General features: G+C 51.0%; 3 protein-coding genes and 1 pseudogene across 4 annotated transcripts; 3 read left to right on the top strand and 1 right to left on the bottom strand.

Moving 5' to 3' along the window:
• Positions 1-15584: 15584 nt before the first annotated feature.
• On the top strand, positions 15585-18514 carry LOC100273128 (putative RING zinc finger domain superfamily protein). Its single transcript, NM_001147575.1, has 4 exons — positions 15585-15917; positions 16059-16261; positions 16866-17218; positions 17752-18514. The coding sequence occupies exons 2-4, from the start codon at positions 16072-16074 to the stop codon at positions 18277-18279; spliced, it is 1071 nt and encodes a 356-aa protein (NP_001141047.1). The 5' UTR covers positions 15585-15917; positions 16059-16071; the 3' UTR covers positions 18280-18514.
• Positions 18515-52063: 33549 nt separating this feature from the next.
• Positions 52064-55019, bottom strand: LOC100193233 (acetyl-CoA C-acyltransferase-like protein pseudogene; annotated as a pseudogene). Its single transcript, NR_159660.1, has 10 exons — positions 54734-55019; positions 54549-54619; positions 53887-54067; positions 53737-53804; positions 53534-53641; positions 53371-53448; positions 53029-53161; positions 52823-52919; positions 52487-52570; positions 52064-52374 (listed from the first exon to the last, which is right to left on the bottom strand). The product of NR_159660.1 is annotated as an acetyl-CoA C-acyltransferase-like protein pseudogene (transcript).
• An 8021-nt stretch (positions 55020-63040) lies between these two features.
• On the top strand, positions 63041-65641 carry LOC100283921 (uncharacterized). Its single transcript, NM_001156819.2, has 2 exons — positions 63041-63437; positions 65135-65641. The coding sequence occupies exons 1-2, from the start codon at positions 63201-63203 to the stop codon at positions 65255-65257; spliced, it is 360 nt and encodes a 119-aa protein (NP_001150291.1). The 5' UTR covers positions 63041-63200; the 3' UTR covers positions 65258-65641.
• A 646-nt stretch (positions 65642-66287) lies between these two features.
• On the top strand, positions 66288-66986 carry LOC100274648 (response to low sulfur 3). The gene has a single exon (NM_001148979.2). The coding sequence runs from the start codon at positions 66455-66457 to the stop codon at positions 66773-66775; it is 321 nt and encodes a 106-aa protein (NP_001142451.1). The 5' UTR covers positions 66288-66454; the 3' UTR covers positions 66776-66986.
• Positions 66987-70693: the final 3707 nt, after the last annotated feature.

Raw genomic sequence — 70693 nt, 5'->3', positions numbered from 1 at the left:
GGTGATGGGCTTGTCGGACCAGTCTAGGTAGACTGGCGCCGCCACCTTCACCGAGCACACCTCCCGGCGCTCCTGCTTACGGTGCCGAGCTGAGGTGTTCACCACTTGCCCACCATAGATCATGAAGCAGCCGTGGACCTCCGGGAACTCCTCTTCCTTGTTGCCCTCCTTCTTGTTGCCTTGGTCCCTGCCACCTTCCGCCGGGGGCCCAGCCTTATGGAAGTAGCGCCGGAGCATGACACATTCTTCAAGGGTGTGCTTGACGGGACCCTGGTGGTAGGGGCACGACTCCTTGAGCATCTTGTCGAACAAGTTGGCCCCTCCGGGAGGCTTTCCGTGGGTTCCTGTGCTCGGCAGCAGCGATGAGATCCACGTCAGCGGCGTCGCGCTTTGCTTGCGCCTTCTTCTTGGCCTTCTTTTTCGAGCCACGCTGGACGGACGCCTCGGGGGCGTCTTCCTTTTGTCTTCCTTGAGGCTGCTTGTCCTTCCGAAAGATGGCTTCGACCGCCTCCTGACCAGAGACGAACTTGGTGGCGATGTCCATCAATTCGCTCGCCTTGGTGGGAGTCTTGCGCATTAGTTTGCTCACCAGGTCCCGGCACATGGTACCGGCCAGGAATGCCCCGATGATGTCCGAGTCGGTGATATTGGGCAGCTCGGTGCGCTGCTTCGAAAACCGTCGGATGTACTCTCGCAGGGATTCCCCTAGCTGCTGGCGGCAGCTTCGGAGATCTCATGAGTTCCCAGGGCGCACGTACGTACCTTGGAAGTTTCCCGCGAAGGCCTTGACCAGGTTGTCCCAGTCGAAGATCTGCGCGGGAGGCAGATGCTCTAGCCATGCCCGGGCAGCGTCGGAGAGGAAGAGAGGGAGGTTGCGGATGATGAGGTTGTCGTCGTCCGTACCTCCCAGCTGGCATGCCAGCCGGTAGTCCGCAAGCCACAACTCCAGCCTTGTCTCCCCCGAGTACTTGGTGATGGTAGTCGGGGCCCGGAACCGAGCCGGGAACGGCGCCCGTCGTATGGTTTGACTGAAGGCTCACGGACCTGGTGGTTCGAGTGAGGGACTCTGATCCTCCTCACTGACGTAGCGTCCTCTACGCCTGGGTTGGTAGCCTCGACGCACCTTCTCTTCGAGGCGGGCTCGACGGTCGCGGCGGTGGTGCTCGTCACCGAGGCGATCCGGGGCTGCAGGCGTCCCGTCCCGCGTGCGCCCGGTGCAGACCGAGGCCTCCCTCATGAGTCGGGAAGTCGTTGCACGATGCTCCGGGGGGCACCCTTGCCTTCGGGAGGCAGAGCTTTCAGCTTGTTGGACCGCGACATCCTCCAGGAGATTCTTGAGTTCTTCCTGGATACGCTGCCCCTCGGTGGTGGATGGCTCCGGCATTGCTTGGAGTAGCATTGCTGCTGCAGCTAGATTCTGGCTGACCCCGCTGGAGGCCGGGGGCAGCCTTGCCCTAGCATCGTCAACGATACGACGTTGGATGTCCTGGGCCTGATGACGCGCTTCTCCGGCGAGTGCTCGACCTGCCCACTCCTGCTCAATGTTTTGCTGGAGCTGCACAAGTTGCCCTGCTTCCTCGTCGAGCTTGGCCTGCATCTCGCGGATTTGCTCGAGCTGTGTGTCCTGACCCCCCACAGGGACTGGGACTATAGCTAGCTCCCACGGGATGTCAACGCGAGACGCAGGGCCAGGGGGATCGTCATCCTCCGGCATACCGAGGTGGTTGCATTCGTCGCGATCCCCCAGATCGACGTGGAAACATTCGTGACTTGGGCCACAACCCTCGTCGTCAAGGCTGTGGCCATCGTCAGAGCAATCGGAGAGGCAATAGTCACATGCGGTCATGAAGTCTCGCATGGCACTGGGATCACAGAGCCCGGAGAAATCCCAACCGGAGTCGGGGTCGTCTTCTTCCTCGGAACCCGGGGGGGCGTAGGTTGAGACAGCCGTCAATCGGTCCCAAGATGACCACATATGTGTAACACCCCAGGTGTTACCAAGACCATGGTTACATTTATGCACTAATGACTATGATCACATGTGGAAGAAAAGAAGAACATAAAACCTTGGAAGCATGGGTTAGCTAAGAGAAGTTAATGGCAAGGGTTCAACCACGCAATTGGAACAATGGTCATGGGGACCCAAGGTGATTAAACCTTAAGGACACCTAAGAGCACTAGACTTCCAAGCCAGGGATCAGTGGATAAGTTAACCAAATTGCCAAAGCATGATCTTAGTCCCTAAACAAGTTTTAGTAACCTTGTAACCTAGCAAATGCAGGATGAGAACATTGCAAAAAGACCCCTTGAAGACCCCAATTTTCCCCCTTAAGAAGAGAGCACACTAGAGCTCTCTAATTCTTTCTAAGTTAAATTTTGGACCTAATCTAAAGATCCACCATGTTCACTTAGTAAATGGCACCAAAACCACTTGGGTTGTATACCAAAAAGGTGTCATACCACCTAAGGCACCCACTGGAAAAGTTTGAAACCGAGCCCAAGACGTTTGACAAGATTTGGCATGGCTTTTGTCGCGAGGTGGACAGAGGGACAAGCCAGATTTGGCGTCCGCAAATCTCCCTACCTAGGGCATATCTGCCATGGGAACTCACATACAAGAGACAGCCCTAGGTGCTAGGAGGAGGCCTGCGCCGGATTTGTGCCAAGATTCGCACGCTTGCGATCTCGGCGAGCTATTGAACAAGGACAGAAGAACACTTCCACGTGTTCGACGCGCTCTAAACGCGCCAGAGCATGCCCAGCGCCCGACCCCGCGCGCCCCGCGCCACGCCAAGCCGTGCCCGTGTCTCCTGCTCGCGCCCGCGCCTATAAAGCCCACCGAAGCTTCAACCGTACTCCCCCGCATGCTCTCAACCTCACCGGAGCCAGAGATCACCGGCGTTTGCCCTGCAAACGGCGTGCCCGCGGCCACCCGATCCCCCGCCACCGTAGACCGGCCAGCAGAACCTCTCCCAGCCGCGTCCGGCCCTCGGAGTAGACCGTGCATGCCTCGGTGAAGCTCCCCGAGCAAGGAATCAGACTTTGCCTCGCCGGAGAAGCCAGTCCACGGTCGCCGGACTTCACCCGACCATCGGTGAACGTAGACCGAGCTCCACGGTGAGTTGTTCTTCAATTCCTTGCACGTGTCGACTCATCAACACCCTGTGAAGCTTCTCGTGCCCTTGGATTGACCTATGTCGCCGTGGTTAGGCTGGAGCACTCGCCGCCGACGAGTTCACCCGCCTGCGCACGTGGGCCGGCCGATTCCGGCCACCCCCGCCGTCGAGTCGTACCTTGCTGTGACCGCCAGGACCTCTCGAAGCCAACCCCGCCCTTTGTCGGACCTCTCTCACCGCCGGTAAGCCGCGCCGCCCTTTTCCTTTCCGCGGTTACTGTTTACATAAGGAGAGGGACCTCAGGGAAGAAGAAGAAAAGGCCAGGGGGTTTTGTGCGCTCTCAGTGACTCAGAGGAATAGTGGCACAGGGGTATAACTGAAGGAATTAGTTTAGAAAAACCCAGGGTCTTCGATACAAAGTAGTTTTCCAGGAAACCTTTTAAATATTCTGATTTAAATCCAAACAGAACTTGAAAAATTCATAACTTCAGTTTGGTTTACCCAAATCGAGTCAAACCAATTTTGCCAAATCCTAAATAATGTAAACTACTTAGGAAAAATATAAAACTTCTAAGTGTTACAGAAAACTTTAAAGTTTTGATTTAAATGATTAACTGGTCAAAAGCTAAAAGAAATCAGGAAAAATAGCTACACTATTAGACTGGGGTTAAGAAAATTTAGTAAAGTACTTAATCACTTTCTAACCTGTTTAAAAATAAAAAATCCCTCTGTACACCCCATTAAGGTAGAGTTTACCATTAAAATCATTTTAGCCTAAAGTTAGAGAAAATATTAAAGGTAGTTTAAAATAAGAACCAGGGAGCACCCACATTTTTGTTAGCTTCCTTATTTAGTGTAGTTTACTAAAAAAATTATTATGCCCTTGTTTAGTGCAAAAGAAAGGAGATACCTTTTAATTTAGAAAAACAAGGAAACCTTAGAAAAACCCTAGAAAAATAACCCTGAGGAGAAAACACCCTAAACCTTGGGATAACTAATGTTTTGTTATTATGAACATAGGAAAAATATAGAATCTGTTGTTTGATATTTTTCAAACAACAAGTTAGTTATAATCACCTTTTTGGCATAAAACTTTAGAAATTCACAACTAAATATCCAGTAGGCCTTTTTCTGTGATTTTTAACACAGAGGCCTAATATCACCTATGTATCTGGACAAAAATAAAATTTGGTACAGAAACCTCAACTAATTCACAGCTATAGTGTAAAATGCCCTTTTAATACTTATTTTTGTTAATTTTGCACAAGTAGCATCTGAATCAGTATCCACCTCAAATTTATAAGACAGATTACAGTGACAACTAGTGACCTACTGTAATTTTTACAGATTTTTTGGAAAAAGTTAAATCACTGTTGTAGTTCAAACCCACACTAGAATTCATAAATAGAAAATGAAAAAGAGGAATTAATAGTGGAGATTAATGTTACCCTAACCCAACCACCAAAACCCCTTAAATGCCTACTAAAACATCTAAGGTAAATCCAAGTTTCAATCCACTGTGCTTATCCCAAGACAAAACCTAAACCTAAATTGATAAGCATAAACCACTAAGAGCCCCGTATAACCAGGAAACCCTACGTTACTAACTAACTTAGTTTTTCTTCACTTAGCATAATGATTACTAAATCCTGCATAATCATGGCATACATATTCTTATTCATTGCATTCGATAGATTGCAACCTCGCTGACGGAGAGTACGTCCTCGTGCCGGAGCAAGGAGTTGCTCAGGAGGTAGCCCCGGATCCAGCACCAGAGCCTGCCATCGAGGATCTGTCTGCCCAAGCTTTGGAAGGCAAGCCCTGGTTTTATGCATAACCTATTTATTATGCTATCTTACTACACTTAATGATTGTAGGATTGAATGTGCACTTAAGTGTAGGAGTTGTTTGAAACCCTAGTTGCATGATTTCAGGAATCCTTTTGTGATGGATACTAGTATGCTAGGTCGAGTAGCTGCTTTATTAATTAGGGATCTCGGTAGAAGTCGAGTGATTTTTCTAGCACTCGCGCGAGGTCAGGAATTGGTTGTACCCACTTTCATATCATACTGATGTAGGTCTGTGGACAACAATCCATGGGGATTGGTTGTCTACGAGATGGAAATTGGAATAAGGATTAAGGTGTGGTACCGTGTGTCAAGCGTTTGAACGTACTAAGCACATGCAGAGAAATATGGTAAATCGGCAAGCCTAGTACCTGAATGAACCTGGCAGTAGACTTTGCCCCTCACGCGACCTGAGACGTGGTCTCCCATTCCGGTTATGGTGGGTACAAGTGCGGTCACTGCACGACGACAGTCGAGGTCAGTGAGGCATTGTACGCCAAGGCGGTGAGCCCTGATCTGCTGACGGGGAATCGATGGGGACGGTTGATGTGTGTGGGGATGGAGTGCCTCGCCACGTCGTGTGTTTAAGTTTACCTTGCAAGGTTTGAAAACTCGATTCGAATCGTCTACTTCTCGCAGCTAATGAGACTGCTTGATCCATGCTGCTACATTGAGTAACAAGTGGAAATGTGATGACTTAGAAAAGTTGTTGATTGCTAAATGTTTGATACCATGCATGATTAGATAGGTATACATTTAGTCTTAAGAGAGTCACACTAAAACTGGACAAAGCTAAAACTTGATTTATAAACTCAGCTAGTGCTTTTGGCAACCAAACCCCTCAGCCAAACAGCTGCATGTCTAGAGGTAGAGGAGTAGACTCCTCACACCGGGTAAGTCTAGCTGAGTATTAGTATACTCAGCCTTGCTTGTGGCATAATTTTACAGGTTCTCTGGAGGACATGGTTGCTGGAGTGACTTGGTCGTCCATCTTGCCACCGGGTTGGACAGTCGAGTGGGACCCTGCCTCGGCTGAGGAGGAGCATGAGGAGTGATGGGACAGACTTTCCCATCTCTCTGTTTATTTATCGTTAGTTTTATTCCGCTGCATTCGAATGATGACTACTTTTGCTAAAACTCCGATGATGATGTAATAAGTTTAATACTCCTTAATGTATGATTTTATGCTTTATTGTATTTGCTCTGTGCCTCACCATCGAGTGAGTACGTGGTACTTGATCCTGTTAGTGGCCTTGTCGAACTAGATCCGAGGGACTGACGTGTTATTCCCATTTAAGTGTGGTCTAGCCTCTAAGGCGGGACTTTGGCACTTAAGTTGGAATAATTCGGGCGGTTCTGCCACAATATGGTACCCCGGAAGGTTAGGATATGCCTTTACGAAAGCGCTTAACGAAGCGGGGTCGCTTGGTGGATCGAAGCTGAATCTAAAAGGGACAGGGTGGAAAACGGACGGTACCTTTTGATCGATAGACGGTGGTGAAGTCGCGTCGGGGACGGAATGCACCGTCATCTTAGGTATGAGGTTAACGACCAGCAAGTCCTTCGCGAGAGTGCTGGCGTCATCAGTCCGCTTGGGTTTGGTACGTTGCGGGGAAACGACACCCGTCGTTGTCTCAGGTGCGAGGACAACGCCCGATATGTCCCCCGCTGGGGTGCCGGCGTCGTCGACTCGCTCTGGACCAACAGCCGACGAGGTGCCGCCTCCTGCCTGGCCATGGTTGCCCCGTCTCCTCCTCATGCGACGAGGAGGGTGGCGGGACAAACCCGGATGCTGCTCTTCCGCCACGGGGGGAAGACGTCGTCGAGTTCGCCGCCGCCGGGCGAGCTGACGACCGTCGTTGTTGTCGTGCTGCAAGGGGAGGAGTACCATGTCGTAGCTGCCATCGCAGGACATGAACTCGAGGCTCCCAAAGCGGAGCACCGTCCCGGGCTGAAGAGGTTGCTGGAGACTACCCATCTGGACCTCAACGGGAAGGTGTTTGTTAACACGCAACATGCCCCTACCTGGCGCGCCAACTATCGGCGTTTCGGACCCGGGGGACCCTCAACCGAGCCGACCAGTGAATTTATCATTGCGTGCCCCTGCCCAGATGGGTTGGCGCAAGATGGAACATAAGGGGGGAATGCAGCTTGTATTATCTCGCACCGGGGGTGCTCGTAGTAGGGATTACAAGCGTCGCGAGAGAGAGAGAGAGAGCTTGTTCGTTTGCTCGTCCCCGCGCGACCCCCGCAGGAAGGCCCTGGACCTCCCTTTTATAGATACAAGGAGAGGGTTCAGATGTACAATGGGGGTGTAGCTATACGCTAACGTGTCTGGCAGAGAAGTGCCTGAGCCCTGTGTACATGCCGACGTGGCTGTCGGAGAAGTGCTTGAGCCCTGTGTATGCGATAACGTGGCCGTCGGAGAAGTGCCTGAGCCCTGTAGAAGCATAGCTGGCGGTGCGGCTGGGATCCTAGTGACGTCTCATTGCTTCCGTAGGGGGCTGAGAACCACCGACGTCATGGACGCACGCGGGGAACCATCATTACTTGTGACCGGGGTGAGCCAGATGGGACGCCGGTCTTGTTCCCTCATAGCCTGAGCTAGCTAGGGGTAGGGTAATGATGTATCCCCTGTGGCTCGGTTGCTCCGAGCCCAAGGTCGGGCGAGGCGGAGACTTCTCCTGAGGCCGAGGCCGGGGTCGGGCGAGGACGCGATTCCTCCCGAGGCCGAGGCTGAGCCCGAGTCTTGGGGTCGGGCGAGGCAGAGATCTCCTCCCGAGGCTGAGGCCTAAAGTCGAGCGAGGCGGAGCTTCCTGTTGCGCCCGAGGCTGAACTCGGCTGTTGTCAGTCTTACCCCGGTGGTTGGCACAATAGTCGGAGCGGGGTGAGCGGCGCTGTTTTCCTGTCAGATCGGTCAGTGAAAGGGCGAAGTGACTGCGGTCACTTCGACCTTGCCGACTGAGGCGCGCGTGTCAGGATAAGGTGTCAGGCGATCCCCGCATTAAATGTGCATGCAATACGGTCGGTTGGTGAGGCGGTTTGGCCAAGATTGCTTCACAACGAAGCCTGCCCGAGCTGGGCTTCGGGCGAGCCGAGGGTGCGCCCACTGCCTGAGGAGGCCCTCGGGCGAGGCGTGAATTCGTTTGGGACTACGGTTCCTGTCCGAGGCTGGGCTCGGGCGAGATCGTATCCCTTGGGTAGACGAAGCCTTGACTTAAACCGCGCCCACCAGTTTTTATGGTTTGTTCTGAGGGTGTTTACCGGTTGTGTTTAGGAGTGTTGGGGGTACCCCTAATTACGGTACCCGACACATTTATTTACACCCACATAACCAACAAAACACTTGTTTCTTGTGTTTTATACTCTATATTCAAGTATAATATATGTATTTATATGAAAAAATAGGAAAAATAAAATCGGGCCATGCCGGGCCACACCTTCGGCCCAGGCACGGCCCGGTGACCGGGCCTAGCCTAACGTGCCACGCCTTTGGCCAGGCACGGGCCCGGTTCACTACGTGCCGTGTCGGGTTCGTGCCGGGCCAAACCCGTGCTGGCTTTCGGGCCGCCGAACAAGCTCGGTCCATTTGGACATCTCTACGCTCCTCTAATGTTTGACGGGAAAAAGTTTTCGATCGTGTTGGTCATGTATTTTGCTTTGATAAATTTGAACCAAGTCAGGGAAATGATGGTCCTTTTGAAAAAGAATATTTTTAAAAGGGTTCTTCCACCTCCATAGTTGTGTCTTGCTTGCACCGGTTGTACCAACATGTCCGATTAATGTTGCCTAAAAACATCTCCTGTGTATTGAACACATAAAACGTCTTTGCGGACGTTCCGACCTTGAGGTCGGACGGTCCGTGGTGGTGTCGCGGACCGTCTGCGCTTTTGCAGAGAGACCCATCAAGCGGTCTGTTGCCGTGTTTGGCGTCCGGATCAGTGTCAATACTGTGCACAGGGACGGATCCAGCGGTGGGGCGGGCGGGGCTCGAACGCCCTACCAATTCGGATCCCATGGAGTCCCTACAGCCTTCCTTAATCTAAAATATATATAATACAATGTAGAATGAGCTTTTATACTGCAATAATTTAGTTCAGTCTCTCCTAAACTTTTTTCTGGCTTGGTCTCTGACTGTGCACGTAGGGAGAAGAGAGCAAGGTACTGTTTGGTTCACAAAATGTAACGTAAAGGGTAATGGTAATGGTTTACACTCGATTACTGTCGGTAACAAGTTTGAATAGTCCGGTATCAATTTTTAGTACGGTATCTGATTACGGTTGGACTAAAACAAACATGATTTAACGTTATCACTTACCCATTACGTTACAAATATGTGAACCAAACGGTACCCAAGTCCCTGGCCTTGTTGGCTCTTGCACGGAACGGGTTCAGGAGACACAATAGCAATATGGCATGCAGGCCTAGTACATACGAGTACTGCTGTGCCGTGTGCAGCAGCAAGAGGTCCAGGACCAAGCTGTGATGGTGAAGCCACCATAGCTAGGCAGGCGGGGCTGGCGGCAGGGACCGCTGCGGTGCCTGGCCATCGATCGATCTGGCCATGGATGGATAGAATGATAGATAGGCCACCGCTACTACACGTACTGTACCGTAGGCCGTCGTAGCATCATCTCTCAAATTGTCAATGCAACGCGACTAGCCTAGCCATGGCCCATGCATCCGGCCATAGAAAAAGAAAGAGAGAGAGAGAGAGAGAGAGAGAGGAGATCCAGGAGAACGAAGCCGCCAGGACCAGGGCGCGTAATCATGCAGAGAGAGAAGAGAGAGATGCCGCCAAATCGTCCTGCGTCTGCTTCTCTCCATGCACCCGTCGTGTCCTCGTCGTCGTGGCCCATCCATGCGATATGCTGCTCCTACAAGGCAAGGCTATGATGATGCAGACGGACGGAGCACCTGCTTTCTCTGCTAATACGTTCGTTTGACTTTAATTCGTAAGCTTTTATTATTTATATATAATATTTTTATCTCCGCGATGGCGCCTAACCGCCCGCCGCCCCGCGTCGTCACCTGTCACGGCCGCCCTCCGTACGCGCCCCTCCAGGGTCCTCCAGGCCCGCCCGTCAAGGAGTCAACTAATCGATCGTACGTGCATATAAGCAGCCAAAATTTCTTTCTGCTTTTTTTAATACTCCCTTGTAGTTTAGTTTCTGTGTTTTCTTTCTATTCCGGTATTTTTTTCGGATTTCTTATAAAAGCTAAAAATATGCATCTAGTATATTTATATATATATATCTGTCGGCGTTTCGGACCCGCGAGGACCGTCAACCGACCAGTGACTTTGTCGTTGTGTGTCCCTGCCCAGATGAGTTGATGCAAGATGGAACACAAGCGGGAGGATGAGGCTTATATGATCTTGCACCGGGGTGCTCGTAGTAGGGGTTACAAGCGTCGCTAAAGAGCGAGAGCGAGAGAGAGAGAGGGTTTGGCCTCGAGGTGAGCTGTCTGAGCTAGCCTTAGCCTCCTCCGCGTCTCTCCTACCCTGCCTGCCTCTCTTCGCTCGCCCCGTCCCTGTGTGCGTCCGTGCGTGCCTTAAGACGAAGGCCATGGACATCCCCTTTTATATATACAAGGAGATGACCCAGCTGTACAATGGGGGTGTAGTTGTATGCTAACGTGGCTGGCGGAGAAGTGCCTTAAGCCCTGTAGAGGCGCAGCTGGCGGTGCGGCATGGATCCTACTGACGTTTCCTTGCTTCCGTAGGGAGCTGAGAACCATCGACGTCATGGACGCACGCGGGGAACCATCATTACCTGCTATCGGAGTAGTTTGATGTGACTCTGGTCTTGTTCCTTCGCAGCGAAGGGTGGCTAGCTAGCGGTAGGGTAATGATGTATCCCCTGTAGCGTAGTTGGTTCGAGGCCGAGGTCGGGCGAGGCGGAGACTTCTCCTGAGGCCGAGGTTGAGGTCGGGCGAGGATGTGACTCCTCCCGAGGCCGAGGCTGAGGCCGAGGCCCGAGGTCGGGCGAGACGGGGACCTTCCCCCGAGGCCGAGGCCTAGGGTCGGACGAGGCGGAGACCTTCTCCGAGGCCGGGGCTGAGGCCGAGGCTAAGGGTCGAGCGAGGCGGAGCTCCCTGTCATGCCCGAGGCTGAACTTGGGAGAGGTCACGACTTACTGTTGCTAGTCTTACCCTGGTGGTTGGCACAATAGCCGGAGCGGGGCGAATAGTGCTGTTTTCCTGTCAGAACGGTCAGTGAAAGGGCGAAGTGACTGCGGTCACTTCGACCTTGCCAACTGAGGTGCACGTGTCAGGATAAGGTGTCAGGCGATCCCCGCATTAAATGCGCATGCGATACGGACGGTTGGTAGGGCGATCCGACCGAGGTCGCTGTACGACAAAGTTCGCCCGAGCTTAGCCTCGGGTGAGACGGGGGTGCGTCTGCTGACTGAAGGGACCCTCGGGCGAGGCGTGAATCCGTTCGGGACTATAGTCCTTGCCCGAGGTTGGGCTCGGATGAGGTCACGTCCCTTGGTAGACGAGGCCTTAATTTGAACCATGCCTTATCAGCTGTTTATGGTTTGTTCTGAAGACGTTTTCCAGCCGTGTTTAGGAGCATTGGGGGTACCCCTAATTATGGTACCCGACAGTAGCCCACGAGCCTCGAAGGGAGTGTAGGTACTCACTTGGAGGTTCTGCCAGATTTTTGCAAGGGGACCGGCCCGTCTCGATCGTATTTTGTTCTGATGGGTGCGCGCGAGCGCACCCGTCGGGTGTAGCCCCCGAGGCCTCGGAGGAGTGGTTTGACTCCTCTGAGGTCTTAATTTTTTTGTGATGCCTCGGTCAGCCTTGTTGTTTCCTCATGCGGCCTGGCCGTAGCCCGGGTGCATGATCAGTCTCCGAGTTTTTACGCTGGTTTGTTGATGTGGTCAACAGGTTGGCCGTAGCCTGGTGCGAGAGTAGCCCCCGAGCCTTTGCATGGAGCGAGAGTACGGTTAAGGACCGTCTCGACATTTAGACTGGTCAACGATCTCCATCAGAGCACTGCGACGCCGGCCGGCTCGCTTATATTATCTGCTTTATCAGTTTTTATTCGATACGCGCTACGCATGATTCCCTCAACAAAGCATAAGATCACGCAAACAGTAGAAAAAGAGGCTGGAGAGGGGATCTAGCTAGCATCTGATCCTTTGTTTCCTCATTGTTCAGACCGTACGTCTGACGAGGAGCCGCCACGCTTGTCCACTGTACTTCAGACAGTGCATGCATGCGTATATTATATATGCGTGCAGTCAAGCAAAGTCAAGGCTGAAAATATATACTAGTACTAGTATAATACTATACTGCTACTGGATTAGTTGTACAGTGATGATGATATCCTAAGGCCTTGCCTTCCCGTCTTTAATTAATTTGTACAAGCTAGGGATCCTGCTTTTGGTCACCATGATCACGTCCACTCACCACGTATCTTCGTTTCAGACGAGATCAGTGTGACGTGATTATACTACACCATCTCTGCTCAGTGTCCACTTAGCTGTATCTCCTCCCGAGACAGCCGCCTGAGATTTCATGGGTCCTGAATGAAAACTTATATAGAGACCCCTCTCTCTCTCTCTCTCTCTCTCTCTCTCTTTATATATATTTATATATATAGTTATAAATACACATAGTAAGAAAAATTACTTAATTAGAATCCACAAGCCATAATATACAGAACTAGCAGAATGGAAAGACAGCCAGCCAGCCAAGCAGAATGCATGAAGCAAGCAGGTCAAGGGGAACAATTAGGCTCGGAATACGTTCGAGATGGATCCTGCCTTTGGTCACTGTGATCCTCGGCACCACCGCACCACCCCTGCTGCATGCCTTGACTAGCTCGAATGCATGCATGCCCCATAATCCCAAGCATCACACTGCGGTTGCGGTGCGCCTGGGCCATGGATGGGTCAAAACGTACTACTTGTTTTGTTTTTGGGTCTCGTATTCTGTGCGTATGGGTATGGCGGCCATTGCAGAATAGAAAGGCGCATGATATGGGCTCGCGATCTGCCGGCACACATGGCAATGGCATGATGATGCGGCACGCACGGCAACCAAATCTGCAGGAGCCAGGAGCCAAAGTGTGTGTGCATGGATCGAATACAACAATACTCATACCAAGACTAATAAACACTACTAGTAAGTACACGCAGCGTGACTCAGTGGCAGCGCAGTGCATCGGTGATGCAGAAGACGATGTGGCGTGCATGCAGATGCTGGGGACGAAGACGAACGGAGCCCGAGAAAGTGGCGGCACTGTTGTTTGGCAACCTTCGCTTGCCCCGATGGCCGAGAAAGGACGTGAGGATTCATTCAATTCAAGGGACTCGAGCAGGCTCAGGCTGGGTGGGATAGCTCGATTCATCAGAGGAAGGAGTGGCTTCTGGTTCTGCGCCTCCTCCCTCAACTCAGTGGGTGACAAACTGACAATAATGGCATGGCAATGGCATGCATGCATGCATGCTTTCCAATTGGCAAGCCGCAAGCGCGAGAGATTCTCCGCGGAAGAGACAAGCGCCGCATGGCACGCCGTGCCCGGCGTGCCCGCCATGGGCCATGGGGACACCGGTCCGCCACACAGGCAGGGACTGTGCTGTGCTGTGCTGTGGCCTCTGCCTTGGGGGACCGGATGGATGTGCCTGTGGCCTGTGCCCATTGGCTCATTGGCTGCCACTAGCTGCCTAGAATAGGAGTAGGAGCAGGATTCACTACTTGACGTTGCTTTTTAGTTTAGCCTCGTAATCAGGTACCACTAGTACCAAACTAATGGGATCGACTACTTGGTATAATGTAGCTAGGCATATCACGGAATCAGCAGGACTGGACTGGCAGCCTGGCTCACTCGACCCATCTCGAGCTATCTTGTTAAAGTAGCCAGCTATTCCGACTCGACTCATTAAATAGCGTGTTCGGTTTATGGAATTGAATGAGTTGATCAATCGCTATTTCATTCCTTATAATCTAACACTTCCTCCGCACACAAATGTTGATCGTTCTCATTTTCTGAGGAATTATTTTTTAAAAAAAAAAAAATTGACCACGTTTATATAACAAAATATTACTAATATTTATAGTACATAATTAATATCATTAGATAGATCTTTGGATATATTTTTTTGTAGTAAAATTATTCGAAGATACATATATTGATAATATACTCTATAAATTTAGTCAAGCTTAAGAAAGTTTGACCGGCACGAATACCATAGCGACAAAGCATTTATGACAGACACCTCATTTTGAATGGATGGACTCTTCAAACCAAACACCCTTAAAAGGTCCGAGCCATAGAATGAGCTCGGTTCGACTTGTTTATGGTCTCGAGATGTATGGTTTAACTCATGAGCAAAAAAGTATGCAATATATATAACACTATAATCAATTGCCAGTTGATTTTTAAATCAATTTAATTCTTAAAAAGAGTGATAATACTCGTAAATTTATATATCATATCAATTCAACACCAAATTATCACAGTTCAACACTTAACATTTCATCCACCACAAGTGGAGGCTTTAATTTGCTGGCAAATGCTAGCTTATTCAAGCTCGAGTTGGCTCGTTAGCAAATTGAGTTGAGATACTAACTCAGCAAGAGATGACAATGGTAACCTAAAACTTGAATACCCGATATAAAGGCGGTTGCAGAATGATTTTTTTTACCCACGAGTATGCTAATGTGTTAGAATCTCTACCCGTCGGGTAGGCGGGTACATGTATGGGCGGGTACTACCCATAATCGTGTACACATGAGTAAAATATACCTGCATGATATTGCTATTTACCATGTAATTAAAACCGTCCTAGGTAATAGAAAATACTTATCCGTTTACTGTTGCTTTACCTACAAAGTTATGTAATCAAATGATTTGTTGTATTTTAAGCTGAGCTATTTTTTATGTGTTTGTTTGTCATTTTTAGTGACTGACATATTAATGTTTTAGACTTTTATAGTGGGTATGGGTAACGGTAAAATTACCCGCATGGCCGCACATATATGTGTATGGGTAAGAGTCTATATACCCACGACCTTATTTGGTCCGACGGGTAGGATTTTTTTATAGGTAGAGATATAAAATTATACTATCCGACAGGTATATATCTATTGTTATCTCTAAACTTAGTTTATAATAAAATTGAAACGAGCGGATTCGAGTTACCTTGGGCCAGACTAGCTGACGAGCCAAAAGTAGTTTAAGATGGACGATAACCGCTTGACAACTTTAGCATACGAATTCTATCCCGACACCAACTGGGCCTGCATGCATTACAAACTGAGCCCAAAGCGTTACATTTGTTCTTTAAGCCCAGATCAGCACGTCCCAAAACAGAAGTTGGTTCGGGGGGCGGGCCCAGTCAGACCGACTGGGCCTACATGCACCACAAACTGAGCACAAAAGCATTACATCTGTTCTTCCAGCCCAGAACATAACAGCCCAAGCACGGCCCAGAACAGAAGTTCGTTCGCGGGCGGGCCCAGTGACGTGGCCAACTCGGTGGAGGGAGAGCCAGCCGCTCCTCCCACTCCTTGCCATCCCTCCTCCCCTGCCCCTGCCTCTCTTCCCTGTGAACTTTTTCTTAAATCAATCGATCAATCACGCGCACAAGAACCGGCAATAAATCGCGGAATTCCCAACGCCGCACCTTCACCGCCGGGCTCCCCAGTCCAATCCAACCCAACCCCAGTCCGGCGACGGTTCCGGTACGTTTGCCCCCGTTTCCAGGGGCTCAATCCCACCATCTCCTCGCCCGCTTCCCCGCCCCCCAAAATCGCGTTGCGGGATTTTTTGTTTCTCCTCCCTGATTTTTTTCCACGCGTTCTTCTACCAGGGCAGCGCGCGATCGGATCGTCGCGGGTTCGGCTTCTCGTCGAACGGCGCGGATTCCTGCCCCCGATCGGAGGGCGTCGGCTGCGGCGCCTCGGCGTCTGATCTGCTGCGGTCGGCTTCTTCTTGGTACAGGGAGACAGACTCTCTCTCTCTCTTTCGAACCGATCGACGTTTGCTCGCTCTCCTCTCGTCATCTCGGATTTAATTCGCGGTAGATGTCTCCGACGTACGCACTCCCTCACATCACAGCTTCTGTTCGCTTGGCAGGGAGAGGAGTGGGATGGACGGGGAAGCGATCCGGATGGGTGGCGGCAACTTGGCGCCCGCCTACCTCTCCGGCGCCGCCACCGCCACCGCCATCACCATGCAGGATCCGAACCAGAACCAGAACCAGAACCAGAACCAGAACCAAAGCCAGTTCCTGTTCAGCGCCAACTCCACGGCGCTGCAGCTGTTCGGAAGCGCCGCGGGTAAGATGGATAACCTACCTGCTTATTACTCGCTTGCTTCGTTGTTTTTTCCTGGCTAGGGACCGTTTACTAGCAGATCTTTATCTCCAGATATGTTCAATACTTCTGCGGTACTTCTGTGTTCCTTAAAGAGTTTGTGCTAGAGTAAGGTTTGTGTCCGTAGCCACAATGCTGCATCCCACCTGCTTACCAACTGGCCATGTGAAATATTTCTGCCTGCCATGCTAGAAATTTTTTCTGTCAGAGTCGTTTTGACAAATTTTTAACACTAGAAACGAAATAATTGGTATTTTACCACTCAGTTTGTTAACTTGTTTATGGTTCGTGTGTCCATCTTTGCCTATGATTTGTGGTCTTGATGTCAAAATTGTGAAGCCTACTGATAATAATGGCAAAATAGCAAATCTCTAGTATCCTGTCCCTGCCTTTCTTTTCATAGACCTACACATTGGCGTCCATGGTTTCAGAGTTAAATTGGCTAATTGAAGCTATTCGTTCTTGCCACACCACTTAATTTATAACCCTTCTCTCTCCCCCCCCCCCCCCCCTCCTGACTGTAAAAATAAAAATCTATTTACCTTTGTTTTTTTTGTTGCCGATGCAGTCCCCACGGTTGGTCCTGCTGGTTATATAAATTACACTGGAAACACCCACCTTCCTGTTATGAACCAAGCAAGTACTTCAAACATCGGCGCAGGGAATGAGAACTTGCTGAAGCTTCAGGTGCCATTGAGCGACTATCACCAACAGAGTGCTGGCCGGTTAGCACGTGTTGGCAATCCGGGTGCTGTATCGACTGGTCTAAGGCTGTCTTACGAGGACGATGAGCGCAATTCGTCCATCACATCTGGCAGCGGTAGCATGGCCTCGTTGCCTGCCACGATGTCCTGTGTCGATGGTTTCATGGCTGAACTGGACAAGGAAAGCAAAGAGATTAACTTCTACTTGAGACTCCAGGTAAATATTCAATGCAGCTCCGTTCTGTGATTGAATCATGGATATCGTGTTTTAATTATGTGGCAACAAAGATGGAATGAACATAGAACTAACTATTTATGATTTTGTATTCGGTTGTTGATTCCATGGAAACAGTGGTGCACCTTTACATTTAAATGGTTGAGATATGTCAATATGCTGTGTTAGGCTGTCTCTAGTAGCCTCCCTATCCCACCTCCCATATCATATTCTCACCCCTATTTAAAACTTCACTTTGTAAACAATGTAGTGTACAGTACAAAACGGTGTATTGCAGTTTGCACGCCCATATACAGTGGCATATACTTTGGCTCACTGAAGTACAATGACTTGTGCTTCTTCCAAGTTCTGTGCAGAACGTTTGAAACCAGTTATGCATACGATGTTATCATAGGAATATGAGTTAGTGCGTTTGGTTCTTTATTTTACAGTCTAGTGTATTGATCCTGTATGTTTACATGACGTTTGAATTGATTGCGTTCTGCTTGGTTCTTTATTCATTATTCCTCCCACAGGCAGACCAAATCTGCAAGCGGATGAAGGAGGCGAACCAGCGGTGGATGGTCTCGTTCCTGGCGAGCGTCAATCAGGCGGTGGGGAAGAAGCTGCGGGACAAGGAACTGGAGGTGGAGGCGGTGAACAGGAAGAGCAAGGAGCTGAACGAGCAGATGAGGCAGGTCGCCATGGAGGTGCAGTCGTGGCAGTCAGCGGCCATGTACAACCAGTCGGTCGTGAACACCCTGAAGAACAAGCTGATGCAATTGGTGGCGCAGAACACCAACCTCGCGAGAGAAGGCATGGGCGACAGCGAGGATGTAGCCTCCAGCCAAAGCCCCGACGCCGGAGGAGACGCCCTGGGTGGTCTCAGGGGCACGGCTACCGTCGGGCTGGGGGCCTGCAGGTGTTGCGGCAGGAAGGAGGCGTCGGTGCTGGTGATGGCGTGCCGCCACCTCTGCCTGTGCGCCGACTGCGACAAGGTCTCCGACGTGTGCCCCGTCTGCCGGTTCCCCAAGAGCGGCAGCGTGGAGATCAACATGTCCTGACAAGGACCTATGCTATGCAAGGACGTCGTGTCGACCAAAATCATCATCGGCGGGGCAGGGCGGGGGTATACACAGTGACTAGTAGATGGTGTACATGTCAGCATACTTTTTCCTTGACTTGGGATTTCTTCTTCAGATGGTAAAGGAGGAGATCAATATGTCCTGACAAGGACCTATGCTATCGATCGAAGTTGGCGGGGCGGAGGTATACACAGTAACTAGTACTAGATGGTGTACATGTCAGCGTGCTTTTCCTTGAGTTGGCATTTCTTCAGATGGTAAAGGAGACGATCAGGTTTGCGTATTGCAAATCTTTTTTTTTTCTAGTGAAAAGGTTGGCCCTCGCTCTGTTGGCATTAAAGCGTAACAAAGCAACATTTTTTTTTTAAAAAAAAAATCGTTTAGGCGCGCCCGACATACAGCTTAGGCTGAAGAGATCACGGCCTTAGTTTATTTTTTTGTCGGTTTCCGAAAATGAAGAGTGCAAGGTACGTGCTGCGTGCCAAGCAGGAAAATTGTTTTTTTTTTAAAAAAAAATCTGGAAGGAATTGTGTCAGAAAGAACAGACGTGAAGAAGAAGAAGAAATGGTGGCCGGCCGGATCTGAGTTGCAGGCACCAAGCACCCGGCAATGGCAATGGAGGCACATGGTGGACGCGCAATCATGGGCCGCGCCGGGCGCATGCCGCACGGCGTATTCTCGTAATGGAACGACGACATACGCCTGCATCGTGAAAGAAGCCACGAGGATAATCCTGAAAGGATGCGTGTATGTAGCATGCGCACAGCATGCTCGGCCTGTCATAGCGTCCCGTTGCCTCGTCTACCTACTACGTACTACTACTCACTGTTAGCATTGCCTTGCAAGAAATAATTACGCATGTACCGGCAGATACATCCATGTCCCGGCGGCACAAATGGACGCCACGAAAAATGATGGGGAATGTACGTATGCCAAGGGGGAAAAAGGAGAGCAAAATAGGGGAGGGGCCCTGTACGCTGCAGCTGCGGCTCTTCCCTTTGGTTTTTCTTTTTTCAGAGGATGAGTAAAGCATAAACCACACCTCCCGCTGTCGCACGCTCGTTTTTTTTATCATTCACTTGCACTTCAAGTCCTCCTCCTCCCCTGGCTTCTTCTTCTTCCTCCTCCTGCTGGCTGCTGCTGCTCTTCTTTCTTCCTCCTACTCGATCCGTCTCCACCACCTCACACGTACGGTACTCATCATCTCCCATCCGAAACCCGCTCTCCCCTGCCAGAGCTAGCTAGATCTATATAGCCTGCAGTCCTGGAGCTTGCGAGCAAAGGCATACGTACATACATACATACGCGTTCGCCGTGTCGGGCCGTACGTACGTTGTCGTGCGATGGGTGCGGCGCCGGCGGCGAGGAGGTGCGCGCTGCTCTTGGCGCTGGTGGTGCTGGTCGCGGCCGCGGGCGAGCGCGGTGGCAGTGGTGCCGGCGGTGAGGCGGGGGCGGAGCAGGTTCTGAGGCTGTGGTCGTCGGCGGATTCGGCTAGGGGTGGTGAAGCCGTGGACGAAGAAGACCGCTTCTTCAGGTGGGAGTGGGAGGAGGAGGAGGAGGACGACGACAACAACGACGAGGAGGAGGGGGAGGAGGAGGACGACCACGCCGTCGTGGTGCAGCGGAAGGGCGCGTGCAGGAACGTGGTGAACGTCGACAGCTTCGGCGCGGCGGGCGACGGCGTCGCCGACGACACCCAGGTGCGTGCGCGTTGCCGGTCGGCCATCGACACTCACAGATACGAAATGATGGGTGTATATATATGCGTGGGTGGCTCGCATTGTCTGTCTGGATGGGTTGACAGACTGCCTCAATGTGGTTGGTTGATGCCGATGACGCCGGCAACGCAACGCAATTACGCAATGTATGGCCATGGCGGCGACTGCTTGACTGGCTCTCATCGTCAGTCGTCACTTGATTATCAGGCGTTCGCGAGCGCGTGGAAGACGGCGTGCTCGCTGGACAACGCGGTGTTCCTGGTGCCCGCCGGCCGTCGCTACAAGGTCGGCGCCATCCAGTTCGTGGGTCCCTGCAAGGACAGGAGGATGATCATCCAGGTGACTCGTGTTGCTTCAGTTCAACTCAATGCCTGAGCCGTAGCCGTAGCACATGCATATGCATTGTAAAGAACGGCGGTGGTTGGATGCATGGTGCAGATCCAGGGCACGGTCGTGGCGCCCGAGGAGCCGTCGGAGTGGGACCCGCGGAGCCCCCGGCTGTGGCTGCTCTTCTCGGGCCTCGCCGGCGCGCGCATCCAGGGCGGCGGCGTCATCGACGGCTCCGGCTCCAAGTGGTGGGCCAGCTCCTGCAAGATCAACAGGTCCAACGTACGTACGCCGCCGGTGCATTTGCCTTCTCTGCCTCGATCACACCCACACTACTGCTCTGCTCCTTAATTGGTACCGCTCCGTTGACGACTGACTGACACACACGCCGCTCTCTCGCCCGGCGCCGGTCGCGTGCGTGCAGCCGTGCAGGCCGGCCCCGACGGCCGTGACGATCGACTCGTGCCGGGGCGTGCGCGTGCGGGGCCTCCGCGTGCAGAACGCGCAGCAGATGCACGTGACGGTGTCACGCTCACGCGGCGTGCGCGTCGCCGGGCTGCGCATCGACGCGCCCGAGGACAGCCCCAACACGGACGGCATCCACGTGGCCGAGTCCACGGCGGTCACCATCCAGAGCTGCCGCATCGGCACCGGCGACGACTGCATCTCCATCGTCAACGGCAGCTTCGGCGTCAAGATGCGGGACATCGACTGCGGGCCCGGGCACGGCATCAGGTGAGCTCAGGCGCTCAGCTAGCTCTTCCCCTTCCATTCCTCGACCCTGTTCACGCGACGCGGTCGCAACGCGAGCTGTGCGCTTCACTTATGGCCATGGCGACGGCGTACGACGCTTGCAGCATCGGGAGCCTCGGCAAGGGCGGCGCGTTCGCGGCTGTGGCGGACGTGGCGCTGGACAGGGCGCGGATCAGCCGCGCGCAGAACGGGGTGCGGATCAAGACGTGGCAGGGCGGGGCCGGGTACGTCCGCGGCGTGCGCTTCGCCGACGTGGCCGTGGACGGCGTCGACCACCCCATCGTCATCGACCAGTTCTACTGCGACGTGACCCGCCGGCAGAGGGACGGCGGCGGAGGCGGCGCCTGCGCCAACCAGACCTCCGCCGTGGCCGTGTCCGACGTGTCCTACCGCAACATCAGCGGCACGTCGCGCCGCGCCGAGGCCATCCGGTTCGCCTGCAGCGACGCCGTGCCGTGCACCGGCATCGTTCTCAGCAACATCAACCTGCGCCGCGCCGACGATGACGGCGAGGTGCAGACGGTGTGCAACTGCGCCGTCGGCCTCGACTACGGCCGCGTCCAGCCCGCCGCCGACTGCCTCCGTAGCAGCACCTGCGGCGGCACGCCTGATGGCCACCACCACCACGACGACGACGACGAGGAGCAGGGGAAGGACGACGCCGTCCTGCACACCGAGCTCTGATAAAAGCAAGCAGCTGCACGCCTGCAAGTGAAACCAATGGCCGCCGCGCTCGTTCGTCCGACATTTAGGAGATTGATTGGTCTAAAATCTCTTATTATATATTTTTAAATAGTAAGAAATTATAACCCTCGAATCTTCTCCCTTCCATTTGTTCACAAACAGACCTTTACTGGGGTAACACTGAATGCTAATGCTTAGCGAGAGGCTCTCTCCAACAGAGCGTGTAAAGGCTCCTCTACCATAAATATGATAATCGAACGGTCATCTACTCTCTCGAGCAAAGTTCTCTAAATTTAGAGAACTTTGTTGCATTCTCTATATATAGAGTTTCTCTAAATGGTCATTTATCCATTTGACTACTTTAAACAACCGGTTTACCAAATTAATACATTTAATAGTATGAAAAATACGTATATACAAAAATTTAAAAACAAAAAATATCTCTAATATAAGTATATGTGTATAGAGGACGTGAAGCGACGAACCGAGAGTAACAAGGACGTCATTAAGGTAGAAGGGTCCCAGAAGAACCGATACACCTACCGAGGTGACCGGGAGGGTGGAACCTTTGCCCACAACGATGGAGGGATGTGAGGGGTGTGTTGGATGAGGGTGGAATAACGGGGGAGTGGTAGGAGTGTTGTGGAAGGAGGTTCCGGAGTCGACGGGAGAGGGAGAGGGTGGCGAGACCACGAGGTGTGCGGAAACGACCAAGGGAGGAGCTCCGACAGGGCCATTAGGAGGGGAAGTGGGCAACGAAGGCTCGATGCCAGGGAGGGGATGACAACATGGAGGAAGACGGTGGGTCCTGGTACGTGACGGTCGGCCTGCGGGTGGAGCTCGACGCAATCACGGAGAATAGGGTACATGACCTGGTCGAAGGACACGAAAATACCCCAGACGAGGTGGCCGTCAAGAAGGAGGACGCGCACAACGATCCCGATGGAAGTGGGCGAGGTAAAGCTCATGTATGTTGGGGTGAATCCATGGAACCGGCGATAGGAGGCATAGCGAACACATGGGAGGCAGGGCCCCTAGCGACGGGAGGAGAAGTCCAAGCCATGTGTGGCTAGGATAGAGAACCGACATGGGGTCGTCACCGAGGATGGGAGGCACATAAGCGCAGGGGGTGAGGAGATGGGGCTGCCATAGATGGAGCAGCTCAGGGGCAACGCACACGGCAGAGCAGCAGGCCCTTGGGCCGTCCGGCAGCGCAGCACGATGGCTCGACGACGAATGCAATCGCGGCGGCCGCGACGGGGGCGGGACTTCACAGTGAGGGGTCACGGATGGTGAGATCCGGCGGACGGGGCAACGATTGGATAGGTGAGGGGAAGCTGGGAAGGAGACAACATTCGTACCGATCCCAGCAGTGCATGTAGACCACCACGCCCTCCAGGTCATTGAAGCCTGGGTCCTCGTCCAGCACGACGTCGGCGACGCAGCGGAGCAGCATGGCGTGCGCGTCGCGCACGCGGAAGTCCTGCGCGCGGAAGAACTTGAGGAGCACCACGTCGGCACGCTCGTCTGCTGGGGCCAGGGCAGGGGTGTCGTCGTCGTCTGCCGCGCCGGGAGGAGGGGAGTGGGGCTTCAGCGGGACGCCCCAGATGGAGATGGGATCCGGGTGGGTGGCCAGCAGCGCCTTGCGGTCAACGAGCGCGTGGAGCTCGGACACCACATACGAGTCCTCCTTGAAGGAGGAAGAGCGTGAAAGGGAAATGTGCCCTTGGGCCATTTCTATAATGTTTTGGTGATTAAGTGTCCAACACATAGTGAGTGAGTTATTATGTGCCAAACTAGCAAAAAGTGCAAATCATGTAACAAGGTACGTTTCTAGACTTAGTACATTGTTTTGGGTACTAACATATTCTGTCTAAGTGCTAGAAACAGGAAAAGAAAGAATTGCAAAAGACTTGGCTGTGTGCAGCCAAAGTCCAGCTCGGCCTGGCACACCGGACTGTCCGGTGCGCCAGGCTGGTCTCCGGTGAACAGGCCGCTCTCGGGAAAGTTTGGCGGCGTACGGTTATAATTCACTGGACTGTCCGGTGGTACACCGGACTGTCCGGTGAGCCAACGGTCGTCTGCGCCAACGGTCGACCGCGCAATCCACGGGCGACGCGTGGCCCGCGCCAACGGTCGGCAGGGGGCACCTGTAACATCCCAAAATTCTAAACCAGGTTTGAAACCCTAATCCCCCCTTTTCTTATCTTCTATCCCGAAACTCCCTTAGATTTTTCCCATCATATGCATACACTTTGTTTGATCACAAGCACCTCACTTAGATTTTATTTTCCAACAGCTAGATTATCCACTAAATAATTTTGTTCAAAAAGAAAAGAAACAAAAATGAAATGAGTTATAGAAAATAAAAAGAAAGAGAAAAAGCTTTCCCCCCCTGCTGGGCCAATTTCTGGCCCATGTCGCGGCCGCCTCGCTTTCCCCCGCGCCCGCGCATTCCCCCCTCGGCCCATTAGCCGGCCCGCTCGTGCACGAAGCCGCCCGCGCGCTCCCCTCACTCTCTCTCACTGACGAGCCAGCCCCACCTGCCTGCCCCTCTCGCTCGCGCGCTCCCCCTCACTGGCAGACCGGCCCCACCGGTCAGCCGCGTCGTCTTCCTCGCGTACGACGCACCGCCGTCCCCTCTGAAAGGGAATTAGGCGTACACCTATTTCCTAATTGATTTTGGTGGTTGAATTGCCCAACACAAATAATTGGACTAACTAGTTTGCTCTAGATTATATGTTCTACAGGTGCCAAAGGTTCATCTACAACTATACTAAATCGACTGTCCGGAATACCGTAGATTATTCCGGACAGGAGAAGCTTTTTGGAAAAACAGACCAAACGCGGACCGTTCGGGCCCTTGCGGCGGACCGTCCGCAACACCAGGATGACCCTCGGACAGAACCAATGCAAAAATCCGAGTCTGCACTATGGACTGTCCGGAGGAAAAGCAAGGACCGTCCGAGCCCTTGTGCGGACCGTCCGGCCTCTGGCGCGGACCGTCCGGTAGGTGAGAAACCGAAAAAATCCGAAGGTGACGGGTTCGGAAAAATGAATTATAGCGGCCTCGCGGACCGTCAGGGGTGCACGACCGGACCGTCCGCGACTGGTTTTATCTGACATCTGACGTCGCATTAAATGCAATATAGCCGTTGATATAGCCGTTACTGCTGACTGTTGCGTTTTCAGCCGTTGATCTACAGGGGCGGACCGTCCGGACCAGGCGGGCGGACCGTCCGCGCTCAGCAGAATGGAGCAACGGCTAGGAAGTGGTTGGTGGCTATAAATACAACCCCAACCACCTCCATTCAAGTCACCCAAGCATTCCAATCTTCAACATTCAATACAAGAGCTAGCAATCCATTCCAAGACACATTCAAAGCCTCTATCTCTCCAAGTTTCACAATTGAGAAAAGAGATCATTAGTGATTAGTGACTTGAGAGAGAAAGTGATCCGTGTGTTATTTGTAGCTCTTGTCGCTTGGCCTTTTCAATCGTGCTTTCTTGATTCTTTCATTGCGATCAAACTCGCTTGTAATTGAGGCAAGAGACACCAATCTTGTGGTGATCCTTGTAGGAACTTTGTGTTCCAAGTGATTGAGAAGAGAAAGCTCACTCGGTCCGAGGGACCGTTTGAGAGAGGGAAGGGTTGAAAGAGACCCGACCTTTGTGGCCTCCTCAACGGGGAGTAGGTTTGCGAGAACCGAACCTCGGTAAAACAAATCCGCGTGTCACACTTCTTATTTGCTTGCGATTTGTTTTCGACCCTCTCTCGCGGACTCAATTATATTTCTAACGCTAACCCGGCTTGTAGTTGTGATTAACTTTGTAAATTTCAGTTTCGCCCTATTCACCCCCCTCTAGGCGACTATCAATTGGTATCAGAGCCTGGTGCTTCATTAGAGCCTAACCGCTCGAAGTGATGTCAGGAGATCACGCCAAGAAGGAGATGGTGACCGGCGAAAAGCCCACTACAAGCCATGGGAGCACTTCATCAGAAGAGTCCCGCACCAAGAGAAAGGAGAAGAAGAACTCCTCCAAAGGGAAGGAGAAGAAGTCCTCTTCACACCAAAAGGAGAAGAAGGAGAAATCCGCTTCTCACAAGACGCGTCGAAGTGGGGACAAGAAAAAGAGGATGAGGAAAGTGGTCTACTACGAGACCGATTCTTCATCGCCATCCACCTCCGGCTCCGACGCGGCATCCGTCACTTCTAAGCGCCAAGAGCGCAAAAAGTATAGTAAGATCCCCCTACGCTACCCTCGCATTTCCAAACATACACCTTTGCTTTCTGTCCCATTAGGCAAACCACCAACATTTGATGGTGAAGATTACGCTAGGTGGAGTGATTTAATGCGATTTCATCTAACCTCACTCCACAAAAGCATATGAGATGTTGTTGAGTTTGGTGCACAGGTACCATCCGTAGGGGATGAAGACTATGATGAGGACGAAGTGGCCCAAATCGAGCACTTCAACTCTCAAGCTACAACCATACTCCTCGCTTCTCTAAGCAAGGAGGAATACAACAAAGTGCAAGGGTTGAAGAATGCAAAGGAGATTTGGGACTTACTCAAGACCGCGCACGAGGGTGATGAACTCACCAAAATCACCAAGCGGGAAACGATCGAGGGGGAGCTCGGTCGCTTCCGTCTTCGCCAAGGGGACGAGCCACAAGATATGTACAACCGGCTCAAAACCTTGGTGAACCAAGTGCGCAACCTCGGGAGCAAGAAATGGGATGACCACGAGGTGGTTAAGGTTATTCTTAGATCACTCATTTTCCTTAACCCCACTCAAGTTCAATTAATTCGTGGTAATCCTAGATATACATCAATGACCCCCGAGGAAGTTATCGGGAATTTTGTGAGCTTTGAATGTATGATCAAGGGCTCAAAGAAGATCAACGAGCTTGATGATCCCTCCATGTCCGAAGCACAACCGGTGGCTTTCAAGGCAACGGAGGAGAAGAAGGAGGAGTCTACACCAAGTAGACAACCTATCGACGCTTCAAAGCTCGACAATGAGGAGATGGCTTTGATCATCAAAAGCTTTCGCCAAATCCTCAAGCAACGGAAGGGAAAGGATTACAAATCCCGTTCCAAGAAGGTTTGCTACAAATGTGGTAAGCCCGGTCACTTTATTGCTAAATGTCCATTATCAAGTGACAGTGACAGGGATAACGACAAGAAAGGCAAGAGGAGAGAAAAGAAGAGGTACCACAAGAAGAGGGGCGATGATGCCCACGTGTGCCGCGAGTGGGACTCGGACGAGAGCTCCACCGACTCCTCCGACGACGAGGACGCCGCCAACATCGCCGTCACCAAGGGACTCCTCTTTCCCAACGTCGGCCACAAGTGCCTCATGGCAAAGGACGGCAAAAAGAATGTTAAATCTAAATCCTCCACTAGATATGAATCCTCTAGTGATGAAAATGCTAGTGATGAGGAAGATAACTTGCGCACTCTTTTTGCCAACTTAAACATGCAACAAAAAGAGAAACTTAATGAATTGATTAGCGCCATTCATGAAAAGGATGATCTCTTGGACTCCCAAGAGGACTTCCTAATCAAGGAAAATAAAAAGCATGTTAAGGTTAAAAATGCTTATGCTCTAGAAATTGAGAAATGTGAAAAATTATCTAGTGAGCTAAGCACTTGCCATGAGACGATAGACAATCTTAGAAATGAAAATGCTAATTTGTTAGCTAAGGTTGATTCTCATGTTTGTAATGTTTCAACTTCCAATCCTAGAGACGTTAATGATGATTTGCTTGCTAGGATTGAAGAATTGAACATTTCTCTTGCTAGCCTTAGAAATGAAAATGAAAAATTGCTTGCTAAGGTTAAAGATTTTGATATTTGCAATGCTACTATTTCCAACCTTAGGAGTAAAAATGAAATATTGCATGCTAAGGTTGTAGAACTAAAATCTTGCAAACCCTCTACATCTACCGTTGAGCACACTTCTATTTGTACTAGATGTAGAGATGTTAACATTGATGCTATACATGATCACATGGCTCTAATTAAACAACAAAATGATCATATAGATAAATTAGATGCTAAAATTGCCGAGCATAACTTAGAAAATGAAAAATTTAAATTTGCTCGTAGTATGCTTTATAGTGGGAGACGCCCTGGCATTAAGGATGGCATTGGCTTCCAAAAGGGGGACAATGTCAAACTTAATGCCCCTCCTAAAAAATTGTCTAATTTTGTTAAGGGCAAGGCTCCCATGCCTCAGGATAACGAGGGTTACATTTTATACCCTGCCGGTTATCCCGAGGACAAGATTAGGAGAATTCACTCTAGGAAGTCTCACTCTGGCCCCAATCATGCTTTTATATATAAGGGTGAGACATCTAGTTCTAGGCAACCAACCCGTGCTAAGTTGCCTAAGAAAACTCCTATTGCATCAAATGATCATGACATTTCATTTAAAACTTTTGATGCATCTTATGTTTTGACTAACAAATCCGGCAAAGTAGTTGCCAAGTTTGTTGGGGGCAAACACAAGGGCTCCAAGACTTGTGTTTGGGTACCCAAAGTTCTTGTTTCTAATGCCAAAGGACCCAAAACCATTTGGGTACCTAAAGTCAAGAACTAAATTTGTTTTGTAGGTTTATGCATCCGGGGGATCAAGTTGGATACTCGACAGCGGGTGCACAAACCACATGACAGGGGAGAAGAAAATGTTCTCCTCCTACGAGAAAAACCAAGATCCCCAACGAGCTATCACATTCAGGGATGGAAATCAAGGTTTGGTCAAAGGTCTTGGTAAAATAGCTATATCTCCTGACCATTCTATTTCTAATGTTTTTCTTGTAGATTCGTTAGACTACAATTTGGTTTCTGTATCTCAATTATGCAAAATGGGCTACAACTGTCTTTTCACTGATGTAGGTGTCACTGTCTTTAGAAGAAGTGATGATTCAATAGCATTTAAGGGAGTGTTAGAGGGTCAGCTATACTTAGTAGATTTTGATAGAGCTGAACTCGACACTTGCTTAATTGCTAAGACTAACATGGGCTGGCTCTGGCATCGCCGACTAGCACATGTTGGGATGAAGAATCTTCATAAGCTTCTAAAGGGAGAACACATTTTAGGACTAACAAATGTTCTTTTTGAGAAAGACAGGATTTGTAGCGCATGCCAAGCAGGAAAGCAAGTTGGTGCCCATCATCCACACAAGAACATCATGACGACCGACAGGCCACTTGAGCTACTCCACATGGATCTATTCGGCCCCATTGCTTACATAAGCATCGGCGGGAGTAAGTATTGTCTTGTAATAGTGGATGATTATTCTCGCTTCACTTGGGTATTCTTTTTACAGGAAAAATCTCAAACCCAAGAGACCTTAAAGGGATTCCTGAGACGAGCTCAAAATGAGTTCGGCTTAAGGATCAAGAAGATTAGAAGCGACAACGGGACGGAGTTCAAAAACTCTCAAATCGAAGGCTTCCTTGAGGAGGAGGGCATCAAGCATGAGTTCTCTTCTCCCTACACACCACAACAAAATGGTGTAGTGGAGAGGAAGAATCGAACTCTATTGGACATGGCAAGGACCATGCTTGATGAATACAAGACTTCGGATCGGTTTTGGGCCGAGGCGGTCAACACCGCTTGCTTCGCCATCAACCGGTTATATCTTCACCGAATCCTCAAGAAGACATCGTATGAACTCCTAACCGGTAAAAAGCCTAACATTTCATATTTTAGAGTCTTTGGTAGCAAATGCTTCATTCTTGTTAAAAGAGGTAGGAAATCTAAATTTGCTCCTAAGACTGTAGAAGGCTTTTTACTAGGATATGATTCAAACACAAGGGCATATAGAGTCTTTAACAAGTCCACTGGACAAGTTGAAGTTTCTTGTGACGTTGTGTTTGATGAGACTAACGGCTCTCAAGTAGAGCAAGTTGATCTTGATGAGATAGGTATTGAAGAGGCTCCGTGCATCGCGCTAAGGAACATGTCCATTGGGGATGTGTGTCCTAAGGAATCCGAAGAGCCTCCAAATGCACAAGATCAACCATCCTCCTCCACGCAAGCATCTCCACCAACTCAAAATGAGGATGAGGCTCAAGTTGATGAAGTAGAAGATCAAGCAAATGAGCCACCTCAAGATGACGGCAATGATCAAGGGGGAGATGCAAATGATCAAGACAAGGAGGATGAAGAACAAAGACCGCCACACCCAAGAGTCCACCAAGCAATCCAACGAGATCACCCCGTCGACACCATCCTCGGCGACATTCATAAGGGGGTAACTACTAGATCTCGTGTTGAACATTTTTGTGAGCATTACTCTTTTGTTTCCTCTATTGAGCCACACAGGGTAGAGGAAGCACTACAAGATTCAGATTGGGTGGTGGCTATGCAAGAGGAGCTCAACAACTTCACTAGGAATGAGGTATGGCATTTAGTTCCACGTCCTAATCAAAATGTTGTAGGAACCAAATGGGTCTTCCGCAACAAGCAAGATGAGCATGGTGTGGTGACAAGGAACAAAGCTCGACTTGTGGCCAAAGGATACTCCCAAGTCGAAGGTTTGGATTTCGGTGAAACCTATGCACCCGTAGCTAGGCTTGAGTCAATTAGAATATTATTGGCCTATGCTACTTACCATGGCTTCAAGCTTTATCAAATGGACGTGAAAAGTGCCTTCCTCAATGGACCAATCAAGGAAGAGGTCTATGTTGAGCAACCTCCCGGCTTTGAAGACAGTGAGTATCCTAACCATGTCTATAAGCTCTCTAAGGCACTTTATGGGCTCAAGCAAGCCCCAAGAGCATGGTATGAATGCCTTAGAGATTTTCTTATTGCTAATGGCTTCAAAGTCGGAAAGGCCGATCCTACGCTCTTTACCAAAACACTTGAAAATGATTTGTTTGTATGACAAATTTATGTTGATGATATTATATTTGGGTCTACTAACGAATCTACATGTGAAGAGTTTAGTAGGATCATGACACAGAAGTTCGAGATGTCTATGATGGGGGAGTTGAAGTATTTTCTAGGATTTCAAGTGAAGCAACTCCAAGAGGGCACCTTCATTAGCCAAACAAAGTATACTCAAGACATTCTAAACAAGTTTGGGATGAAGGATGCCAAGCCCATCAAGACACCCATGGGAACTAATGGGCATCTCGACCTCGACACGGGAGGTAAGTCCGTTGATCAAAAGGTATACCGGTCGATGATTGGTTCTTTGCTATATTTATGTGCATCTCGATCGGATATTATGCTCTCCGTATGCATGTGTGCAAGAGTCCAAGCCGACCCTAAGGAAGCTCACCTTACGGCCGTGAAACGAATCTTGAGATATTTGGCTTATACTCCTAAGTTTGGGCTTTGGTATCCTAGGGGATCCACTTTTGATTTAATTGGTTATTCGGATGCCGATTGGGCGGGGTGTAAAATCAATAGGAAGAGCACATCGGGGACTTGCCAGTTCTTGGGAAGATCCTTGGTGTCTTGGGCTTCAAAGAAGCAAAATTCGGTCGCTCTTTCCACCGTCGAAGCAGAGTACATTGCCGCAGGCCATTGTTGCGCGCAATTGCTTTGGATGAGGCAAACCCTGCGGGACTACGGCTACAAATTAACCAAAGTCCCTTTGCTATGTGATAATGAGAGTGCAATCAAGATGGCGGATAATCCCGTCGAGCATAGCCGCACTAAACACATAGCCATTCGGTATCATTTTCTTAGGGATCACCAACAAAAGGGAGATATCGAGATTTCTTACATTAACACTAAAGATCAATTAGTCGATATATTTACCAAGCCTCTTGATGAACAATCTTTTAACAAACTTAGGCATGAACTCAATATTCTTGATTCGCGCAACTTCTTTTGCTAGATTGCACACATAACTCATTTATATACCTTTGATCATGTCTCTTTCATATGCTATGACTAATATGTTTTCAAGTTTATTTCAAACCAAGTCATAGGTGTATTGAAAGGGAATTGGAGTCTTCGGCGAAGACAAAGGCTTCCACTCCGTAACTCATCCTTCGCCATCGCTCCATGTCACTCTCCATCTTTGGGGGAGAGAACAAAAGGACTTCGTCTTTGGTATAATCTTAACTCATTTTTTATGACCAAAGGGGAAGATAGTACTTCGAGGGCTCTAATGATTCCGTTTTTGGCAATTCATGCCAAAGGGGGAGAAAGTATGAGCCCAAAACAAAAGGACCGCACCACCACCACCAATTTCAAAAACTTAGTTTTTCAAAAGAGTATTTTTAATTGGTATCCTATTGTGTTCAAAAGGGGAGAAAGTAGTATTTCAAAAATGATATATCAAAACCCTCTTGAACACTAAGAGGAGGATCTCATTTAGGGGGAGTTTTGTTTAAGTCAAAGGAAAAGCATTTGAAACCGGGAGAGAATTTCAATTATTCATTTATCTTTGACTATTTGCAAAAGAACTTTGAAAAGGATTTACAAAAGAATTTACAAAAACAAAACATATGGTGCAAACGTGGTCCAAAATATTAAAAAAATAAAGAAACGATCCATGCATATTGTCGGGGACCATAATTAGGGGTACCCTCAAGACGCCTAATTCTCAGCTGGTAACCCCCATCAGCATAAAGCTGCAGAGGCCTGATGGGTACGATTAAGTCAGGGATCAGTCCATACGAGCGACTCGATCACGCCTCGCCTGAGCCTAGCCTCGGACAAGGGCAGCCGACCCCGAGGGATTTCCGTCTCGCCTGAGGCCCCCCTCCAACGGCGGACACATCTCCGGCTCGCCCGAGGCCTTGCCTTCGCTAAGAAGCAACCCTGACTAAATCGCCGCGCCGACCGACCGAGTCGCAGGAGCATTTAACGCAAAGGTGGCCTGACACCTTTATCCTGACGTGCGCCCCCCGGCAGGGCCGAAGTGACCGCCGTCACTTCGCCGCTCCACTGACCGGTCTGACAGAAGGACAACGCCGCCTGCGCCACTCCGACTGCAGTGCCACTTGACAGAGTGAGACTGACAGGCAGTCAGGCCCTGCCAAAGGCACCATAGGAAACTCCGCTCCGCCCGACCCAGGGCTCGGACTCGGGCTAAGTCCCGGAAGACGGCGAACTCCGCTCTGCCCGACCCAGGGCTCGGACTCGGGCTAAGTCCCGGAAGACGGCGAACTCCGCTCCGCCCGACCCCAGGGCTCGGACTCGGGCTAAGTCCCGGAAGACGGCGAACTCCGCTCCGCCCGACCCAGGGCTCGGACTCGGGCTAAGTCCCGGAAGACGGCGAACTCTGCTCCGCCCTATCCAGGGCTCGGACTCGGGCTCAGCCCCAGAAGATGACGAACTCTGCTTCACCCGACCCCAGGGCTCGGACTCCGCCCTGGCCTCTGCCGAACGACCTCCGCCTCGCCCGACTCAGGGGCTCGGACTCGGCCTCGGCCACGGAAGACAGACTCGACCCCGGCTTCGGAGGAGCCTCCACGACGCCCAACCTAGGGCGCAGGCCAGCCACGTCAGCAGGAAGCGCCATCATCACTCTACCCCGAGCCGACTCGGGCCGCAGAGAACAAGACTGATGTCCCATCTGGCTAGCTCTGCCAGATAGGCAATGATGGCGCCTCGCAAGCTCTGTGATGACGACGGCTCTCAGCTCTCTTACGGAAGCAGGAGGACGTCAGCAAGGACTCAACCACTCCGACAGCTGTCCCTCCGCCAGGCTCCGCCACTCCTCCGACAGCCACGACACCACACCAGCTGGGTGCCAAGATCTCTCCGGCTGCCACATCGGCATGTACTTAGGGCGCTAGCTCTCCCCCGCTAGACACGTAGCACTCTGCTACACCCCCATTGTACACCTGGATCCTCTCCTTACGCCTATAAAAGGAAGGACCAGGGCCTTCTTAGAGAGGGTTGGCCGCGCGGGGACGAGGACGGGACAGGCGCTCTCTTGGGGCCGCTCGCTTCCCTCACCCGCGTGGACGCTTGTAACCCCCTATTGCAAGCGCACCCGACCTGGGCGCGGGACGAACACGAAGGCCGCGGGATTTCCACCTCTCTCACGCCCGTCTCCGGCCACCTCGCTTCCCCCCTTCGCGCTCGCCCACGCGCTCGACCCATCTGGGCTAGGGCACGCGGCACACTCACTCGTCGGCTTAGGGACCCCCTGGTCTCGAAACGCCGACAGTTGGCGCGCCAGGTAGGGGCCTGCTGCGTGTTGACGAACAGCTTCCCGTCAAGCTCCAGATGGGCAGTCTCCAGCAACCTCTCCGGCCCGGGACGATGCTCCGTTTCGGGAGTCTTGAGTTCGTGTCCTTCGACGGCAGCTACGACATGATACTCCTTCCACCGCCGCGCGACAACGACAATGGCGGCCGACAACCCGCCCGCCGGCGGCGGAATCGACGACATCTTCCCCGCGTGGTGGAAGAACAGCATTCGAGCTCGCCCCGTCCTCTCCCCCGCCAACAGAGGAGGAGGCGGGGCAACCAAGGCCAAGCGGGAGGCCGCGCTTCGTCGGCTGTCGAGCGAATCAACGTCCCCAGCGCCCCAACGGGGGGCGCGTCGGGCGTTGACCTCGCGTTTGAGACGAAGGCGAGCGCCATCTCCCCGCGACACGCTAATCCCGAGCAAGTGGACGACGCCAGCGCGCTAGCGGAGAGCTTGCAGGACGTCGCCCTCGTACCTGAGACGACGGTGCAATCAGTCCCCGACGTGACTATGTCTCCGCTCGTCGACTAAAAGGTACCGACCGATTCCCATCCTACGTCATTTCGACTCAGCCTCAACCCGCCTAGCGACCTTGCTTTGGCGGGCGCTCTCGTTGAGGCGAGTGCAACCCCTCTGGGGTTTTGCATGCGGTCGCCTTGGGACCGGTTGACGGACGTCTCGACCTACGGGCCCTCTGGGTCCGAGGAAGATGACGAACCCAGCATCTATTGGGATTTCTCTGGATTTGGCAACCCCAGTGCCATGCGGGACTTTATGACCACATGTGACTACTGCCTCTCCGACTGTTCCAACGGTAGCCGCAGCCTCGACGACGAGAACTGCGGCCCAAGCCGCGAATGTTTCCACGTCGAGCTAGGGGATCCCTTCGAAGGCAACCATCTCGGCATGCCGGAGGACGGTGATCTCCCTAGGCCGGTGCCTCGCGCTGACATCCCGCGGGAGCTAGCTGTGGTCCCCGTTCCGGCGCGGGGTCACGACCCACAGCTCGAGCAAGTCCGCGGGGCGCAGGCCAGGCTCGACGAGGGAGCAAGAGCGCTTGAGCCGATCCGCCGGGACGTCGGGCAGGTATGGGCGGGCCAACCCCCGGCCGGAGAAATACGTCACCTGCCCCAAGGTCTCCAGCACCGCGTCGCCAACGACGTCAGGGTCAGGCCGCCACCCGCATCCAGTGGGGTCGGTCAGAACCTGGCAGCCGCAGTGATGCTCCTCCGCGCGATGCCGGAGCCATCAACCACCGAGGGTCGGCGAATCCAGGGAGAGCTCAAGAATCTCCTGGAAGGCGTTGCGGTCCGATGGGCCGAGAGCTCTGCCTCCCGAAGGCAGGGATACCCCTCGGAACCTCATGCCGCGACTTCCTGATTCATGCGGGAAGCCTCGGTCTACACCGGGCGCACGCGCAACACCGCGCCTGCGGCCTCGGGCCACCTCGGCAACGAGCACCATCGTCGCGACTGTCGGGCCCACCTCGACGAAAGGGTGCGCCGAGGCTACCACCCCAGGCGTGGGGGACGCTACGACAGCGGGGAGGATCGGAGTCCCTCGCCCGAACCACCCGGTCCGCAGGCCTTCAGTCGGGCCATCCGACGGGCGCCGTTCCCGACCCGGTTCCGACCCCCGACTACCATCACAAAGTACTCGGGGGAAATGAGACCGGAACTGTGGCTCGCGGACTACCGCCTGGCCTGCCAACTGGGTGGAACGGACAACGACAACCTCATCATCCGCAACCTCCCCCTGTTCCTCTCCGACACTGCTCGCGCCTGGTTGGAGCACCTGCCTCCGGGGCAGATCTCCAACTGGGATGACTTGGTCCAAGCCTTCGCCGGCAATTTCCAGGGCACGTACGTGCGCCCCGGGAATTCCTGGGACCTCCGAAGCTGCCGGCAGCAGCCGGGAGAGTCTCTCCGGGACTACATCCGGCGATTCTCGAAGCAGCGCACCGAGCTGCCCAACATCACCGACTCAGATGTCATCGGCGCATTCCTTGCCGGCACCACCTGCCGCGACCTGGTGAGCAAGTTGGGTCGCAAGACCCCCACCAGGGCGAGCGAGCTGATGGACATCGCCACCAAGTTCGCCTCTGGCCAGGAGGCGGTCGAAGCTATCTTCCGAAAGGACAAGCAGCCCCAGGGCCGCCCATCGGAAGATGCTCCCGAGGCGTCTACTCCGCGCGGCGCCAAGAAGAAAGGCAAGAACAAGTCGCAAGCGAAACGCGACGCCACCGACGTGGAACTTGTCGCCGTCGCCGAGTACAAGAACCCTCGGAAGCCCCCCGGAGGTGCCAACCTCTTCGACAAGATGCTCAAGGAGTCGTGTCCCTATCATCAGGGGCCCGTCAAGCACACCCTCGAGGAGTGCGTCATGCTTCGGCGCTACTTCCACAGGGCCGCGCCACCCGTAGAGGGTGGCAGGGCCCGGGACGACGACAAGAAGGAAGATCACCAAGCAGGAGAGTTCCCCGAGGTCCGCGACTGCTTCATGATCTACGGTGGGCATGCGGCGAATGCCTCGGCTCGGCATCGCAAGCAAGAGCGCCGGGAGGTCTGCTCGGTGAAGGTGGTGGCGCCCGTTTACCTAGACTGGTCCAACAAGCCCATCACCTTCGACCAAGCTGACCACCCCGACCACGTGCCGAGCCCGGGGAAATACCCGCTCGTCGTCGACCCCATCGTCGGCGACGTCAGGCTCACCAAGGTCCTGATGGACCGGGGCAGCTGCCTCAACATCATCTACGTCGAGACCCTCAGGCTCCTACGCGTCGATCTGTCCTCCGTCCGAGCAGGCGCTGCGCCCTTCCACGGGATCATTCCCGGGAAGCGCGTCTAGCCCCTCGGACGACTCGACCTTCCTGTCTGCTTCGGAATGCCCTCCAACTTCCGAAGGGAGACTTTGGCGTTCGAGGTGGTCGGGTTCCGAGGAACCTACCACGCGGTACTGGGGAGGCCATGCTACGTGAAGTTCATGGCCGTCCCCAACTACACCTACCTGAAGCTCAAGATGGCGGGCCCCAACGGGGTCATCACCGTCGGCCCCACGTACAAACACGCGTTCGAATGCGACGTGGAGTGCGTGGAGTACGCCGAGGCCCTCGCCGAGTCCGAGGCCCTCATCGCCGACCTGGAAAACCTCTCCAAAGAGGTGCCAAACGTGAAGCGTCATGCCGGCAACTTCGAGCCAGTGGAGACGGCCAAGGCCGTCCCTCTCGACCCCAGTGGCGACACCTCCAAGCAGATCCGGATCGGTTCCGGGCTCGACCCCAAATAGGAAGCAGTGCTCGTCGACTTTCTCCGCGCGAACGCCGACGTCTTCGCGTGGAGTCCCTCGGACATGCCCGGCATACCGAGGGATGTCGCCGAGCACTCGCTGGATATTCGGGCCGGAGCCCGACCCGTCAGGCAGCCTCTGCGCCGATTCGACGAGGAGGAGCGCAGAGTGATAGGCGAGGAGATCCACAAGCTAATGGCAGCAGGGTTCATCAAAGAGGTATTCCATCCCGAATGGCTTGCCAACCCTGTGCTTGTGAGAAAGAAAGGGGGGAAATGGTGGATGTGTGTAGACTACACTGGTCTCAACAAAGCATGTCCGAAGGTTCCCTACCCTCTGCCTCGCATCGATCAAATCGTGGATTCCACTGCTGGGTGCGAAACCCTGTCCTTCCTCGATGCCTACTCAGGGTATCACCAAATCAGGATGAAAGAGTCCGACCAGCTCGCGACTTCTTTCATCACGCCCTTCGGCATGTACTGCTATGTCACCATGCCGTTCGGTTTGAGGAATGCGGGCGCGACGTACCAGCGGTGCATGAACCATGTGTTTGGCGAACACATCGGTCGCACGGTCGAGGCCTACGTCGATGACATCGTAGTCAAGACAAGGAAGGCTTCCGACCTCCTCTCCGACCTTGAAGTGACATTCCGATGTCTCAAAGCGAAAGGCGTCAAGCTCAATCCCGAGAAGTGTGTCTTCGGGGTGCCCCGGGGCATGCTCTTGGGGTTCATCGTCTCCGAGCGGGGCATCGAAGCCAACCCGGAGAAAATCGCAGCTATCACCAGCATGGGGCCCATCAAGGACTTAAAAGGCGTACAGAGGGTCATGGGATGTCTTGCGGCCCTGAGCTGCTTCATCTCACGCCTCGGCGAAAGAGGTCTGCCTCTGTACCACCTCTTGAGGAAGGCCGAGTGTTTCGCTTGGACCCCTGAGGCCGAGGAAGCTCTCGGGAACCTGAAGGCGCTCCTCACAAAGGCGCCTATCTTGGTGCCCCCAGCTGATGGAGAAGCCCTCTTGGTCTACGTCGCCGCGACCACTCAGGTGGTTAGCGCCGCGATTGTGGTCGAGAGGCAAGAAGAGGGGCATGCATTGCCCGTTCAGAGGCCAGTCTACTTCGTCAGCGAGGTACTCTCCGAGACCAAGATTCGCTACCCACAAGTCCAGAAGCTGCTGTATGCAGTGATCCTGACGAGGCGGAAGTTGCGACACTACTTCGAGTCTCATCCGGTAACTGTGGTGTCATCCTTCCCCCTGGGGGAGATCATCCAGTGCCGAGAGGCCTCGGGTAGGATTGCAAAGTGGGCGGTGGAAATCATGGGCGAGACAATCTCGTTCGCCCCTCGGAAGACCATAAAGTCCCAGGTATTGGCGGACTTCGTAGCCGAATGGGCCGACCCCAACTCGGCACTCTCTCCTCCCCAGCCTTGGTGATGAAAATCCTTGAGGCTGAGGGAGGGGTAGAGGTCGCAGCCCGGCTCGCTTTCCCCCACCATCAAGCTGGAGGTCACCATCTTGGGTGACCGCCGGTGGAGGGGTGCAGCCGGGCTGCATGATGAAAATCCTTGAAGCCGAACGATGGCTGAAGGGTACCAACTCCCACGGAGTCGTGTTCCTCCAACGATGAGGCGAAAAGACGGCGGGTACCCCCCATCCGGGGGCTTGGAAGGTGGAAAGACGCGATGCATAAGGGAGGGAGAAGACATGGTCGCCTTCTGAAAGGGGTCGCCCTCCTTTTAAAGGCAACTCTCCCTACGTGCGCCCCCAAACATCACGGGCTGAGTCTTCTCCAACACGCTCCAAGGCCCTCCCCTGCGGCGCGGGGGCTGGGTCCCGCATGTCATGCAAACCGGCTCAGAGCAGAAGAAGCCAAACCGTCGCGCGGGGTGCACACAACCGCCCAGCGGTTACAAGTGACCCCCCCCCCCACTTTTGCCCAGACCAACGGGCGAAAGAGGCGGGCAGCCATGCAGGCGGCATGCAACCGCGCCAAGTGGATGCGCTTCTCCGGCTCCCAACGCGCCAGCATGGAGGCCCAGGCCCACGCGTCACGCAAACGGCGCGCCGGATGCTGCATGCAAGCAACCGCACCGCCACTTGCGCCACCACCGCGCCTCCTCGGTTGCGGAACCAATACCACGACTCGAGGCGACCCAGCGCACGACTCAGCAGCGCCAGCCTGACGCGGCGGTCAATGCGGCCAAAAGTGGGCCGGCAGTAATGACAGTGGCAGGCGGGCGGGAGCAGCGGTCACGTCGTCAGCCAAGCTCACGTCCCATCTGGGGGCAGCAAGAGAACCCCCTCTCACGGCATGAAGACAGGGCGCCCGTGATCCATTCCTCGAACGGCTCGCGCACGCGCAACGGTCGCCCCGCCAACCACTCGCCCCGTCGCATTAACCCCGCGGCGGGACAGGCGGCGCTTCTGGCGGGAGAAGCGGGCGACGCTTCGCCTTCGCCGTAATAACCGCGCCAAAAAAGGTACGCCACGTCGTTCGATTTCGTATCCTTTTCCTTTTTTCCTCTTTCTCTATCTCTTGCAACAGGGACCGGGAAAAGGGGGATACCCCGAAAAGGATCCTTCCCTGTGAAGGAACCGGGCTCCGAGCCCCCCTACTGATCAGAGGTTCGAAGGCTGGCCCCCCGAGGGGTTCAACAGCCGCCTCAGATCGCGTGGGCCCTACACCCACTACTGGTCAGAGGTTCGAAGGCCGGCCCCCCGAAGGGCTCCACGGCCGCCTCAGGCTACTCGGGCTCCGCGCCCATTACTGATCAGGGGTTCGAAGGCTGGCCCCCGAAGGGTTCACAGTCGCCTCAGACGCCGAGCGAGGGATGACCAGGGGTACGTTCGATACATAACCAAGGCTCGGGCTGCGCTCCCGAGGTACCCTAGGACATTTCCGAGACCAGCGGGAGCGATCTTGTAACAGAATCCCATCGGAGGTAGGCATCGAGCCCTCGGACCCCGTCGCTAGGGGACCGGGTCCGGCAGATCACCCGCAGGTACTTTTGGGCGTGCCTCTGGGCCCCTAGCCGACCCCCAACGAACGGGGCACGGACGTCCACTCGGATTACCCGCTTGCAGCTCACCGGAGACACCATGTTCGGTGCCCATCAAGGGTAACATGGCGCTCTCCCCCTCCTCCTTGCGGAAAGGCGACGTAGGGGCGTATGTAAAAAAGCTGAGTCTGTCCCTGATCGCCCTCTTGCCCTGTGCGGAGGCTCGGGGGCTGCTCTCGCAAACCCGGCTCCGGCCGAACCGTTGACAGCGTCAACATACCAGCCCGAGAACTTGGGCCCCGACCGTGCACCCGGGCTACGGCCAGTTCGCATGAGGGAACAACCAGACCAGCCGAAGCATTACGCAAGGCATTAAGACCTCGAAGGAGTGAAACCACTCCTCCGAGGCCTCGGGGGCTACACCCGGCGGGTGCGCTCGCGCGCACCCACCGGAACAAAATGCAACCGAGAAAGGCTGGTCCCCTTGCAAAAAAGTGCGACGAAAGCCTCCAAGCGAGTGCTAACACTCCCTTCGAGGCTCGGGGGCTACTGTCGGGGACCATAATTAGGGGTACCCTCAAGACGCCTAATTCTCAGCTGGTAACCCCCATCAGCATAAAGCTGTAGAGGCCTGATGGGTACGATTAAGTCAGGGATCAGTACATACGAGCGACTCGATCACGCCTCGCCCGAGCCTAGCCTCGGACAAGGGCAGCCGACCCCGAGGGATTTCCGTCTCGCCCGAGGCCCCCCTCCAACGGCGGACACATCTCCGGCTCGCCCGAGGCCTTGCCTTCGCTAAGAAGCAACCCTGACTAAATCGCCGCGCCGACCGACCGAGTCGCAGGAGCATTTAACGCAAAGGTGGCCTGACACCTTTATCCTAACGCGCGCCCCCCGGCAGGGCCGAAGTGACCGCCGTCACTTCGCCGCTTCACTGACCAGTCTGACAGAAGGACAGCGCCGCCTGCGCCACTCCGACTGCAGTGCCACTTGACAGAGTGAGACTGACAGGCAGTCAGGCCCTGCCAAAGGCACCATAGGAAACTCCGCTCCGCCCGACCCAGGGCTCGGACTCGGGCTAAGTCCCGGAAGACGGCGAACTCCACTCCGCCCGACCCAGGGCTCGGACTCGGGCTAAGTCCCGGAAGACGGCGAACTCCGCTCCGCCAGACCCCAGGGCTCGGACTCGGGCTAAGTCCCGGAAGACGGCGAACTCCGCTCCGCCCGACCCAGGGCTCGGACTCGGGCTAAGTCCCAGAAGATGGCGAACTCTGCTCTGCCCTATCCAGGGCTCGGACTCGGGCTCAGCCCCAGAAGACGACGAACTCCGCTTCACCCGACCCCAGGGCTCGGACTCCGCCCTGGCCTCTGTCGAACGACCTCCGCCTCGCCGGACCCAGGGGCTCGGACTCGGCCTCGGCCACGGAAGACAGACTCGACCCCGGCTTCGGAGGAGCCTCCACGACGCCCAACCTAGGGCGCAGGCCATCCATGTTAGCAGGAAGCGCCATCATCACTCTACCCCGAGCCGACTCGGGCCGCAGAGAACAAGACTGATGTCCCATCTAGCTAGCTCTGCCAGATAGGCAATGATGGCGCCCCGCAAGCTCTATGACGACGGCGGCTCTCAGCTCTCTTACGGAAGCAGGAGGACGTCAGCAAGGACTCAACCGCTCCGACAGTTGTCCCTCCGCCAGGCTCCGCCGCTCCTCCGACAGCCACGACACCACACCAGCTGGGTGCCAAGATCTCTCCGGCTGCCACATCGGCATGTACTTAGGGCGCTAGCTCTCCCCCGCTAGACACGTAGCACTCTGCTACACCCCCATTGTACACCTGGATCCTCTCCTTACGCCTATAAAAGGAAGGACCAGGGCCTTCTTAGAGAGGGTTGGCCGCGCGGGGACGAGGACGGGACAGGCGCTCTCTTGGGGCCGCTCGCTTCCCTCACCCGCGTGGACGCTTGTAACCCCCTATTGCAAGCGCACCCGACCTGGGCGCGGGATGAACACGAAGGCCGCGGGATTTCCACCTCTCTCACGCCCGTCTCCGGCCACCTCGCTTCCCCCCTTCGCGCTCGCCCACGCGCTCGACCCATCTGGGCTGGGGCACGCGGCACACTCACTCGTCGGCTTAGGGACCCCCCGGTCTCGAAACGCCGACACATATCTTGAAAGTATTTATATTGGTTCAATTCCAAACAACCTTTGCACTGACATTATGCAAACTAGTTCAATTATGCACTTCTATACTTGCTTTGGTTTGTGTTGGCATCAATCACCAAAAAGGGGGAGATTGAAAGGGAATTAGGCGTACACCTATTTCCTAATTGATTTTGGTGGTTGAATTGCCCAACACAAATAATTGGACTAACTAGTTTGCTCTAGATTATATGTTCTACAGGTGCCAAAGGTTCATCTACAACTATACTAAATCGACTGTCCGGAATACCGTAGATTATTCCGGACAGGAGAAGCTTTTTGGAAAAACAGACCAAACGCGGACCGTCCGGGCCCTTGCGGCGGACCGTCCGCAACACCAGGATGACCCTCGGACAGAACCAATGCAAAAATCCGAGTCTGCACTATGGTCTGTCCGGAGAAAAAGCAAGGACCGTCCGAGCCCTTGTGCGGACCGTCCGGCCTCTGGCGCGGACCGTCCGGTAGGTGAGAAACCGAAAAAATCCGAAGGTGACGGGTTCGGAAAAATGAATTATAGCGGCCTCGCGGACCGTCCGCGACTGGCTTTATCTGACATCTGACGTCGCATTAAATGCAATATAGCCGTTACTGCTGACCGTTGCGTTTTCAGCCGTTGATCTACAGGGGCGGACCGTCCGGACCAGGCGGGCGGACCGTCCGCGCTCAGCAGAATGGAGCAACGGCTAGGAAGTGGTTGGTGGCTATAAATACAACCCCAACCACCTCCATTCAAGTCACCCAAGCATTCCAATCTTCAACATTCAATACAAGAGCTAGCAATCCATTCCAAGACACATTCAAAGCCTCCATCTCTCCAAGTTTCACAATTGAGAAAAGAGATCATTAGTGATTAGTGACTTGAGAGAGAAAGTGATCCGTGTGTTATTTGTCGCTCTTGTCGCTTGGCCTTTTCAATCGTGCTTTCTTGATTCTTTCATTGCGATCAAACTCGCTTGTAATTGAGGCAAGAGACACCAATCTTGTGGTGATCCTTGTAGGAACTTTGTGTTCCAAGTGATTGAGAAGAGAAAGCTCACTCGGTCCGAGGGACCGTTTGAGAGAGAGAAGGGTTGAAAGAGACCCGGCCTTTGTGGCCTCCTCAACGGGGAGTAGGTTTGCGAGAACCGAACCTCGGTAAAACAAATCCGTGTGTCACACTTCTTATTTGCTTGCGATTTGTTTTCGACCCTCTCTCGCGGACTCAATTATATTTCTAACGCTAACCCGGCTTGTAGTTGTGATTAACTTTGTAAATTTCAGTTTCGCCCTATTCACCCCCCCTCTAGGCGACTATCACCCTCCATCGCCGTCCCCTCGCAGCACAGGAAGAGTTCGGCACCTCCCATCCTCCCCGCTTGACCAACGTCCTTGCCCAGTACCGCCCCGCCGTGGAGTCTCATCGGCGCCGCTGTGCGGCATTAATGCCGGCGTTGTGCACCTCACCGGCGCCCGCCGAGCTCCGCCGCTCCCCTCCCCTCGGGCGCCTATAAAAAGGTCGCCCCGGGCACCTCCTTCCCCGCACCGGCCTCGGCCACTACCATCCTCCCCTCGCCCGAGCGCAATTCGCGGAGCACCGCCGTCTTCCCCCTCTCCGGTGAGTTCCCCCCACCTCCTCTCTCTCCCTCTCCGTTGGTCCAGCGAGCAATTAAGTGAACCGAGCAGCTCCCTCACAAAGCCGCGAACGCAAAGCACCACTTCCCCGCCCCAGTCCCTCACCCAAAGCCCACCGGCGGCGATCCCCGCCGTGGAGCTCCGCCACCTCCCTGCGGACAGCCCCCTCCCAACCCCCTCTAGCCAAATCAAGCCTACCACTAGGATCGCCAGCCCCTGCCCGTGCTAAGCCACCTCCCTGTGGACCAAGAACCGGGCCACCGGTGGCAAACCGCCGTCGAGCCCACCGGCGGCCGGCTTTTCTCCCCCGCTCGGCCGGTTCGCCCGCGCCGTCAGACCATAGCGCCGCCCCCCCCGCTCTCGCTGACGAGTGGGCCCCGCGATGACGCCGTCGCTCCCACGCGCCCGCGCCGTCTCCCTCGCCCGTGGGCCGCTGCTGGGCCGGCGCCCTCGCGCGCGCCTGCCCCGCGCCTGGCTGGGCCGAAAACCTCCCCCCCCGGCCCATCAGAGAAGAAATCCCTTTTCCTTTTCTTTTCTTCACCTTTTTTCTCATTTAATTAGTTTTCTTTAATATTTTATGCACCAAAAATTATCCAAATAATTTCTAAAGTCCTAAGTAATAATAATGTTGGTAAATGACACACTAAAATTAGTAGACTACTGTTGATGTATTGTTTATTGACTGTTTTAATAGAAGAAGCGGGGACCGCGGATCCGGAACCCGTAGCCCCGGAAGAAGGGCCGGAGCCCGATCTCCCGGAAGTAGATCTTTTGTGCCAGGAAAGCTTCGACGAAGGCAAGTCCATCCTTCCCTTGATGCATAAATTACCTATTCTCTCTACCACTGCCTAGGCCGGGAATTCAGGGTGGGAAAATTGCATTGTGAGTGAGAGATGGCCCGCATTGACATACATATTCTAGATATGAAATGTGATTGGGAAAAAGGGGAGTGTGTTTCTTCAAATAAGGTCTCTTTTTAAAAAGAGGGTATGCGATGAAGGGTACTCACCCTCATCACCTTGGGAGTGGGATGATCAAGGACTCCCTGGTTTAGGGGAGGGCCTAAGGTGTTGGCTCAGCTGGTTTAGGCGTGAGCAGAAGGATTGTCCCCTCATATAAGGACCGGCTTGTCATTTTCACTACATGTACTCCTTATTAGTACAACCACTCGAGATTGTGTGGGCAGTCACTCAATCCGAACTCGTGCGGTCCAACCCCAGGGTTATGAAGGCTGGGGAGCACCGGGAGGATAAGGAGGGGGAAAGTTTTGTCCGGTTTGGACATGGTGGTGGCCTGACTCCTTCTGGATAACCATTAAGGTTAGGACGTACGAGGAAGGAAAGAGATCCGGCATTCGGGTCTCGCGACGGTGAGATCGCAGAAACCGGGCTAGTGGGTAAAGTGTACCCCTCTGCGCAGAGTTGAAACCTATTCGAATAGTCCGTGTCCACTGGTATGGACGAGTCTGGTATGGTATGACAATTAGAGATTTTTCTATGAGTTTCACGAACAGGGAAATGTGTGGGTAAGTGGGTGTTGAGAAAGAAACTAAGGCCACGGGAGCGGGAAGCTCAGTGGTGGTTGAGTATTTTTGTTACTTGTACGACTTTGGGAAAAACCTTACAGCAACTGCCTTTCTCTAAGAAAATGAAGAGTGACTTCAACTCCACCACATAAAGCATGTATATTATAGGTCTCTTTCTCTCTACGGGAGTGGGGTGGGCTTGCGGAATACCTAGTGTATTCACCCAGATTTATTTATGTTTTTCAGCAGCCGAAGACTTCTTTTCTGCTATGCTTGATTAAGAGGGCTGTGTCTGCACCCAGTTCTGCCTGTGGCTTGGGCTAGTATATTTTCCTACTGCGCTTCTTACTTTGGCTCTCTTGAGCTTGTACCCCGGTATTGTAATAACCTTTATCTAAACTCTGTACTATTTGAAGTAAGGAATGTGTTTACTAGCCTCCTGGGACTAGTAATTGTATCACATTTGAGTCCCAAAGGATCGGGACGCTTCAGCACCGGACTGTCCGGTGTGCACCGGACAGTGTCCGGTGCGCCAACTGGCTCGGTGCTGCAACGGTCGCCTGTGCCAGAAAAGGAAGGAGATCGGCACCGGACCGCTAAAGTGACTGTCCGGTGGCGCACCGGAATGTCCGGTGCGCCACTCGACAGAAGGCAAGGATGGCCTTCCTTGTTGGCCTCCAACGGCTCCTAGCTGCCTTGGGGCTATAAAAGGGACCCCTAGGCGCATGGAGGAGTCACCCAAGCTTACAAGAAACATTCTAAGACTCCAAGACTCCAACTTCACGCATTCGATTCTTTGTGATAGGGACTTGAGCTCCATTTGAGTTGTGAACTCCGTGCGTTGTGTTTTGAGCTCAAGTTGTGATTTGTGTGCGTGATTGTGCTGTGGATTTGAGTCTTGTGTGTGTTGCTCTCCCCTCCCTTACTTCTGTACTTCTTTTGTGATCATCATTGTAAGGGCGAGAGGCTCTAAGTTGTGGAGATTCCTCGCAAACGGGAGAAAGACTAAGAAAGGAAAAACTGTGGTATTCAAGTTGATCATCGGATCACTTGAAAGGGGTTGAGTGCAACCCTCGTCCATTGGGACGCCACAACGTGGAAGTAGGCAAGTATTTTACTTGGCCGAACCACGGGATAAAAATTGCATGTCTCTTGTGTGCTTTCTCTTTGATTGTCTATGTTCACAAGAATCATGCTTTCATTTATAATAGGAAATTTGCTAGTCATGCTAATTATAATAGGGGTTATGATCATGATGCTTTTGATTCACATGCTATGTTTGCCTCTAGCTCTACTTTTGTGCATGGTAGAAGTAGGTCTAGGAGAAGTAATGTTGTGCCTCATGTGGCTAGAAGAATGTGTAATGAACTTTCTACTATTTACCATGCTTGCAATACTTCTTTTGCGCTTTTATGTAAGAATGAAAAAGTAGTTGCTAGAAAGTTGGGATCCAAATGCAAGGGAGACAAGACTTGTATTTGGGTTCCAAAGGCTATTGTGACTAACCTTGTAGGACCCAACAAGAGTTGGGTACCTAAAACCCAAGTGTAAATTACCTTGCAGGTTTATGCATCCAGGGGCTCAAGCTGGATTATCGACAGCGGATGCACAAACCACATGACGGGGGAGAAGAAGATGTTCACCTCCTACGTCAAGAACAAGGATTCCCAGGATTCGATCATCTTTGGAGATGGGAACCAAGGCAAGGTTAAAGGATTGAGAAAGATAGCCATTTCATCCGAGCATTCTATATCCAATGTGTTCTTAGTTGAATCGCTCGGGTACAACTTAATGTCTGTGAGTCAATTATGTAACATGGGTTATAATTGTCTATTTACCAATATAGATGTATCTGTCTTTAGAAGGAGTGATGGTTCATTAGCTTTTAAGGGTGTATTAGACGACAAACTCTACTTAGTTGTTTTTTCGAAAGAGGAGGCCGATCTAGATGCATGCTTAATAGCTAAGACTAGTATGGGCTGGCTGTGGCATCACCGTCTAGCACATGTTGGGATGAAGAACCTTCATAAACTTTTAAAGGGAGAACATGTGTTAGGACTAACAAATGTATGTTTCGAAAAAGATAGACCTTGTGCAGCTTGTCAGGCAGGGAAACAGGTAGGAAGCACTCATCACAACAAGAATGTGATGACAACATCAAGACCACTGGAGCTTCTTCACATGGACCTCTTTGGACCCGTCGCCTACCTTAGCATCGGGGGAAGTAAGTATGGTTTAGTAATTGTTGATGATTTTTCCCGCTTCACTTGGGTATTCTTTTTGCAGGATAAATCAGAAACTCAAGGGTCCCTCAAGCGCTTTCTAAGCAGGGCTCAAAATGAATTTGAGCTCAAGGTGAAAAAGATAAGAAGCGACAATGGGTTCGAGTTCAAGAACCTACAAGTTGAGGAGTATCTTGAGGAGGAAGGTGTCAAGCACGAGTTCTCCGCTCCGTACACACCACAGCAAAACAGTGTGGTAGAGAGGAAGAACAGGACGCTTATCGACATGGCGAGGACAATGCTTGGAGAATTCAAGACGCCCGAGCGGTTTTGGTCAGAAGCTGTGAACACAACTTGCCACGCCATAAACCGGCTCTACCTTCATCGCCTCCTCAAGAAGTCCTCCTACGAACTCCTTACCGGTAACAAACCCAATGTTTCTTACTTTCGTGTATTTGGGAGCAAATGCTACATTATTGTGAAGAAAGGTAGACATTCTAAATTTGCTCCCAAAGCTGTAGAAGGGTTTTTACTAGGATATGACTCAAATACAAAGGTGTATAGGGTCTTCAACAAATCATCGGATTTGGTTGAAGTCTCTAGCGACGTTGTATTTGATGAGACTAATGGCTCTCCAAGAGAGCAAGTTGATCTTGATGACATAGATGAAGATGATGTTCCAACGGCCACAATGCGCACCATGGCGATTGGAGATGTGCGACCACAAGAACAACAAGAGCAAGATCAGCCTTCTTCCTCGACAATGGTGCATCCCCCAACTCAAGATGATGGACAAGTTCCTCAAGAAGAAGAGCGTGATCAAGGGGGCACAAGAAGAACAAGTTATTGAGGAAGAAGCACCACTGGCCCCTCCAACTCAAGTCCGAGCGACGATTCAAAGAAATCACCCCGTCGATCAGATTTTGGGTGACATAAGCAAGGGAGTAACAACTCGCTCATGTTTAGCTAATTTTTGTGAGCATTACTCGTTTGTCTCTTCTATTGAGCCTTTCAGGGTAGAAGAGGCCTTGCAGGATCCGGACTGGGTGTTGGCCATGCAGGAAGAGCTCAACAACTTCAAGAGGAACGAAGTTTGGAGCATGGTGCCACGTCCCAAGCAAAATGTTGTGGGAACCAAGTGGGTGTTCCGCAACAAACAAGACAAGCACGGGGTTGTGACAAGAAACAAGGCTCGACTTGTGGCAAAAGGTTATGACCAAGTCGCAGGTTTGGATTTCGAGGAGACTTTTGCTCCTGTGGCTAGGCTAGAGTCTATTCGAATATTATTTGCCTATGTCGCTCACCACTCTTTCAGGTTGTTTCAAATGGATGTGAAGAGCGCTTTCCTCAACGGGCCAATCAAGGAGTAGGTGTATGTGGAACAACCCCCTGGCTTTGAGGATGACAGGTACCCCGACCATGTGTTTAAGCTCTCTAAGGCGCTCTATGGACTTAAGCAAGCCCCAAGAGCATGGTATGAATGCCTTAGAGATTTCTTAATTGCTAATTCTTTCAAGGTTGGGAAAGCCGATCCCACTCTTTTCACTAAGACTTGTGACAATGATCTTTTTGTGTGCCAAATTTATGTTGATGACATTATATTTGGTTCTACTAATCGAAAGTATTGTGAGGAGTTTAGCAGGGTGATGACACAAAAGTTCGAGATGTCGATGATGGGCGAGTTGACCTACTTCCTTGGGTTCCAAGTGAAGCAACTCAAGGACGACACCTTCCTCTCTCAAACAAAGTACACTCAAGATATTCTCAAAAGGTTTGGGATGAAGGACGCCAAGCCCGCGAAGACACCTATGGGAACCGACGGACATGTCGACCTCAACAAAGGAGGTAAGTCCGTTGATAAAAAGGCATGCCGGTCTATGATAGGTTCCTTGCTTTATTTATGTGCTAATAGACCGGACATTATGCTTAGTGTATGCATGTGTGCTAGATTTCAATCCGACCCCAAGGAATGTCACCTTGTGGCCGTTAAGCGAATTCTTAGGTATTTAGTTGCTACGCCTTGCTTCGGGATCTGGTATCCAAAGGGGTCTACCTTTGACTTGATTGGATATTCAGACTCCGATTATGCTACATGCAAGATTGATAGGAAGAGTACATCAAGGACGTGCCAATTCCTAGGAAGGTCCCTGGTGTCTTGGAGTTCAAAGAAATAAACCTTCGTTGCCCTATCCACCGCTGAGGCCGAGTATGTTGCCGCAGGACAGTGTTGCGCGCAACTACTTTGGATGAGGCAAACCCTCCGAGACTTTGGCTACAATCTGAGCAAAGTCCCACTCCTATGTGATAATGAGAGTGCAATCTGCATGGCAGATAATCCTGTTGAACACAGTCGCACTAAGCACATAGACATCCGGCATCACTTTCTGAGGGACCACCAGCAAAAGGGAGATATCAAAGTGTACCATGTTAGCACTGAGAACCAGCTAGCCGATATCTTCACCAAGCCATTAGATGAGAAAACCTTTTGCAGGCTACGTAGTGAGCTAAATGTCTTAGATTCACGTAACTTGGATTGATTTATAGCATACATGTGTTTTATGCCTTTGATCATGTTACTTCATGTATTTATGTGATCTGTTGTTTATTTATGGTGCTCAAGTTGTGCAAGGGATCCCCGGACCTCACACGTCCATGTGTGAATGATGCACATATTTAGGGGGAGAAGTGCTACAACTTGACCCTTTGAGGCTAACCTTTGTGTTTAAGTATACTTGATGTAGTCTCAAATGTGCATTGAAAGGGAAATGTGGACTTGGACATTGCAAAGACTTCCACTGCACTTCGGTATTGGTGTATTTACTTCCAAGTTCATACTTATGCTCTTATTGCCTTTTTGCTCTTAATTGTTATTTTTGGTGAGGCAATGGGGTTAAATGCCCAAGAATGATCCTGTTTTGGTGCTTAATGCCAAAGGGGGAGAAATTAAGGCCAAAGAAAATGGATTAGCTACCACTTGTGAATTTTGAAAACAATAGAGTTAGAACTTTTGATTTGTCCAAAATACTCTTATTGCAAAATTTGGTCTCTTGTGGGGGAGAATTTATGATTATGGGAAAAAGGGGGAGTTTTTTGGCACTTGATAAATTTTTTCTCTTGAAATATCTCTCTTTGTGCCCAAACAAGTGAGTTTGAATTAAAGATAGGAAAATGAATTTGATTTGCAAAAACAAACCAAGTGGTGGCAAAGAATAATCCAAATATGCCAAATTATAGCTAAAACAATTTGGTCTTCAAATTTGAATTGATGTTGCATGTTTTGTATTGCTTTTTGATGTGTTGGCATAAATCACCAAAAAGGGAGAGATTGAAAGGGAAATGTGCCCTTGGGCCATTTCTATAATGTTGATTAAGTGTCCAACACATAGTGAGTGAGTTATTATGTGCCAAACTAGCAAAAAGTGCAAATTATGTAACAAGGTACGTTTCTAGACTTAGTACATTGTTTTGGGTACTAACATATTCTGTCTAAGTGCTAGAAACAGGAAAAGAAAGAATTGCAAAAGACTTGGCTGTGTGCAGCCAAAGTCCAGCTCGACCTGGCACACCGGACTGTCCGGTGTGCCAGGCTAGTCTCCGGTGAACAGGCCGCTCTCGGGAAAGTTTGGCGGCGTACGGCTATAATTCACCGGACTGTCCGGTGGTGCACCGGACTGTCCGGTGAGCCAACGGTCGTCTGCGCCAACGGTCGGCCGCGCAATCCGCGGGCGACGCGTGGCCCGTGCCAACGGTCGGCAGGGGGCACCGGACTGTCTGGTGTGCACCGGACAGTGTCCGGTGCGCCAACTGTACTACACCAAAATAGTAAACTTCCTAGAGCCTAAACCCTAGGAAGTTAGGCCTAAACTCTAGGAAGTTAGCTAAACTCTCGGAAGTTAAGCCATCCCGTCGTAAGTTTGGCTCTCGGAATTTTTTTGCCGGAAGTTAGCTTAACTTCCTAAAGCCCTCTAGGAAGTTAGCTATCTTCCTAGAGCCAAAAAAGCCTCTCGGAAGTTAGTAGATTCTCAGAAGTTAGTAGTTTCACGCCGTCAGCGCCGTCAGTTGACTAATTTTCTACGACTAACTTCCTACGGCTTACTGTAGCCCCTAGGAAGTTAGCTTAGGGGCTAACTTCCTACGGCTTAATAAGCCTCTAGGAAGTTAATTTGACCAGCATTACAAATGTTGTTTATTTTTATTTTACACCACATTCCACAACATAACAAATATATCAACAGCTATATAGCACAACATATTTTCACATAAAACATCTCACACACAATCACATAACAATATTTAAATACATAGTCTCATCAATTACATCACAAAAGTCTCATCAATTACATCACAAAAGTCTCATCCATAGTCATAATAAGACACATCTCATCATCCAGTACTAATAAGAGACAATATCTCATACATAGTCATAATAAAAGTCTCAAGTATCAGAATGCAATAACATGGAAGCTCACGATCACCGATCACCATCGGGTTACAGTGACGAGTGATGGTCGATACCTCCAGCCGGGCCGAACACAGCTCGAACACAGCTGCTGTCCCCATTCTAGATCCTGCAATTGTTACGACGCATCATGGTCAACTATAGAAGATCAAATTACATCTATGCGTTGACATGCTTTCCCTATACACGTTAGTATGTGATAACTGATAAATAAGACTAACCGATACACATGGTGACAACACCAAATCTGCAGTCTTTGCCCCGACGCTTCATTTCATTTAGAAGAGTAGCCACGCACCGGGCACCTGAACATACAAAGAATCACAAGTTTAACCGACTTTGCTCAGAAAAAAATAGCAGGTAAGTAAACTTCACAGCAGCAGGAATGGCCACAGTAAGACCAGCGCCCATAACAGCTAGATCCACTCCAACAGCGATAAAGCTCCTAATGGACGATGCCAAGCAGCGTTAAATGTAACAAGGAATTGAGCAAAATGTGTCTAAACATCGACGACAAACACAACGTGGACTAATCAAGATAGGGCAGATTGGGCAACCTGAAAACACCAAGAATGGGCAGCCCTTTCTTTAGAGCCACAGATCTTTTCATGAGAAGAACAGCTCCAGCACCATCACTCACTTGACTGGAATTGCCTACACAGTTTGATTGGTTTATTAGATAACGATTCAGCAGAGAGAGAGAGAGAGAGAAATCTAGCTGCAAAAGGAGGGACACCAGAAAAAAGTTAGACTTCAGCAATACCTGCAGTTGTAGTCCCATGCTTTTCTAAAACTGGTTTGAGTTTCGCCAATCCAGATGTTGTGGTCCCTGGCCTAATCCCATCATCAACTGATATCACAACTTCCTTCTCCTCTCCAGTTTTAGGATCAACGATCTACAGAATATGGAGTGTTAGCAAACACTCGAAATAATACATACCAAAGAAATGTTTCGTTCCTAGGTAACTAGATTGATAATTTGGTCATACAACAAGCACATTAGTTACTTCTATAAGTTGACATAGTTACAAACTACTTTAACATAAAGTGGTTGCTAGTTTCTACTTGAAAGAAGTGGGGGGAGAAGAATTTGAATCCATCTTACCTTTGTTGGCACGGGGACGATCTCATCCTTGAGTTTTCTAGAGGCCATGGCTGCAGCAGCTCTCCTATGAGACTCAGACTGACAAAAAAAGTTTTAGTTGTTATATTAACTGGAAAACCCAAGATAATTAATTCATACAGTCGATGCTTAATGAGGAACTCACGGCGGCCTGATCTTGCTCTTGTCTAGTTACACCATATCGATGGGCAACATTTTCAGAAGTAATTCCCATGGGCAGAAGACAATCCTGTGCTTTCTGGAATGCGCTTATCTGCAAGGAGAGAGAAAAATGTGTTACGAATGTTTCCTTTTTGTGTAAAAAGGAAAAAAACTATTTCAATTTACAGTGTGGTTTATGATCCTTACTTTTGGGTTAACTTGTCCTTCCCTAGCAATGGAATTTATGGACATGGATTCCAAACCAGCACCAATCCCTGTTTAGAGGGAGAGCAGCGATTCAGCAGCCAAACTAAAGCACAAGAGCGAAAGTAGCATGTATATTCAGATACTAAGTACCTATGTCATAGTAACCAGCCTTTATAGCAGCTGCGACATCGGCTACTGCCTGTAGCCCAGATGAACACTGGTGGTTGACCTTGAAGGGAAGGGAACCATGAGAACAACAGTGAGGAGGTCCTCTGGGTAGGTGTCCTTGAAGCCTCCTCGCTTGGCCTTGCATATTGGCGTCCTGTAGGCACTGCAGTGACACGCACACCGTACGTATTATTTCTTCGGTAGATACAGTGATGGTGCGAGCACTAAAACAGCAGAGCCTAGCTAGTGATTCCCTCACACAAAAGGAATGCATACATAGCTGGACTTCGAAGGTTCTTTTCTTTTTTTTGTCGAACCGAATTCAAACTGATTTGACTAGCTTGGATGTGCATCTGTGCGTGGTTTCCTTGACGGTTGACGCTATGACTATCAATCGTAAATTAAGTCGGCTTGGGTGATAGCCTAGTAGTACGTATGCTATAGTACAAGGTAATTAATTAATAATAAATACAAGCAGGTTAGTTAATTCATTGAGTTTCCCCGTCGCTGAGGCCGAACCGGGCCTGAATTAAAGTTATCGAGCAGGATCACAAAAGGAGGAAAGGAACAGAAAAGGAAGAAAAGAGTATATCAGAGAGGGGGAGGGGGAGGAACCGTTGGAGGCAAGAGGGAGGGAGGCTTACGCGACGACATCGTCCCCGAAGGAGGAGGACCTCTGGTAGGCGGCGCTATCCCCGGCCGCGCACGTCGACGCCTGCACCGTCACACAGACACAGCAGGGAATCGATCAGCCAACCCAATTCGATCGGATCTGATCCAGTCCGTGAGAGTGAGAGGGATGAACAGAGCAGCAGATCGGGACGCTCACCGCAAGCTGAGGCTGCGAGGAGATGGTAGAGGAGGAGGGGAGAAGGTGCGCCAGGAGGACCCGCTACCGATAGATCGCCTTCTCCATGGCTAGGTTGGCTCGCTTTGCTTTCGCTTGCCGGCGGGCGGGCGAGCGTTGTGGTTATCCAAGGAAACGGAAGCGTCGGGCAGGGCTGGGGTCGGGGGCGGTCGCGACCGCGGCGGAAGGGGTCGGGGCAGGGGCGACCGGTGGCGTGGGCGGCGGGGGCGGCTCCAAGGAACAAACAGAGGCGAGAGAGATGGGGTTGAGAAAGGTGAGAGAAGAGATAAGGTTTAGAGGTTTAAAATAAAAAAATAACTTCCTAGAGTAAAGCCATAGGAAGTTATGTAAATTCCTAGAGTTTGTACAATTACTCTAGGAAGTTAAGTAACTTCCTAGAGCCGGCCGTAGGAAGTTAGCTTTTTGTTGGACTGGTCAAAAGCTGAAATCTAACTTCCTAGAGTAGGCCATAGGAAGTTAGGTGGGCAGCTAACTTCCTAGAGCCGATCGTAGAAAGTTAGCTTTTCATTTGACTGGTCAACAGCTGAAACCTAACTTCCTAGAGGAGGCCGTAGAAAGTTAGCTGGGAAGCTAACTTCCTAGAGCCAGCTGTAGGAAGTTTGCTTTTCGTTTGACTAGTCAACAACTGAAACCTAACTTTCTAGAGGAGACCGTAGAAAGTTAGCTGGACAGCTAACTTCCTAGAGCCAGCCGTAGAAAGTTAGCTTTTTGTTTGACTGGTCAACAGCTGAAACCTAACTTCCTAGAGGAGGCCGTAGGAAGTAAGCTAACTTCCTACGGGTTTTTAACTTCCGACAGCTTTTATCAAATACCGTAGGAAGTTATGTTTATTTCCTAGAGCTACCAGTTGCATCTCGGAAGTTATTTATTTCCTACGGTTTGTTATAAAAGCTGTAGGAAGTTAAAAACCGTAGGAAGTGTATGATTTTGGTGTAGTGCTGGCCCGGTGCTGCAACGGTCGCCTGTGCTAGAAAAGGAAGGAGATCGGCACCGGACCGTCTACAGTGACTGTCCGGTGGCGCACTGGACTGTCTGGTGCGCCACTCGACAGAAGGCAAGGATGGCCTTCCTTGTTGGCCTCCAACGACACCTAGCTGCCTTGGGGCTATAAAAGGGACCCCCTAGGCGCATGGAGGAGTCACCCAAGCTTACAAGAAACATTCTAAGACTCCAAGACTCCAACTTCACGCATTCGATTCTTTGTGATAGGGACTTGAGCTCCATTTGAGTTGTGAACTATGTGCATTGTGTTTTGAGCTCAAGTTGTGATTTGTGTGCGTGATTGTGTTGTGGATTTGAGTCTTGTGTGTGTTGCTCTCCCCTCCCTTACTTCTGTACTTCTTTTGTGATCATCATTGTAAGGGCGAGAGGCTCCAAGTTGTGGAGATTCCTCACAAACGGGAGAAAGACTAAGAAAGGAAAAACTGTGGTATTCAAGTTGATCATCGGATCACTTAAAAGGGTTGAGTGCAACCCTCGTCCATTGGAACGCCACAACGTGGAAGTAGGCAAGTATTACTTGGCCGAACCACGGGATAAAAACCGCGTGTCTCTTGTGTGCTTTCTCTTTGATTGTCTGTGTTCACAAGAACTCGCTTCAAGCTACTTAGCCGTTCTAACTTTCATAACTAAGTTTTGTGGCTATTAGTGTTGAATTTTACAGGATCACCTATTTACCCCCCTCTAGGTGCTCTCAGAGCGGAGCAGTGTGGTGGCGTTCATGAGCGACGACATGTGGCTGCACTTCATGTCCTTGGAGGCGGGGGGCTGCCACGGGTGCGGGCGACAGGGTGGTGGCAGGGGAATTTCGGTGGCGTCGGGGCTTGTGGGCCTACGACGGAGTGGTAGGGGCCGCACACCGGGGAGGGGAGACCGAGGGGAAGGGTCTAGGAGGAGGCTTGGCTGCGGCCAGGGGCAGGGGAGGCTGACAATGACTAGAGGAGGGAGGGAGGGAAGACGAGAGAGGAAACTGGAAAAAACTAGCTCTGGTACCAAGTTGGAGAATGAAAACTCTAATCCTAATGAGGGGTTGTAAGATGTATTAATAGATTGTGTTGGTCCGGCACATTACAGGAGTAAGATGGTAAATATACGGATAGAAACCCAAACTCTAAATGGTACAATAACAAAATAGACTTCCCTGTCAGTCTGTCAGTGTCGTGCGTTTATTCATTACCATGTGTTCTGACATGTGTTCATCCAATCGTGCCTGTTGGAAATTTGCCAGACCTTATATTAGAAGAAGAAAAAGCGAAAATGCTAGTTAGCAATCTTGTAACACTTAATTCTGTACTCTAAATGAAGCAAAAATTTTCGTTTGACTTTAATCTATACCGGTTTCTACTGTTTCTATAGTGATTTTGTATTTATAAATTGCAGATGCGACAGTTTAAACAACCTACATCATCATCGAGGGACACGTCGAGGGACACCAAAGGCCTTTCAAAGGACAAGCCGCTTGATCTGCCCATCTTTGAGTGACGCTACATGCAGACAGAAGATTGGAAGCTGAAGGAATGAAGGACCTAGTCATAGATTAAATAAGATTGAAAAAAGACAGTAGAGATTTTGTGGACCCTTCTGATCCACATGGATTGGAGAGAAAATTAACGTAGTTGGGTACAAAAAACAAACAACTGAGAGTAGTTCTGCTCATTCGAAAAGTGGTGTCTGGTGTGTAGTGAGCACATGTTCTGGAAATCACTACAATTTTGTCGTGCAACTAGTACTTTGCTCGCGCTTCGCGCGAGTTCTATAAACATTATATTTGAACAGTTGAATTATATATATCTTAAATTAGATAACAACTCAAATTACAACATCAAAAGCTTACATAATGTTATCCTGAACATTATCTTGACAGGAATTACATAATTTCTTGGATTGGAACAAAGGTGGGACTTTAAACAGCATATAAATCAAAGTGCACATTATCTCAACAGGAGTCAAAGCATTTCATGGACAGTAAACAACATAGAAATCAAAGTGCACGTAAAATGCACATGCTGAAGTACAACATTGATGCACAATTGCATCAGGATTCAATAAACTGAATTGTAGTTTAGCTAATTAGCTTGATAAGGCAAGAACGGAAGCAAGCAAGTCAACTGGAACTGTACATATATTGGTAGGAGTAATGTTGAATATCAGCATGAGAAGCTCAGAGATTATATTACAATAGTTATAGCTACATATATGGCAACCAAAAGTACTGGTTTAAAGGCCATAAAAACAGCTTGGAAGCAATACAGAAAATATGGCTTTTCTTAACAACAACGTTTAATCTTCATGGTCGTCATGATCGTCTCTTTTCATGTGTGAAGTTCCTTTCTTCAACCTATACATATATATTGTGTGAAGCAGTAAATAATGGTACAAAATCGATTTTTTTAGTTTGTAAATGTAAATGCTCATTTTTTGGTGGTAGTGTAACATATTATTGGAATTCAAGCGTAGTGTGCACCATGAATAGGTTACATTGTGATTTGTGTGGGTGACGAAAAGAAAGACATTACACATAAAGCACCTAACAACTAACATGACGAAAAGAAAGACACTGCGTTTAGTTACAGTTTGTAATGTGGTCCTCCATCTAAAAATTTACGCAATATTCTTTCATATGTAATTTATGAAGTAACATAGATAAGAGTCAAATATGTTACGTTGATCATGGATTGTGTATGATAATTTGGGAATAAACAAACCTGATGTCGTTGGAATTGGAATCGCTGGTAAGTGGAGGAATATCATGGCAGCTTGGTGGAGCGACCTGTAGCATCAATTAGAGGACATATTAGTAATTGCAGAGTAATGTACGTAAATTATTGTCTTGCAATTAGTAATCAAACTAACAGAGTGCTTAAGATGCGTACTTGTATTGATCTATTCATGTTTAAGTTTTTTATGAGGTTGCTACTTTAGTAACTGAAACCAACTCAAACCAATTACTCAATTACCCATTTCGCTCATGTGTACTTGTCCCCTTAAACCAAATTTCATGAGATTTAGCATAAAAAAGAGAAAAACTACACAAAAAATCAGTCATGGTACAATAACTTGATTGAATGATTGAGGTTGTATAATACAATTATTTAAAGGAAATGGCTTTTGATAATATGGAATGGTCAGGTATAACACATGACTACTCGTGCAGTCTTACTATGACGACTGAGCACTCATGTATCTCATTTAATATGCTCCCTAAAATCCTCACACATATGAAACAATGCAAAAGAAGGAAAAGAGAAGTCATGTCAAAGCTGTCAATCATTTGGAATAGCTTGTTTGCAAATAAAGTAAGTGACATCCTTAGCATGAACAACAAATATCAAAGCAAACTATTATGAGCATTATCTCTTTGCATATACTCATGACCATGAAGTAGCACCTTCCTTCGCTGCTCTGAGTAAATATTACCCCTCTTTCTGAACACTTCTCATTGCCATCTCGCTGTTTTTCAGTGAGACATCATACTTTAGCAGTTCAACACCAAGTATTTAAGCTTCCGTGGGCAATAACCCTACATTAAAAGGAACAGAGCTCCATCACATGCCTTGGTATCATTCTACCATTGAAGGCAACATAGACGTCTTATTAAAATATGCTGGATCTTATCAGTTCGATGAATTCTTTGCTTCACACCCCATATTTAGTCCTTTCAAGGGGTAGAAAAAATGTTCTTATATTTGTCAAACAAAACATTTATAATTTGGGACTAAAAACTTTGGATGGCCACTGTACCTGGAATTATCAGTTGCTAATGTGACGTAATTTGTAAATTCCTTTCAATAGCGCAGAAGGAAACATCAATTAACAATATTCTGCTTACATTTGTCAAGCATACTTCGGTTCCAGCTGTAAACGTTATTTCAGAGGCCAAAATAGAAATGATGACTCCCTAGCTAACAGACAATTCACGGCACAATCAAGTTGAGCCATCGAAAAATAGCGACGTGGACATCCTGGAATCCCATATTTGCTCCTTGCTCTGTATAGAAGAATTTCGGGGAGAGGGGGCGCACCGCGCGAGAAACGCGACATCGTCTGAGGAAGGAGACGAGGGGTGGTTGTGCTCCTTGCAGCGCAGCGCCGTTTGACGGGGAGGAGTTGGGGGAGGCTCTTGGTGGCGTGTAGCGCGGCGGGAAGAGCCGATTGAGAGAATGAGTGTCCTGCTAGCGTGCTGTGAGAGTGTTATGGAACTATGAAGAGGCGATTGGAAGTTACAGAAGGAAGGAGACTGTTACCCGTTCGAGCGTGGGAAGATGGGCAAAATCAAGCGTCGCCGCCGTCACGGTCGCACGATCTCCTCTCCGTGGAAGGCATCACCTTTGGAAGCGAGAGGAAGAAGATGTGTATATTCTTCTATTCTCGCTGTATATCCGACGCTGTCCAGAAACTTCACGTTAAGAAACAATCGCACATAATTCTCTTGTGTCGTTGGTTGCCGATCCAATGGCTGGGAAATGGAGGATCGACGTGGACAGTGTGGTTGAGCAGCTTTACGTCCGCGTTTGTTATATAGAAAAGAATTTTGGATAGTTGTGCCTGGTCCGATAGAATATAGTAATATACAGTTCGTCAGAAGGGATTGGTGATTGTTTGAATTACTGAAGGAACCTGCAATATCAGGAATAAAAAAAATCAAGTTTCACTGTGTATATGTCTTTGAATGGCGAAAATGGGAAAGTAACGTTGTATATGTAATTTAACATTTGAGAAGGGGCATCATAAATATTTTGTTTTTTCTAGGTGCATACATACTGATGAAGGACACATTTGGATTGTGCAGCATTGCTTTCCTTGAAAAATGAACAACAAAACATATCTAATGGAAGGTCATGATCATCAAAGCGAAAGCAGATCAGTACATCCTTATATATATTAGGCTCTAGTAGAGGCTTAACATTATTATTATCAATGCCACATGATGAACATGAAGATAATGAATGTTTTAACGATGCCACAATTTCTGCTGATGATTCTTCAGTTGAACTACTTCCATCATCTGATTTTGTTATTTTCTTATATTGTAAGTTCCAGAGCAAGGAGGTGTAGTGTAAGATGAGTCTGTGAGAAGGTGTAGCGTAAGATGAGTCTGTGAAACCTGATGACTATCTTGATGATTCAAACATGGATAGAATCATCAGTACCACTTGTAAATTCTCACTGTCCCATTCAGGTGTCAAGAAATCATTCTGAGCATCATAAAATATATCACCTGCACAGAAAGCATTTTAATGTTTTGTACTACCAGTAGTGAAGAAGAGAAAAATAGAAGCGCTACTATTAGTGCTTTTACCATTGGAAGAGATGTTATTCAAATAATCCTATAGCAGCTGACATTCAGAGGGACTTCCTGAGAACCAATAAGTGATCAATGTTGAAGCTTGAATGATAATGTCAAATTCCCGTCTCTTCATTTTTTTGGACTGCACAATCATTGACGTATCAGCCTACAACGATAAAAGAAATAAGTGTGTGACTTTGTGACATCAATTTGAAAGAATTAATTTGTCCCTCTCTGAAAATGATAAGTCACAGAACTGCAAGATATGAACACGTGCATCAATTTGCAACAAAAAGCACTATGGAAGAGGTGTTTCAAATGTCATCTTCGGGCACCATGGCACATTCAGAGGGTGAAAGGGTTGAGATAAATTAGGGGTTAGTTTGCAATAATTTATCATGGTGAATGATTATATAATGTCACAATAATAAATAAAACCCAGAAATAGTTGCAGTCAACAAATCTGACATTAGCTCAAAAACATGAAAATGATTGAGAATCATATAAATCTAACATCAGCTCGGGAAACATGAAATCGATTGAATTGTACGATTCAAAGTACAAAGTAGCAGCGCATGAAATGGCTAGAAGATAAAAGGGTTACCCCAAACGTTGAAAATCATTTCCAAGATTAGCCAGGCATATTTTATCCGACAATGATATCAGTGCTAGCTTCATTCCTGCACCTATATAAATTTGTACTTAGTCCATTGTTTTTTAGAATTAATTACTAATCCACAATGCAAAATTTGTTTGTTGATGTATGAATTAGCTAAAAAACATGAAACTGATTGTGAACCGTACAAATCTAACATCAGCTCAAAAATCATGAAATCGATTGTGAATTATACAATTCAAACTAACAACACATTAAATGACTAGAAGATAAAAGGGTTACCCCAAATGCTCAAGACCACTCCAAGATTAACCAGGTCTATGTAACCTCATTTGGCTGCTCCCTAGCTGCTTCCATCTCATCCATGATCCTTGCTGCATCTTGCAACTTCCTACGGTGGCATTACTCACCTATAAGCACCGTGTACATAGCCTTCGCCCACTGGTAATAATATCATCAAAGAGTTGTGCGCCCTCGACATCCCCTTGGGCACAGCAGGCAGTGAGAACCGTGTTTAAGTGATGACATCATGGACGATCTCCCAACCAGACATTTCGTTGAGCACCTTCAGCGCGGAGTCAGGGTCACCGACACAGACAAGGAACATGAGCAGGATGTTGCAGGAGCTAAGGTTGGGCGTGATATAGAGCTTGGTTGGGGCAGCGAGGCAGAGGCGGCACACGAAGCCAAGAGAGTGGAGGAGCGCGTTGAAGGAGCAGGTGGAAGGGCGGGAGTTGAAGGACGAGAGGGAGAAGAAAAGGCGGAGGGACGTGAGCATCCCGAGCACGCGGAGGAGCGACCAGAGCGCGCGGTCGGAGAAGGCTGCGAGGCGGGTCACTTGGAGCAGGGAGACGACAGGGGCGGGTCGCGGGCCGTGGCACCGGCATCGGTGTGGGAGAGGCGGGAGAGGGCCATGGCGAAGACGGGGAGCGAGAGCGGCAACGGAGGCGCGACGTGGAAGAGCGCGTGGCTGAGGGCGAGGACCGCGAGCTCGGGCATGGCTGCACGGAGGAGCAGGCAGCAGATGGAGGACGATGGGGAGTGCCGGTAATGTGTTTGACGGGGGAGGGGAAGAAGCGACGACGACGGGGCAGAGGAACTCTAGAATGCTCGTGGTGCCAACACATCCTAGAACCATCTACAAACGGCGGACATAGGGGGAGAATGCTAGCATTGGCCAACCATCGAACAGCCAAGGATTTTTTTGCCGACGTGGACGCATGTGGGAGCGAGAATCCTTTCTGCTTTAATAATAAGGAAATGAGCCCACTTGCTGACTTGTAGTTGCAGAAAGAAATTAGTGCTAAACCCAGGCAAGTTCAAGGTCCTAGACGTAAAAACCCCAGTTTTGCTTCCGTTCTCTCCCTCCACTCTCATCCCCACTCAGGGCCCAAATACGAAAGGGACTTTTAAATCCGTGGCTCTAATCCGTAACCCTAAACCCCCACCAAAACCCCTCCTCGCCTCCCTCCCCTCCATCCAATCCTCGAAACGAGCGCGCGGGCGAGGAGGTCCCCCTCTCCGAGATGGCTAGGGTTTTTCGCGGGTCCCTCCTCCTGATGTCCCCGGCGGCGGCGGCGGCGGCGGCGGCGGCGGCAGGGGCCAAGAAGGCGGCCTCCACGAAGCCGAGGGCGCCGGCCGGGATCACGAAGCCGATGCCGGTCTCCGAAGCGTTCCGCAGGTTCGCCGGCGGCGCGCGCGAGGTCGCACGCTCCGAGGCCATCAAGCTCGTCTGGACCCACATCAAGGCCCACGGCCTCCAGGTACCGCGCGTCGCTCTCACCATCCGCTCGCCCACGGCCTCCTCCTCCCTCCTCCTCTCGATCGGTTCTAGAGCCTCTCGCTTGTCGTTCCGTGATGTGCTAGAAACAGAAACTAATGTAGTTTCGTTGACCTCTTCCAACGCTTCACGGAAGCGTTCCCCGCGCCTCCGTGTGCGGCAGCACCTCGAGGCCGTCCATCGGCTTCCGCTCGGGGGCACCCTGCATAGAGGGAGAGGGAGGGAGCTCTAATTTCCTCTTTCGTTAAACAGTGTTTCTAACCGTGAAAGTAACTATTTTTTAAGTTTTTAATTACATGATAACCATTTGTATTACGATACTATAAATGTTGTATACTTTTTTTAAAAAAAACTCTAAAAACTGATTTAGAAAAATCAGATAGATCAGTTGCAGTGTATATGGTGAGCTGAATAGAGGAATGACCGAAGAGAAGGTGAAATGGGAGTACAATTTTTTGAGGGAGGTATTTAAATTTGAATATAAAGTACAAATAGAAGGATTTAGGAAAGGGAACGTTGGATTCAGCCTTATAGTAGGTTGGATTGGGCCGTTTTTGTGCCTTTGTGGCGAGTAGAGATGTCAATGAGGAATTTCCCATCGGGGATTAACTCCCAGACCCGTACCCATGAGCACAGACCCGCCCCATCCCCGAACCCGAACCCGACCTCCGGTACGAAAATCTTCCCATACCCATCCCCGACCGGGTACCAAATACCCATGGGGACCCGTACCCGACCCGACTATTCACCATTTCAGAATTTCAGCATATGGACATAACACAATTCTGCATTTCAGCATGCATATTTTGTAGTTTCATCAACATACTCATGCAAAATAAATAGTGTCTTCTAGTAGCCACATGTCCACATATAACAAATATGGTCAAACAGTAAATAGAAATATCTCTTAGTACATGTTTTATCATTTAAGCCTGGATGCTATAGTAAATCGGGTAAAACAGCCCCATGGGTAATCGGGTTCGGGTTTAGCCCTCCCAAACCCGTACCCTCCATACCCGATGGGGAAAAGATTTCTCCCAAATCTATACCCACATCTATACCCATGGGGATCAATTTTAACCCATATTCTAACCCTAATAGAAGAATTCCCCACGGTTAATCGGGTTTCGGGGCCCATTAACATCTCTAGTGGCGAGGAACATGAACTCCATTTCGGCAGGTCCTCCGTAGTAGGTCAGAACTCAGAAGCATTGGTGATATCTGTGGGTCGTTCAGTACCAACTCTTCAAGTGGATCTATACCTGAAAGGTTATGAAAAAGAATCGCATTTTTCTTGGCATCTGGACACCCAAGTTCCAAGTGTGTAGTGGAGGTGTTCTGACTCATGAGGTCATAATGTTATTCTTGCAGTATCACTATTTGACAGATATTATGTTTGCGTATCGATGAAGCGTGTCTGTAGCAATTCCTCTGTTACTTGTACCTGCCACAGACAGAAAAAAATAAACTAGAGCATGGCCTGTTTTTAGCATCTTTGCTTCTTTGTTATTTTGCAGAGTACTCTGTACCTTGCCTCTTTGCTTCTTCGTTAATCGTTAGTTTGCAGAGTACTCTGTACCTTGCTATCCTGACCTACTGTACATCAGTACATGTCCGTGTCAAAAAAACTGTTTTTGCGCCCTGAACTCATAAGCAAAGCTCTTCATGGTCCGTCTGCAGAACCCGTCCAACAAAACCGAGATCAACTGTGACGCGACGCTCAAGAGCTTGTTTGGTGGGAGGGACAAGATCGGGATGATGGAGGTCTCGAAGCTACTGAGCCCTCACTTCCTGAAGAACTAGCAAGCGGTGCATGGAGCCGGCGGCAGCGCTTCGCGGTTGATTTGGGAAATGTTTAGTCTGCTAATGGCAAATCTCAGTCCACGTTCATCCCAGTCTTTGATTCGTGGTCTTAGCGTCATGTTCGTATGCGTGGGGTTGCGTTCTTTCCGATTTGTATAGTCGGTCTGCAGCATGTTATATGATATGCTTGAAGTTTGCACTCCTCCCTTGTCATCGCTGGATGCCTGGATAAACAAAACCAGCTGTTGACTGACTTTGTAAGTTGTACCTCTGTTGCTTACGAAATATTACTTCCCTTCTCGAATATTTGTCGTCTGCTATTTCATTTTTCGAACTAAACCGCGACAAAAGAAAAAAAAGAACGGACGGAGTATTTATTATTAGCCAACTGTTGTTTTCTTTTGAGGGCTTTTGGTTCAGAGAGGAGTTGAAATCTAACAAATGGGAGAACATAGGTAGTGTTTATTTGGGATTATAATTCATTTATATTATGTAATCTAACTTATTTTGAACTAACACTTAGAACTTGTTTGTTTGAGATTATGATCTGACTAGATTATATAATCTAACAAATTTAGATTATAACCTTAAACAAACATTTTCGTTTAAAATAAATTAGATTATATAATTTATGCAAATTACAATATCAATCAAACAGGCCCATGTACTACCAGCAATGCCCGCGTATCTTAATTCTGGTGTACAAATAGCTGACGTAGATTCGATTATTGTGGACCCTGTATCGAGTCCGTACGTGGTAAACCGGTGGTGCTCGGCTGTCGCCACAGCCACTGCCGAGCCACTTGTGGCGGGTGGCTGCGTGGCTGGTGGTTCGGCCTCGAAGCTTCTTTCTCACCTCACAGGTCAGTGTCCGCCGATGGGGTCACTGCTGATGCGTGATGCCTCCCTCCCGCGTCAGCGCTCCTGTCCTCACACGCCCCGGTGCACTGCACCTGGACGCCTTCCCGGCCCTCTCCCCCACCGATAAATAACCCGCCCCTCTTCGCAGCGAGATGCAACAAGGCCACATCAGCAGAGAGCCCAGCAACTGAAAAAACCAACCATCGCGCGGGCACGGTTGCGGTTGCTACCTCCCGATCCCGTCCTCCCGCAAGCCAAGCTCTCTCTCTCCCCCTCCCCTTCAGCACGATCGGAGTCCAAGTCCATCCCATCCAGACCCACTCGACAGTCGACCCGATGGCGCCGTCCATCTCCGTCGGCGCCGCGGCGCCGTCCCGTGCAGCGGGCGCGAGCACGAAGAAGAGCGCGGACGAGGTGGAGCTCCTGCGGCGGCGGAACGCGGAGCTGGAGCGGGAGGTGGCGGCGCTGCGGCTGGAGCTGGGCGCGGCGCGGCGCCGCGCCGAGACGGCGGAAGAGGCCGAGGAGCGGCTGTGCGTGCAGCTCGGCGACGCCGAGGTGGAGGCGCTCGAGCTCGCGCGCGCCTACCAGGCCCACGTCCACGAGCTCGCCAGGGAGCTCGCCGCCGCGCGCGCGGCCCCGGCACGCCCGGCCAGATAGGTTCTCGTGGGCTGGTAGTAGGCTACTAGTAGCTATAGCGTGCGGTTCAGCGGGATGGCTGTGGTTCCCGCGTTTGGTTGGCGTCGGACGGCACCCCGCGCCGCGGTGCCATTTATTTGCTCGCCGCCGGCATCGTCGTCTTTGCTTTTTGCTGTGTCGATGATGATTCTTTAACGAACAAGAGTCCATGATGACGCGTCCTATGTGAAAACGTGTAGAGTTGACTGTTGAGGCTAAGGGCATGTACAACCCAGATACTGCTGCACGGTACTCCAAGTACAAAATACAACTAAAACACAATATAATACAGTGGTCATGTCTAAAACATGTGTCTTACGATATTCATTGTGCCAATCAGAGTATTCAATAAATTAAAGTGACCAATCAGATAGTCTCCTGTCTCGAACATAGAGCTAAGACACTGTGTCTTCGTCAAGATACGTGTCTTGAGTTTTTTTACATTCACCCCCTAGACACACTGTAAGACACAACTTAAAACACTCACTGTACATGCCCTAATACACAACTTGAATAATCAAAACGGGGATTGGATTGGACTACTGCATTTGTGTTGTCATTTGCTGCCTCCTCCGTCTTGTTGCGGCGACCTTTTGCGCTGTGATTTCGAGCAGTAGCTCAGACTCAATCACTCAAGAGTCAACTTGAGATCCGTTGGTCGCAGTTCATTTTTCTCTCTCGAAATGACACCACTTGTGGACTGACTGACTGACTGCCACGTGGATCTAGTATTCTGGATGTTAGCATTAATACTTTGCGCCGAGTGAGAGGAGAAGAAAGGATTGGAGAGCCACCGAGTCAGGGAAAGAATAATAATATAGGGAAACAATGGGCCTGGCCCACTTTCCATTAAAAGTCTGGACACGGCCTAGCCCAACATGTCTAAAGACGGGACCGACAAAGCTTGCTGCCAGCGGTCCGGCGGCGCAGGGGAAATGGTTGCCATACGAATGGAGAGGGAAACCTCTGCGTCGGCGTGGAATTCACCAGCGGCCGATGTATAGCGAACGCATAGAGTCCGCCACATTTACAGGATGGAAGGCGAACGGTAAAACTTAGAGTGTCATTTACCGGTCATTGCTGGAGGCACACCGAACGTCTGTATCCGCTAAACTTACCGAACAGAACCATATACAGAACCTTGTTGGAGACAGCCTAGGGATGTACTCGAGTCGATACTGATGAATATTATCTATTATCTATTTATTTTTATATTTTCTTTTTAAGTTCGAATTGGTACAGATATTATTAAATCATGTCATATAAAGTTTTTAATAGATATCAAATCTTAAATATCCAACTGTGATAATACATATATGAACTGAGTACTCGGATACGGATCGGATCTTAACACTTTTATACGAATCGAATTCGAATACGGACGGGTAATATCTGTATCGTTTACTCCCATAGAAAAGGGACCTTGTACGCAATGTTGGAGTTTTTTAAAACTATTTTCACATACAGGAACTATTGGATGGCAAGCTGCAAAAATTATAGAAAGATTGTTCTGCAAATTTTCATTTGGATGAGCTATATGAAGCCCGGTGTATTTTAGTACTCCATCCGTTCCAAAATATTAGTCGTTTTAGCATTTTACAGATTCGTATAATGTCGTCGTTTCGAACCCGGGAGGTCCCTGGGCCGACGAGTAAATTGTCGCCGCGTGCCCCAGCCCAGATGGGTCGGCGCGAGACGGAGCGCGAAGGGGGGAAGAAGCCGGAGGGAGACAGGCGTGAGAGGTGGAATCCCGCGGCCTTCGTGTTTGTCCCGCGCCCAGGTCGGGTGCGCTTGCAGTAGGGGGTTACAAGCGTCCACGCGGGAGGGAGCGAGCGGCCTTGCGCGAGCGCCGTCCTGTCCTTCCCCGCGCGGCCAACCCTCTCTAAGAGGGCCCTAGACCTTCCTTTTATAGGCGTAAGGAAAGGATCCAGGTGTACAATGGGGGGTGTAGCAGTGCGCTAACGTGTCTAGCGGAGGGGAGCTAGTGCCCTAAGAACATGCCATCGTGGCATCCGGAGAGGTTTTGGCACCCGGTTCGTGTGGTGTCGTGGCCGTCGGAGGAGCGCCGGAGCCTGGCGGAAGGATAGCTGTCGGGGCTGTCGGGTCCTTGCTGACGTCCTCTTGCTTCCGTAAGGGGGTTGAGAGCCGCCGTCGTCATAGAGCATGCGGGGCGCCATCATTACTTGTTTGGCGGAGCGAGCCAGATGGGACGCCGGTCTTGTTCCCCGTAGCCTGAGTCAGCTTGGGGTAGGGTAATGATGGCGCCTCCTGCGACGTGGTCGGTCTGAGCCCTAGGTTGGGCAAGGTGGAGGCTCCTCCGAGGTTGAGGTCGAGTCTGTCTTCCGAGGCCGAGGTCGAGTCCGAGCCCCTGGGTCGGGCGAGGCGGAGACCGTCGGCTGAGGCCAGGGCTGAGTCTGAGCCCTGGGGTCGGGCGAAGCGGAGTTCGTCGTCTTCCGGGGCTGAGCCCGAGTCCGAGCCCTGGGGTCGGGCGAAGCGGAGTTCGTCGTCTTCCGGGGCTGAGCCCGAGTCCGAGCCCTGGGGTCGGGCGATGCGGAGTTCGTCGTTTTCCGGGGCTGAGCCCGAGTCCGAGCCCTGGGGTCGGGCGAAGCGGAGTTCGTCGTCTTCTGGGGCTGAGCCCGAGTCCGAGCCCTGGGGTCGGGCGATGCGGAGTTCGTCGTTTTCCGGGGCTGAGCCCGAGTCCGAGCCCTGGGGTCGGGCGATGCGGAGTTCGTCGTTTTTCGGGGCTGAGCCCGAGTCCGAGCCCTGGGGTCGGGTGATGCGGAGTTCGTCGTCTTCCGGAGCTAAGCCCGAGTCTGAGCCCTGGGGTCGGGCGAAGCGGAGTTCGTCGTCTTCCGGGGCTGAGCCCGAGTCCGAGCCCTGGGGTCAGGTGATGCGGAGTTTCCTATGGCGCCTGAGGTCGGACTTGGCTGCTGTCAGCCTCACTCTGTCGAGTGGCACGACAGTCGGAGCGGCGCAGGCGGCGCTGTCCTCTTGTCAGGCCTGTCAGTGGAGCGGCGAAGTGACTGCGGTCACTTCGGCTCTGTTGACTGGAGGGCGCGCGTCAGGATAAAGGTGTCAGGCCACCTTTGCATTAAATGCCTCTGCGATTCGGTCGGTTGGCGTGGCGATTTGGCCAAGGTTGCTTCTTGGTGAAGACTGGGCCTCGGGCGAGCCGAAGGTGTGTCCGTTGCCGTAGGGGATCCTCGGGCGAGACGTAAATCCTCCGGGGTCGGCTGCCCTTGCCCGAGGCTGGGCTCGGGCGAGGCGCGATCGCGTCCCTTGAATGGACCGATCCTTGACTTAATCGCACCCATCAGGCCTTTGCAGCTTTGTGCTGATGGGGGTTACCAGCTGAGATTTAGGAGTCTTGAGGGTACCCCTAATTATGGTCCCCGACAGTAGCCCCCGAGCCTCGAAGGGAGTGTTAATACTCGCTTGGAGGCTTTTGTCGCACTTTTTTGCAAGGGGACCAGCCTTTCTTGGTTGCGTTTTGTTAAGGTGGGTGCGCGCGAGCGCACCCGCCGGGTGTAGCCCCCGAGGCCTCGGAGGAGTGGTTTGACTCCTTCGAGGTCTTAATGCATTTCACAATGTTTCGGCCGGTCTGGTCGTTCCCTCATGCGAGCTGGCCGTAGCCCGGGTGCACGGTCGGGTCCCAAGTTCTCGGGCTGGTATGTTGACGCTGTCAACGGTTTGCCGGAGCCGGGTTTGCGAGAGCAGCCCCCGAGCCTCCGCACAGGGCGAGAGGACGGTCAAGGACAGACTCGACTTTTTTACATACGCCCCTGCGTCGCCTTTCCGCAAGGAGGAGGGGGGAAAAGCGCCATGTTGCCCTTGGAGGGCGCCGAACATGGTGTCTCCAGTGAGCTGCTGACGGGTAATCCGAGTGGACGCCCGTGCCCC

The sequence above is a fragment of the Zea mays genome, chromosome 5 (genome assembly GCF_902167145.1).
Source record: "Zea mays cultivar B73 chromosome 5, Zm-B73-REFERENCE-NAM-5.0, whole genome shotgun sequence".
Lineage (NCBI taxonomy): Eukaryota > Viridiplantae > Streptophyta > Magnoliopsida > Poales > Poaceae > Zea > Zea mays.
The sequence above is the reverse complement of the archived record's forward strand: the minus strand, read 5'-3'. Positions and strand labels throughout refer to the sequence as shown.

What these genes read in the sequence shown, in the direction of transcription:
- LOC100273128 (NM_001147575.1), top strand. Translation starts at nt 16,072, where the DNA reads ATGGACGGGGAAGCGATCCGGATGGGTGGCGGCAACTTGGCGCCCGCC. An exon ending in GCTGTTCGGAAGCGCCGCGG is followed by an intron (nt 16,262 to 16,865) that starts GTAAGATGGATA and finishes TTGCCGATGCAG; the next exon opens with TCCCCACGGTTGGTCCTGCT. An exon ending in ACTTCTACTTGAGACTCCAG is followed by an intron (nt 17,219 to 17,751) that starts GTAAATATTCAA and finishes TTCCTCCCACAG; the next exon opens with GCAGACCAAATCTGCAAGCG.
- LOC100283921 (NM_001156819.2), top strand. Translation starts at nt 63,201, where the DNA reads ATGGCTAGGGTTTTTCGCGGGTCCCTCCTCCTGATGTCCCCGGCGGCG. An exon ending in TCAAGGCCCACGGCCTCCAG is followed by an intron (nt 63,438 to 65,134) that starts GTACCGCGCGTC and finishes GTCCGTCTGCAG; the next exon opens with AACCCGTCCAACAAAACCGA.
- LOC100274648 (NM_001148979.2), top strand. Translation starts at nt 66,455, where the DNA reads ATGGCGCCGTCCATCTCCGTCGGCGCCGCGGCGCCGTCCCGTGCAGCG.